This window comes from Gorilla gorilla, chromosome 1, assembly GCF_029281585.2.
Source record: "Gorilla gorilla gorilla isolate KB3781 chromosome 1, NHGRI_mGorGor1-v2.1_pri, whole genome shotgun sequence".
In the NCBI taxonomy this organism is placed as follows: domain Eukaryota; kingdom Metazoa; phylum Chordata; class Mammalia; order Primates; family Hominidae; genus Gorilla; species Gorilla gorilla.
This window is the reverse complement of record NC_073224.2, coordinates 129,101,409-129,162,356: the sequence shown is the minus strand read 5'-3', so window position 1 is coordinate 129,162,356 and position 60,948 is coordinate 129,101,409. Positions and strand designations below refer to the sequence as shown.

Genomic DNA, 60,948 nt, shown 5'->3' with positions numbered 1-60,948 from the left:
GCCATTGGTTTGAATTTCCTCCTGTAGCTTGGAGTAGTTTGATCGTCTGAAGCCTTCTTCTCTGAACTCGTCAAAGTCATTCTCCATCCAGCTTTGTTCCGTTGCTGGTGAGGAGCTGCGTTCCTTTGGAGGAGGAGTGGCACTCTGCTTTTTAGAGTTTCCAGTTTTTCAGCTCTGTTTTTTCCCTATCTTTGTGGTTTTATCTACTTTTGGTCTTTGATGATGGTGACGTACAGATGGGTTTTCGGTGTGGATGTCCTTTCTGTTTGTTAGTTTTCCTTCTAACAGACAGGACCCTCAGCTGCAGGTCTGTTGGAGTTTGCTAGAGGTCCACTCCAGACCCTTTTTGCCTGGGTGTCAGCAGCAGTGGCTGCAGAAGAGCGGTGGCTGTAGAACAGCGGATTTTGGACACCCGCAAATGCTGCTGCCTGATCGTTCCTCTGGAAGTTTTGTCTCAGAGGAGTACCCGGCCGTGTGAGGTGTCTGTCTGCCCCTACTGGGGGGTGCCTCCCAGTTAGGCTGCTCGGGGATCAGGGACCCACTTGAGGAGGCAGTCTGCCCATTCTCAGATCTCCAGCTGCGTGCTGGGAGAACCACTGCTCTCCTCAAAGCTGTCAGACAGGGACATTTAAGTCTGCAGAGGTTACTGCTGTCTTTTTGTTTGTCTGTGCCCTGCCCCCAGAGGTGGAGCCTACAGAGGCAGGCAGGCCTCCTTGAGCTGTGATGGACTCTACCCAGTTCGAGCTTCCCGCCTGCTTTGTTTACCTAATCAAGCCTGGGCAATGGCAGGCACCCCTCCCCCAGCCTGGCTGCCACCTTGCAGTTTGATCTCAGACTGCTGTGCTAGCAATCAGTGAGACTCTGTGGGCGTAGAACCCTCTGAGCCGTGTGTGGGATATAATCTCCTGGTGTGCCGTTTTTTAAGCCCGTTGGAAAAGTGCGGTATTAGGGTGGGAGTGACCCGATTTTCCAGGTGCCGTCTGTCACCCCTTTCTTTGACTAGGAAAGGGAACTCCCCGACCCCTTGTGCTTCCTGAGTGAGGCAGTGCCTCGCCCTGCTTTGGCTTGCGTACAGTGCGCTGCACCCACTGTCCTGCACCCACTGTCTGGCACTCCCTAGTGAGATGAACCTGGTACCTCAGATGGAAATGCAGAAATCACCCGTCTTCTGTGTCGCTCATGATGGGAGCTGTAGACCAGAGCTGTTCCTATTCGGCCATCTTGGCTCCTGTGTTATGCCCATTTTCTAGAAGAAGAAACAGGCCTGGAGCAGTTAGGGGAGTTGCTCCTCTAAGCTTGAGGTCCCACAGATGGTCTGGGATTCAAACCTAGATCTGTCTAATAACGCAGTTGGTGCTGGTTTTCCTGCACTTGGCCATCTGAACAGCCTCTTGCCACATGGCAGTCTTCTTGGGAAGTCTGGGGAACACCAGGTGAAAACACTTTTTTCGGATCCTGGACGGTTTCCCTGTTTCTAGGCTCCTTTAGCTCTGGGAGGCAACAGAGGGTGATGGGTTAATACCTCCTCCCCCATCCCAAGAAATTAACTTTTCTGGGTAACTTTTGCCCTTGACAAGTCACACCCAAAAAGGGTCTCACCTTTTCTCTCTTTCGTGAGGGAAAATTGTTGCTTTCCTATTCTGTTAACAGCTATGAGAGATGATTTTCTGAGGCCAGGAACTTAAGGGAATGACATAGGCTGTCTGAAAATAGGGCAGTCTGGGGCCCAGACAATGTTAGGGTCATGGACACATTCAGGTAAGAGAGATTTAAGGGAACATCTTAAGAACCCTCAAATCCATAAGTACATTGGGCCTTATCTGTTGACTAAATCAATAAAAGTATAGCTACTGGTATGTAGAGAGGGGACTCCATTGAGATTAAAGAAAGCTACTTTTACTAAAAAATGTAAGAAGCTATGGACAGTCTAAACTCTTTGCTTAACGCTTGAGAAAACAGGGACCCAAAGAGTGGAATGACTTGCTGGAGTTCACCCAGCCAACTGGTGCAACTGACCAAAGCCTACAGCTGTCGGTCCTGGTGCACTTTGCTACTGTGAAGTGGTGTGCCTGCAGCTGTGCTGGGTGCCTTGGAATGTACTGAGAGACATGTGTGTGCGAAAAAGATGGTGAGCATAGCTTTATTTTGGAGTTTGTTTAGAAAGAGAGTCAGGAGAGCTTGGACCTTAATTCTCAAATTCTGATTCCCAGCTCCAGGTTGCTGTGTGAATGTCCACTCACATTCAAACAATCTGGCTCAGTGATGGATATAGGCTTGCTGCTGTTTTCATGCCAAATGTCCCAGCCCTTCCTGCCTCCCTGCCTTTGGTCTCCCTCAGGCCCAGAAGAAGCTGCGACGGAGGCACATGACAAGCTTGAAGATGCTTTTATTGAGAAGGAGAGGGACTGAACAGATTCTTGACAAGCCTAGGCATAAATGCTCCAGGTTTGGGAAAGAGGTAAAATAAATAGGTGGTTACTGGGGAGGCTCCAACACAGCCAGAAGGGACACTGTTTGCTTCAGCCTCTGGGCCTGTCCATTGTTTTTGCTGTGTGAGCTGGGGTGTGGGGTTTGCTGCAAACTGGGATCCAGAAAAGGAATTCTCGGGGCTCTAATGGGTATCAGATCTGCTATCTTGCATCAGCGGGGCCTGGTTCTCGGAGGTGTCTAAGCTGGTGCCTAAGGGCTTATCTGAGGAAAGAAAAAGATTCAGATGAGGCTGATGGCAGGTGAGGGATCTGCAGAGCTTATGCCACCAATAAGCTTGGAGCCTCAAGGTAAGCCTGAATGCATGAAGCTAAGCCCCTGGGGGAATATCCTGTGCCCAGCACCCGCCACACTCAGTTCTGCCCCAGGGCTGGGCCTGCAGGCTTTTCCAACTGGCACTCTCTCACCCAGGAGCACCAGACACTCCCAGTGGTTGTCAGGACCCCAGGGTGTCCTCACCCCCAGCATCCTTCTGACAGCCTCCAGCCGGGACAGGATTCGTGGGGCCTCCTGTGGACATAGCATCTGTAGCTCCCCAGGTCTTATGCGAAGTAGCTGGCTCCCCGTCAGGGACCCAAGTGTCCTCACCGTGCTGTGAACAAAACAGCAAAAGCCATCCGTGATGGGCTGGAAGGACCTTGGGCCTGAGCATTTGGGTAGAGACAGGGCTCTTTGGGCTCGGAGGTTGGGGTTACAGAAAAATTCATGGAGTAGGCTATCTGAGATTGAAGGAGTAAAGTCAGCATTTGGCTTCAGCCAATTTCAGAACTTCCAGATTTGAAAGAAGTGCTCTGGGAGAGAATCTTCTGGCTGGGGAGGGGCGGCTAAGCTGGCAGCTGGCGTTCTTCCCGAGTCCACTCCCCTGATCCTTGCTGCCTTTGCCACAGCAGAGCTCCCCACTTAATCTCTAATCTAGGCTTGGACACTCCTCTGCTCTGTCCTCTAACTCAGCAGAGACGGTGCTGGATCGGGATCATGTACAATGTAGGCCAGGTTGTATGTTCTGGGTGTCTGGGTTTCCTTGGTTAGCCCTTTACAAAGTTTCTCCCTCCACATCCTGTAGGGCCAGGCACTCACGCAGTGGAGAAGTTCTCTGCCTGCAGCCAGTCTGTGACCTCTTCAGGCCTCGAGCTAAGTCGAAGCATTGAAACCTAGAATCAGGGGGAACCAGGGGTCAGAGTCCATCTCATCTCACAGCCAACCACAGCCCCTAACATCTGGGTCCCTTCTCCAGGTTCCCATCAAATCACTTCTCTTACTCTGTGGCTTTCTGGTCTGGCAGGGAGCTGGTCTTGTTCTCTGCTCTGGCCCCATGATAAAGTTGGCACACACTAAGCATGCAATAATACGGTCCAAATCAAACCAAGACTATCTCCTCTGCTTGCCACTGAATCCTCCCCATCCCTACCTCCAACTCAAGACTTAGGGCTCTGGATAGTCCAGGCTGGGTAGTACCCGAGAGGGTGACTGGCCCTGGGTCCCAGGGGTCCCTGGCTGTAGGGGCTCCAGGATGTTGCTTGGAATGTAGCCGCTCTGTCCCGCCTCATTCTTCACCAGCCACCACCGCTTGCTGTGGTCCAGAACCTGCCAAGAGTCACCACCTCAGTCCCCTGAGCCTCTGTCCAGCCAGCCTTCCCTCCCCACACAAGGCTTTCTCCCTCCGGCTCTTTCCTACCCTCCTTCTCCCTCTCTAGGCCACCCACCTTGGCAGCCCCATCCCTGGACCATCCACCCTTGGCTGCCTGTAGCTCCCACCAACCACCACCTCCTTTTCTAGACTGTGGCCCAAGCCTCACCTCCAGCTTCTCTCCCTGGACCACAGTCAGTTCCCGTGAGTTCCTAGCTTCAAACTCGTACAAGACTTGCATTTTCAGGGCTGGCTGGGCAGGTTTGGGGCTGGAGGGCCTGGAGTTGGGGTCCCCAGGCTGAGGGTCATGGTTGTGTGTCTTCTCCTGAGGAAAGTGTGAGGTGCTCCCTAACCTATGACTTCCCCCCCTAAGAAACAGAGTCAGGATGGCTGGAGAATGGGGCCTCAGAAATTGAGCCTATGTCCCAGCCCTGAGATTCCCCTCAGGTATCTCCGGCCTGCAGTCTGATGGTGACTTTTGGGTTTCTTTAGAGTTTGCTGGCAGGTCAGTGTTAGGTGGGGCTTTCTGCAGGCAGGAGGGGTCTGAAATGTCATTGATTTCTGAAGACATTTCCGGGAGTGGAATTTTCTACATCTGAGTTCTGCCCTAAGCACTTTATACTTGAGTATGGGAAATCAGAAGCATGTGTGGGTAGTATCATGAGAAGAAGCAATGGGAGCCTAGGAGGGTAGAACACTGTTTTTCACCCAAGGTAGGAGAGGGATGTCCTCGTACATGTTTGTCTGGCTAAACGAGATCCTCTGGGCTCTCTTAAGATGTAGAGAGCCAGAGATCCAAAGGAACAGCCCTGTCCCTCCCTCCCCAGGACCACGCAGTCCCTATTAAGCCCAGAGCATACCGAAGGGAAACAGGGTCCTGGTATCCTAAGGGTGCCTGTAAGGGACAGAACAGAGAGTGAGTAAGAGCAGGAGGCAGCCAGCATGGTGGGAGGGAGCTGGGGTATCCGACCACAGGCATAAGCAGCTCACACACAGCTGCCTCCTATCCCCTTTCCTGCCTCCCCCAGTTTACAGATACAGGCACCCACATGAACCCACCCACCCACTACTTGGAGATGGGGCCTCAGAAATTGAGCCTATGTCCCAGCCCTGAGAGTCCCCCAGAATATCTCCTGTTTGCAGTCTGGTGGTGACTTTTGGGTTTCCATGGAATTTGCTGGCTTGCCAGTGTTAAGTCACACTAGTTGTGTGACCATGGTTTGGATGGGGAGGGCAGAAACTAGCCAGGGACTAGGGCTGTGGGTAGGGCTCTGTGCCAAGCTCCCCTTACTTGGCTGGAGGGCTCTGGAAGTTGCCAGTCATCCGAGAATGTGGGTTGGTAGGGCAGGGGCTCATCGCCTGTCCAGTCGGCCCTGAAGAGAGAAACAAAGCTGAGTTCACATCCACTCTGTGAACTCTGATGCCAGGCTGTGGGATGCGGAGAGGGAGGGGACGACAGGGCCTAGCCTCAGGAATCTTTTGGCTAATAGGTGACATGGTCCATGTGCACAGATGAAAGGCCCCAGGACACCCACAAAGGAGCAAGCAGTTAAGCCTGGACACATCCCACGGTGCAGGTGTCTGGGGGTCAACCTCACCTCTGCCCATGAGGTAAAGATACACCACCTCTGTAAGAAGATGATGGACACTTCGTTGCCCTGATTGGGCGTTTGGATTAAAGTAGTAGAACTACAAGAGCTTTTGGGCTGGCCAACACCCCAGGGGTCTTGTGCAGTATTTTTCTAGGCTGTTTTTAGTTTCCCAGCAGCAGATCCTTTTCTTTCTAGCTAGATTGTCTGTGGATCTCCACCTGATGAAGTAGACAGCAGCTGAGTTGCTCCCGTTGACTGACTCTGGGATGGGCTGGTCCTTGCCTCTCAGCCTCCCCCTCGCCCATTGCACAGGGCCCAGGAGGACCATGCTGTTTGTGGCCTTCAGGCTTGCCCTGCTTGGAATATTTTCCACTTGTCTGCCCAGGGAATGCCCATTCATTTCCTTGAAGACGTTCCCCTCCTTGCTTCACTGGGGCAGAAGTAAATATTCTGCTGAACTTGGTACATCCCTGGGTATTGCTCTTCTCACACTGCATTGCTCATGATTCTTAGCTCTTTGTTTCTTACTATATATAGATTTCCTTGGGGGCTGTACCCCTAGTACAGTGGCTGATACATAGGAGGCAGCTATTAAGTGTTTATTCAATGGGAACAAAGGAATGATTCCCTCTTCTGAATCTTCTTAATTGTTTCCTTCTGTGCCTTAGAAACATGCTTGGGTCTTGACCCTAATACTACTCCATATAAGCTGTCATCCTATTACTTTCTTCTTACCAAATTTCTTGAGAATGTGCCTATATCCTCTGCCTATGTATTCTTGTCTCTGTTTCTTTCATTATTTCTGCAACCTGGTTTCTACCTCTGCCATTACTTTATTGAAGCTAGTCCATTTAAAATCCTGATTGCCAAATCCAATGGCCTTGTATGGTCTCTGTCCTTCTGGATGACCACAACATTTAGTGTTACTTATAGCTTTGGGTCAATTTGCCAAAAATCAAGTTATCTAAATATAATTTGCCTGAAATTCAGCTCTTTTGAGGGTTTTTACATTTCTTTAGGTATTCTATTTTCTATGTTTCTGTCTTTCATTTATTTCTGGTTATGTTAAGAAACTAAAAAAAATCTAGGGGCACAGCTGACAATATTACACTTAAAAGTATTTATCAATTGTACATCATTTTATGAATACTGAAGTTGTTTTGCATCTTTGTGGGTATTTAAAAAATAATATGTGCTAATCTGTTTTTCTAAGGACTCAAATTGTAGAAGTAAGGCTGGGTTTTGAAACACAAAATGGTGTATTCGACCTGGTTATTCAATGTTAAAGTGGCTGAATGAAAGAATTTGAGGCCCTCTTGTTTGAGTCTATTGTAGAACCTCTGTTTTCCTCTCCTGCTAGTGCTAGACAGATACCAGAGCTATTCCCACAGACAGTGGGAGCCCAGCACAGCCCTAGGAACTGTGAGACTGGCTTATTCAGGTACTCTTAGTCCCAGGGTTTTGGACAAGGGAACTCTGGTATGAGATGGGAGGTCCAGAACTGATAAGTAATTTCATTTTAGTGACTGCACAGACAGTGCATAAAAATAGATTGTTATGGGTGGAAACAACCCACCTGTCCACCAACAGATGAATAAATAAATAAAATGTGTCATACCCATAACAATGGGATATTATCCAGCTATAGAAAGGAAGGCAGTTCTGATAGATGAATGAATCGTGAAGACATTATTTTAAGTGAAACAAGCCACATACGACAGGACGAATATTGTATGATTTCACTTATATGAGGTTCCTAGAACAGGCAACATATTCTCATAGAGACAGAAAGTAGAATAGAGGTTTCCAAGGGTTGAGGAGTGGGTAATGGGGAATTATTGTTTAATGGGTACAGAATTTCTGTTTGGGATGATGAAAAAGTTCTTGAAATACTGTAGATAATGGTGTTGGTGGCACACATTGTTAATGAACGTATTGCCACTGAATTATACACTTAAAACGGTTAAAATGATAAAAATGGTTAATTTCATGCTATGTATATTATGCCATAATAAAAAATAGATAGTTTTGAACTACAATTCATGTCTTCAGACAAACTGGACACAAAATTTTGTAAATGGGGCTGAATTGAAAAGAACTGGTCATGGCGGGGTGCGGCAGCTCACGCCTGTAATCTCAGCACTTTGGGAAGCCAAGGTGGGCGGATCCCTTGAGCTCAGGAGTTCAAGACCAGCCTGAGCAACATGGTGAAACCCCATCTCTACAAAAAAAATACAAAAAATAGCCAGACATGGTGGTGGCACACAGGTGGCACACCTGTGGTCCCAGCTATTCGAGAAGGTGAGGTAGGAGGATCGCTGGAGCCAGGAGGTGGAGGCTGCAGTGAGGTGAGATCATCATGCCACTGCACTCCAGACTGAGTGACAGAGCGAGACCTTGTCTCAAACAAAACAAAAGTGGTTATTAGGCAAATAACTCCAAGAAAAGACTCATTTCCCTGTTGGCTTTTCTGCTTTTCTAAAGCCTTCTCTCTTGGTTTTCATCCCTCTGCTCTTCAGGTTCTCCTTAACTCTCTGGAATTATTCTCTGTCTTCGTAACCCTTTTTGCACTTGCCATGTAAAAGTTTGCCAAGGCCCTTGCCTCTTCTTTCATGGAAGAGAGCAAACTATGCTTGTCAAGGTACGTTCAGGGGCTCCCTCTGGAGTGCTCCCCAGTAGCTGTGCCTCTAGCCATCACATCTGGGCATCCCCTCTCAGCTGCCCGGCCACCAGGCCTCTGTGGAATGTTCCAAGGATGCCTCAGCTCAGCGTGCCCAAGCTGGTTCCTCCCACTCCTCTGGCTCTCATCCGTTTGGTTTTTTGTTTTGTTTTGTTTTTTGAGATGGAGTTTCGCTCCTGTTGCACACACTGGAGTGCAGTGGGGCGATCTCAGCTCACTACAACCTCCGCCTCCCAGGTTCAAGTGATTCTCCTGCCTCAGCCTCCCAAGTAGCTGGGTTTACAGGCATGCACCACTACACCCAGCTAATTTTGTATATTTAGAAGAGACAGGGTTTCACCATGTTGGCCAGGATGGTCTCGAACTCCTGACCTCAGGTGATCCGCCCACCTCGGCCTCCTGGAGTGCTGGGATTACAGGCATGAGCCACCGCACTGGCCCCCGTTAGGTTTTTTTGTCCAGCTGCCCATCTCACAGTTACCCCTGCAGGGAGTATCTCTGTCTCTCTTAACCCCAGGCTCATTGGTTGCCAAGTCTTACTGATATTACATTTGCAGCATCTCTTACGTCAGTAATTCTTAAATTTGGGGCTGGATTGAGACAAAGTTTTCACTTTGTCCTTGACAAAAATGAGAAAATATTTTAGTAGAAGGTTGCCATCTCCCTTTTCTTGGGAAAAACTGTTCTTTTTTCTGAGATAACATGTTTCAGTAGTGGGTGATGGCAAGTGTGCACTTTTCTTTTGTTAATAAACTGTTTGCACTTAGCCAAATAAAAAGTTGGGAACTCTCTGTAGAGTCCCCCGAGTAGCTCTGAAATATTTCTGGTTTGTGACAACATAGAGCCTGGCCACCTCTGATGTCCTGCCTGATGCCTCCATGCCCCTCACCCCCGATTCAGTTCAGGCTTTGTCTTCACTCACCGGCAAGTGGTCCAGGCTGGGCCCAACCCCATCCAAAGGTTACTCTCAGGTGGGCTTAGGCAGGACTGTAGCAGGTTGATAGCTTTAGGGGTGAGGAGGGGTGAGATCACTTGGGCTGCTAGGCCAGCCTCAGGGCACCTGGCCAGGATCTAGGGGAGAGATGGAAGGTGTCAGGAAGCCTAGGCTCCCACAGGGCCCAGTGAGGGTGGGAAAGGCCCAGAGTCCCTGGCTTCCCACTTTTGCAATGGTAGGATGTTACCTCCTGCAAGTGGCCCCATCTGCCTTGGGCCTGCTGCTCCTTCCTGTCTCCCTTGGAGCCTTGGTGTCGTTGGCTCTGACCCCAGCTCATCTGGTTCCACCCTGGCTCCTGCACCCCCGTCCCCCGCTCCCCCGTCCCCCTCCACCAGCTCCTTTCCTCTCTCTACTCCTTCTTGACTTCAGCCTGTCCCTCTTCACCACCCTGTCGTCCCTTGACTCACGAAGTTCAGGGACTTGAAGAGGATGTGCACGAGCTCAGGGGCACTTGTCTCCTTCAGCCAGGTGGCCAGCCTTCCCTGGGGACACAAGGCAATGCCTGTCACCACCCTTCACCCCACCCCATCTTCACCAGGGCACCATAATTGTTTTATGCCTTGGCTGGAAGGCTGGCACTTCCCAAAAGTCCCAAGAGGGGAGGGGAGGTTCTAGGGGGAGTAGATGAAGAAGAAAAAGGCTTGGGATTGTTGAGTCCAGACAGCAGAGGATTACTGGGGAGGAAGGGGAAGAGGAGAGGCCTGGTGAACTTGTGGGGAGCCACCTACCAGGAGGTTGAAGCTGTACTTGATCTTCTGGAAGCAGTCAATGTACTGTGCCTGGGTGAGACCTGGGAGAAGGGGCCAAGGTGGTGGGCCAGAGATCACCCTGAGACACCCCTACTCCTCTTCCCTGGCCCTCAGTACTCACCTCCCTGGTCCTTGTTTTTTTTCCCAAATTTCTTCTTCCTGCTGGTCTTTGCCTGGGCCTTCTCCAGCTTTCCCATGAACAGCTCAATGTCCCTTAGGACATGGTTCAACACTTCCTGGGCCCCAAACAACCCATGGCCTTGAACGGGCAGTTGGGCCCACCCTGGAACTCCCCACACTGCCCGCCACATGCCTCCCCACCACAAGCCCCAGCCTCAGGCCCAGCCTGGAGTATAAACAAGCCTCTCTGGCCTCCTGGCCCAGGCCCTGGCCATCCTGGGACCCTGGCCTCCTAGAAAAAGAGGGAGGGTTGGTGTCCTTCCTTTTTCCAGGCCCAGAAAGCCTCAGCAAGCTCAAGACCATCCGCAGTTACCTCGTCCCTCTCTGGGTCCTCGGGGGAAGAGGACCGCCTTGGAGGAGGCAGAGTAAAGGCACTTGGTTCTCGGGCACTGGTGTGGCGTGGCAGGGGCCTTGGGGATGGTGGGAGGCCTGAAATGTAAGGGGACCATGGACCTAGATCTTAGATCTTTGACTTTTCATCGAAACCCTCTCCTTCACCTGCCCCCATGCCCCAAACTTACTATGCTCTAGGGTCCTCTGGTGGGGCTGTTCTGGAGGGAGCCCCGGCTCCAGATAGCGTGCCTGCTCCATAGGGAGCAGCCTTTCCATAGGAGGCCCCCTCCATCTGTCCTGGCCTGGCTGAAGGCCTCCAAGTCGAGGTCTGCTGAGGACATGGTAGGGGCCACATCTTTGACAAGGTTCTTTGGAGACAGCCCCCCCCCCCAAGATTCTGCTCCAGGACCCAGGGGCACCACCACCTCTCTCCAGGAGTCCCACCCCCTGCTCCCTGGTCTCCTTCTGGACCCACCCCTGACTCCACCCTGCCTCATCTGCCTACCCTCTGGGCCCTCTTGGGTCCCATCTCAGTCTCTGAGGACAGTCTCTAGTGCCCTCTGGGCCCAGGCCCTTGCCTATGCCCACCTCTGTCCTGGCTCCTCCTCAGTCCAGGCCCAGGTTGGTTGGGCCACAACCTCCTGGGTGCCCCAAGATATGGGGTCAGGGTCTGGCCCCCAAGGCTGAGCTGGGAGGCCCCATAGGTGGGCTGGGCAGAGGCTGCCTACCTTTGCTCCAGCTCTTCCTCCAGAGCCTTCTGCAGGCTGGTCTTCAGTCGCTCTGCCTGGGAAGCAGCAGTCAGGCAGGCTAAGTGTGTGTGTGTGTGTGTGTGTGTGTGTGTGTGGTGGGGTGATGGTCGATGAACCCCACCCCTGACCAATCACCCCCGACCACTCACCCCCACTTCCTGGCACTGGAAGAGCAGAGTGCTAGTGCCTGGCAGGCCCGGCTCCTGTACGGTGATGGACAGGATGGAGTTGTAGGAACATGTGTTGAGTGCCACATTCATGGTCTGGATGCTGTCTAGGCGGTAAGAGTCCAGCTCCTCCTGGGCCAGGTGGAGAGGTCAACTGTGAGGCCACCAAGAGCTAGGTGTGGCTTCTGGGAGCTCCTGACCAGCTCATCCTAGCCCTTTGGTGGCCTAGGGCTGAGGTATCATCTACCTGACTCTTGTGCCTCTGTCCCCAGCCTCTGTCCCCTGTCTCTTCCTAGGCTTGGGTGTGTGTTGTATGTGGGGAGAGTGGCTGCCCTTTGGGGCATGGAGGGTGGAGTTCAAGAGCTAGTGCTTGCTTCCCCACAGCCCAGGCTGGCTATCACTGGGTTTGCTGGGAAGGCTGACCTTGGTCTCAATGTCCAGCAGCTGCAGCCAGCCGTCCCTGACCTGCAGGATCAAGTCTTGGCTCCACACCCGGCCCTGTGCATCCATCTCGAACAGCTTCTGCAAGGCATCCTCAGGCCCCTGGACTCTCTGACTCCCCTGCTTGCATGTCATCAAGTGCTGCAGGGAGAGGGAGAGTCCTAGGACTGGGAGAAAGCTCAGAGAGGGGGACCACAGGCGTGCTGGGTAGAGAAAAGCAGAAGAGGAAGAAGACGTGTCCTCGGCCCCCTTGAGGTAGGAGGTTCCAGGCTTCAGATAAAGCAACTTTCCAGGGCCAATGTGAGGGACGGTGTCGAAGCACTGGGGCCAGGGATAGGGCCTCCAAGTCTGAGTCTGAGGGGCTGCAGGAGGGGTTTGAGGACTCTGGAGGAAGGACAGGCATGGCCTTTACTAGTCCAGGCCAGGTGAGGCAGCTGGGTGGTGGAGGATGTGGGCTCCAGCCACCCAACAAATAACTCCTCTGGAGGTGATACAGGACCCTCAGATTCTGTCCCTGGCTTCCTTTGTTCCCTTTGGGAACTCAGTCCCAGCCCAGTCTTCCTCCTCACTCACCCAGCATTCCTGTCTCCTTCTCCCTGGTTCATGCCTGGAGATATCCATCGTGATCTCAGTCTCCGCTCAAGTCCTTGCCTACTGCTAGGCTGACCATTCAGGAGTTTTTTGCTGTTATCCACTCTCCTTTAGGAGCCCCCTCCCTTCTCCCAGCCAAACATTACCTTCACAAGGCCCCTTCCACCCAGGCTTCTTGTGGTAGGAAGATGCAGCCTGCCTCCTGCCCCTTGACCCCACCCCCCTGCCCAGGGCCCAGCTCTTCCCCCTGTGTTCGCACTGCCAGCATGTTCAGGGGACTCTGGCATCATGAGCAAACTCCATCCTCGTGAACATGTCTCCTCTTGCTCTGCCTGCTAGGCCTAAAAGAAGGCTTTTCCCAGCCTCCACGCTACAGAGAAGCTGAGTCCTCCTGGCCTCTCCTCGGCTGGCTGGGGGAGCCCTGCCTCTGCTGCCCTGTGGGACCTGCTGCCCTGTGGGACCTGCAGACCATCGCCCCAGCTCCCTCCCTGCTTGTTCTCCATTGGAGCCCTAACAAGTGGTGGCCAGGACAGGATGGCTTCTACCCCAGAGCTCCAGCCTGACCTTGTGCCTGCTCTCCCCACCACGCCCTTGTAGCCTGTGCTTTTCCTTCACCTTGGTGTCGACAGCCCTTCAGGCACCTAAATCTTGCAGTGCCTGCATCATCCTCCCTGGCAGAGCCAGAGACTCCATTCTAGCCTCGGAGCAGCCTCGGAGCTGCTCACAGTCACCCTGAAGGCTTGGGCCTGGGTGCCTCCCCTCTCCAACAGTGGCCCTCTCAATCCCCCACAGGGCCCAAAGATCCCACACACTCCTGCCTCCAGCCATGCAAGGTCTTGGGCAATGAAGCAGTGCCCTGGGGACTAGGGCAGCAGGGGGTTGGGAGACAGGGGAGGGTAGGTGGGTGGGTGGTTGCAGGTGCTTCTTATCCCATCCTGCTGCTACTTCTTCCTGTCTGGGGACAGGACACTCACCCGCTCAATCTCCAGCCAGGCCTGCTCTGTTCAATCCGACCACCCCTCCTCCTCCCTGACACTGAGCAGATGCTCTGGCAGGCTTGTTGGATCTGAGTCCATGCGACATGGTTGGGACAGGCTGTTGGCTTCTGGGGCAGGGACTTGTGTGAGGTGTCCATGTTCTGGCAGGGCGGTGGGCACATGGGAACACTTGGGTTTAGTTGGACACTGCCCGGGGCTGCAGAGGTACTCACCTCCACCCTGTGCTGCAGGAGGGTGGGCTCTGAGGTGAGGTTCTGGGAGTACTCCTTCCGGTGCACTACAGGGGCACAGAGCAAGGGGCGGGAGGTGGGCAGAAGAGCGAGGTGAGACTCAGGCAACTGCTGGGGGCAGTTGGTGTGAGGAAGGGGGAGTGGAGGATGGGACATTCTGGGGGCTCAGTGGGAGGGCACGGGAGAGGGGCCTGCCAGGAGCTTACAGTAAATGGCTCTGCTGCTGGGCCTTGACATGTTGACGCTGCTGAGGACGGCTCCCTAGAACCCAAAGTGAACCAGAGGCAGCCATCAGAGCTGGGGAAAGGTGTACCAGGCACAGCAGGGCAGGACAGTTGCTATTGCTCTGACTGGGGGCCTCTGTGACCAGACCCAAAGCCCCTGGCTCCAGGGGCCCTTTCCAGAGCCATCTGCAGCCAGCGTCCTCCACTGAGGAGCCCTCCATCTTGGCTGGGCCTGGAGGCCCCAGGCTGAGGGAAAGGAGGGTCAGGGAGGCCACAGCATGGCTGGGCCTCAGGGAAGGCTCCAGGCCTCTCATTGTTTGGCCAATAAAGCTCATGCCAAGGAGCCCAGGAAACCTGGATGGACAGGGACCTGCGTTCAGATCCTATCTTGGGCCTGGGTATGAAAGATGCTGGATGAGCAGAGGGTTCTGTAGCCGACCCCGCCAGAGGAGGCCCTCTTGTTCAACCCTGTTTCAGTTCTGCAAACTGAGAGGACGCTGATGCTGGCTCTTCAGCTGTAGATCCTCTGGGAAGACTGCATGCATGTGTTTGTGTACTTATGGTGGCACTGCAGGACTCGCCAGTGAGCTGACCTCCCCAAGTGTCTCCCTAGGCCTCCTGGCTCTTTGCTTTTTGTACTCTGTATCCTCTGCCCAGGTCCCCTCCTGACCCCAACCCTTTAAATTCTAGCTCAAAGATCACCCTCTTGGTGAAGCCCTCCTGGACCATCCAACCCCACCCTGCCCAGGGTACCCTCCTAATGCTGCACTGGACCTTGTACATTTCTCTCCAGCAACAATAGTCACAACAACCACCACAGTGCTGTGAGCCTGGTGCTGAGCCCCTTACCAACATCCTATAAGTTTCTCCTCACTGCCGTCCACTTGTACTTACTTGGCGCCATGTGCCTAGCACTGTTCTAACGGCGTTACCTTCAGTCACTCTAATCCTCAAAACAACCTCACAAGGCAGGTACTGGTATTGTCCCCATTTACCATATGAGGACTGTGAGGCTCAAAGACGGTAACAGGCCTGAGGTCACAAATGAATGTTTAATAGAGAGCAACCCAGATCTGTCCGATTGCAGGCTTCATGTTTTAATGGTTTATAAACATGCCTCTGCCGCTGGGCTGTGCGCAGTCACAGAGGGAGTCTAGAGAACATACATGTTGAAATGGAGTGGAATTAAATGTGGTGTGTGTGTGCCGGGTGGGGGTGGTGTTAGTCTGTGCGGGTCAAGGGTATGTGTTATCCGAATGAGGTTTGTGGGTATCCACATGTCTACATGGTACACCTCAGTTGTGCAGAAATACTGGACTACCCTGGGTAACATGTGAGAGAGCAACCCACACCCTTGTTTATTAGGACTGTTGTGAACATGACATAGGATCTGATAAGATGACTCAGTGTGGAAGGAAATAAACCGCCAGTGAACAATTAAGGGAATGTGGAAGGGACGGCTGGATCTCTGGTTTCCTTGTTTGGGAGGACCCCTTTTCTCTCCAGGGGTAAGGCGGGGCTAGAAGCCTGTTCCCCTTCCCCAGCCTTCCCCAACCCCCATTGTAACACTTCCTGCTTCTCCATGCTCTCCATGCGGAAGAGGAAGTGAAGTCTGCCCCTGGTCAGCTCCACTCCCCACTCCCTCAACACCAGGGTGGGCCCTGTAGGGCCCTCTAGGTAGGTAGGTCAAGGTGGGGAAACAGCTGCCGTCAAAGATTCCCTACCCCAGGAAGGGAAGACGGGGCTGGCTTGGCCTGCCTTGCCCCTTAGGGGTAGGGGAGCTGTGACAGCCCATTTTCCCCCTTTAAGCCCTAGATGTAGGGGTTTGGAGCAGGGAAGGCCATCACCTCACAGACCCTGGGGCGAGCATCCCAGAGGCCCTTCCGGAGCCTGGACCTCGCTCTGCTTTCCAGCCCACCAGCCAGCTGCTGAGTCCCAAGCCCCTCCTTGGGCTTGATCCCCTGGGCTGCAGCTGGGAACAGGCTGGAGACCTGGCCTGGGAAGCCACTGAGTTGCCCCCACCCGCCCTGAGATCCCATGTGACTGGGCTGGGCCCCGATCTTCCCTGGGGGCCAGACCCTTACCTGGGTGCCAGTGAAGGCCGGGTGCCTGGTCCCCCCAGGAGGCTGGTCTTGGAGCAGGTGGTCCGGTGCTGGTGGTGGAAGGATAGCGGCTTCTCTGCTAGTGGCCACAGGCAGAGCCTGCCTTTGATGAGGTTACAGAGGCAGCCACACCTGTGCTCTTTGGACTCTGGTGGGTGGGGAGGCTTCCTGGTCACTAACCGCTCAACATCAACCTGGACCTGCGGCAGTGTCTGTGCTGACAGGCGTCCCCAGCTTAGCTAGAGGCCCCTGCTTCCCTGTTTCCCCCACTGCTAGCCTTGGGGTGTGGCCCCCTCTTCCCTCTGCCTTTTAGGTGCCTACTCTGGGGAACAGGTCAGCATCAGGCACGGGGCTGGGACCAGAAGGAGAGAGCACACATGGCCCAGAGTCTGGGTTCTGTGGTGAGGGCACAGGTCGGCTGGAGGTGGACTCCAGGCTTGCGGGAAGCTGTGGGCTGGCGTGTGTGCCGTGCCTGTGCGTGGGTGGCACCCATAGGTGTGTGATCCTGTGTGCCTGGGTGGTGCCTGTGAGCAGGACATGGATCTTGTCACAGAAGATGGGGACTGAGGCCCCTGGGGCATTACATGGAGCGCTGAGATTCCCTCTGGCAGGACCCTCATTCTGTCCCTACTGTTGTCCCTTCCAGCAGGAGCCCCTTTACCGGCCCATTCTCGCTCTTCCACTCTCTTTCCTTCTGTACCCCATCTTGTGCCCAGACCCCTGGTGGACGCCTGGCCAGCTTCAGCAAAGATGGAAAACGGAGGCCTGCATCTATCTCTAGTCATAAACCTACCCACTTCCCGCACTCCATGGTATCGAAAAATCTTTCTTGGCACTCAGAGTGGGCCAGGCTCCCCTGCCCTCTGGGAACTCACAGTCTAACCAGCGAGGCCAGGTATAAACAGAAACCAGGGAGCAGGGCAGGAGGGGAGGCAGGGGCGGGGGAGTGCCAGTGAGCCTCGGACCCTCATGGGCAGAGTGCAGGGCCCCGGTGCTGGGCCCTGTGATGGAGTGTCCTGTGGAGTCTGAGGGCTGGAGCACTCCCATCTTTAGCTTCCCTGGAACTATCCCAGGATATCTCAGCCTTCTCTCCCATCACCACCCAACCAACGCTGTCCTGGATGGCCTGGAGTCCATGCGTTAGATCCTAGGGAGGTGCCTTCCCTGTCTGGGCTGTGTGTGTCCCTGGGAGAGTCCAGTGGACAGCCAGCTGCTGGGGCCCAGGGATCAGGTGCCTGTGAGGCCAGCACCCAGCCACAGCCCCATGGGAAGCAGTCCTGGGGTTCTGTTCCCTGGGTCTCCATCTTGTGGCCCTTCAGCTTCTTTTGGGATAGCACAGCCTGTCCCCTCATTGCCTCCCCCAACTCCATGAAGGCCACAGTCATATTTCACCCCAGCTCTGGCTTGGGGCTCAGGCAACACCTCATTTCTGCCCAGCTCAGGCCAGGCTCGTCCTTCCCATAGGACCCTCCCCAAGTCAGTGTGAGCACAGCAGGGACTCCTGGGGGGCTCTGGGGCAAGGTGGGCAGGGGCAGAGAAACAATGAGTGGCATTCGCAGCACCTTGCCCTCTGCAGCGCCCTTTAGGGGTGCCCCTGGAAGCAGTGTGGGTCTCCTCAGACATAAAGCCTTTGTGGCCTTGGTGGGTCTGGGGCTTGGGGCCAGGTACTGGGGACATCTGCTTCTGTGGAGCCCCCTGAGGGAAGAGGGACATCAGGAAAGAGGGAGAGGCCAAGCTTCCCATACCTGGGGACTTGGGGCCATAACTGAAGCTTCTGCACAAAGCTCCCAGTGCCACAGCAGCTCTTCTGCAAAGGAGTTCGGCTGAGGCACCAGGAGCTGGGACTTAGGTTGGAGGGGAAGGAAGCAGGACTCGAAGGGCATCTCCTTGAAATTGTGGGGTTAAAAGGCTGTGGGACCGCATTCGTTCATTCATTCCACAGCTTCCTGTAGAATTGAGGGCTTCCTGCCTGCTAGGCACTGTGAGAGGTGCTAGGATCCCTCTGGAGGGCTTACAGACACCTTGGAATTCAAGCTGAGTTCATTATTTCTCAGCAAACCATCTCCCCTCTCATGCTCCCATCTCAGGGAAGGCATCAGCTCCCAATCGTGTGTTCCAGCAGGGAGGGGAGTCCTCCCTGAGTCCTCCCTCAGTCCTCACACCCGATGGACTACCCTTCCTGCAGTCGCAGCTCTGTGGCAAGTCCTAAGTGTCCCCCTTCCTCTCCACCCCACTGCAACTGTCTTCCTCAGACCCCATCACACCTTCTGTCTTCGACCCTGCGGCCGTCTCCTCACCCATGCCCTCGCTTCACTCTTGTTCTCATTGATCCTTACTGGTTGCTGGTAGGGAAGCTTTCTTAACTGGAGATTTCATTGTCCACTCCTCTGCCTAAAACCCCTCAGTGACTTCCCGCTGCTCACAGGACAAAACCTAAACTCCTTCTCAGGGCAGTTGAAGTCCTTGATGAACTCAAGTCTCCTGCTTCTGAGTCTGGCCTTATCTTCCCCCCAACTCCCTGCCCCTTGTACTTTATACTCAGCTTGGGGCATGGCTTGTAATTCCTTGAAGAGTCACACCCTGGTACCAGGCTGGCTGCTGTTCTCTGTGTGGAATGCCCTGTGGAAACACTATGGCTTTGTGTCTCCAGTAACCCTCCTTCAGAAGCCTTTCCACTGCCCAGGGCTGGTGGGGCTCTGGCCCGTGGCTTCCAGACACCTTGTACATCTGTCCCTCTGTTACTGCATGTATCACATTGAGGGGGATACCCCCATGACTAGGGTCCCTGTGGGGAAAAGAAAGAGAGATCAGACTGTTACTGTGTCTATGCAGAAAAGGAAGACAAAAGAAACTCCATTTTGATCTGTACAAAGAAAAATTGTTCTGCTTTGAGTTGCTGTTAATCTGTAACTTTAGCCCCAACCCTGTGCTCACAGAAACATGTGCTATACTGAATCAAGGTTTAAGGGATCTAGGGCTGTGCAGGATGTGCCTTGTTAACAATATGTTCGCAGACAGTATGCTTGGTAAAAGTCATCGCCATTCTCCATTCTCTGTTAACCAGGGACACGATGCACTGTGGAAAGCCGCAGGGACCTCTGCCCAAGAAAGCCTGGGTATTGTCCAAGGTTTCCCCCCACTGAGACAGCCTGAGATATGGCCTCGTGGGAAGGGAAAGACCTGACCATCCCTCAGCCCGACACCCGTAAAGGGTCTGTGCTGAGGAGGATTAGTAAAAGAGGAAGGCCTCTTTGCAGTTGAGATGAGGAAGGCCTCTGTTTCCCGCATGTCCCTGGGAACAGAATGTCTCGGTGTAAAGCTGACTATTCGTTCTATTCTGAGATAGGAGAAAACTGCCCTGTGGCTGGAGGCGAGATATGCTGGCAGCAATACTGCTCTGTTACTCTTTGCTACGCTGAGATATTTGGGTAAAGAGAAACATAAATCTAGCCTACGTGCACATCTGGGCACAGTACCCTCCCTTGAACTTATTTATGAACAGATTCTTTTACTCACATGTTTTCCTGCTGACCTTCTCCCCATCATCTTCCTGTTCACCCTGTTCTCCTGCCGCACTCCCTTTGCCGAGATAATGAAAATAGTAATCAATACATACTGAGGAAACTCAGAGACCAGCACCGGTGCAGGTCTTCACATGCTGAGTGTGCTGGTCCCCTGGGCCCACTGTTCTTTCTCTATACTTTGTCTCTGTGTCTTCTTTTCTCAGTCTCTTATCCTACCTGACGAGAAATACCCACAGGTGTGGAGGGGCAGGCCCCCTTCAGGTCCCTGAGTACCCAGATTGTTTTCTGCCACTGTCTAGAGGAGAGAAGGGCTTGTACACAAAAGCACTGTAGTATGCAGGCATAAAGAACCTTACTCGGCTTGGGCGTGTCAGGGAGGACTTCTCAGACGAGGAAATGCAAGGGCTGGCCCTTCAAGGACACACAGGAGTTCAGCCAAGAGGTGAAGTGGGCAGGGAATTGCAGGCAGAGGGATTGCAGTCCTACTGGATGAAGCGGCCTGGGGAGAATATGGGTATGGCGTGAACTGTGTGTGTGCACGCGTGTGTGTGCATATGTGTATGTGGCGGGGAGGTGGTGGCAGATGACAGCATATGTGTGCCGTCATCACCTGGTGGTGAGTAGAGCCATTGAATGGTTTTGCATGGAGGTGCAACAAGAAGGCTACTGGGTCTTCTGTCTTCTGGAAGATGCTGCCGCTTGCTGGTTCTCAGCATATAAAGAGACCCAGGTGCACAGGCTTTAGGCTAAGGGGCCAAGGAGCCCCTCCCACCACCCTGGCTTGGGCCAAGAAGCAGGGTGGGTTCCTTGGAAGCTCCAGAGCAGGCCCTGGTCAGAGCTGGGAAACTCTGGAGGGCTCTGGGGAAAAGAGCTCTGTGTTCATGGATGACCATGCAGGAGGTAGGGCAAGGCCCTGGCATTCAGAGGTGAATGGGTGCCGCCTCACCTTTAGAACCAGACCCCAGAGCAGGGTCCAGCCAGCACCTCTTGATGGTGGACTGCGTGGATGAGGCGCAGCCTCAGTGTGAATCAGGGGCTGATTGACAACTCTTCTTCTCCCCAGGCCGCTTCATCCAGTAGGACTGCAATCCCTCTGCCTGCAATTCCCTGCCCACTTCACCCCTTGGCTGAACTCCTGTGTGTCCTTTAAGGGCCAGCCCTTGCATTCCCTGAGTCATGGTGGTCCTGTCCAGGGGCTGACACCTGGCCCTGGGGCTGCTGGGGAGTCACAGAGGCAGCCCCCATCCCTGCCCCTGCTTTCCCCAGCCCTGGCACAGGGGTAAGTGGCTTCTACGAGCCAGGTGGAAACATAAACAAGAGAGATGATGTCCCTCCCTTGGAACTAACCTGCCAAGGTAGAAGAAACAAATGTATCTGAAGATAATCAAGGTCCTGACAAGTGACAAGAGAGAAGTAGAGTGAAGTGGATGATGGCATGGGGGTGGGAGGGTGTTTGGAAGCATGACGTCAGAGAAGGCTTCTCTGAGGAGGGGAGCTTCAAGCTAAGCCAGGGATGGGAAGGAGCCTGGGAGAGGGGGCCAGCAATGTGAAGGGCTTGCAGCTGAGAAGGAACGAGCTGGCGGAGAGGTGACCGAGATGGGGTGGACAGGGGCCAGAGCACACAGGGCTCCGTAGACCATGGCCAGGAGCCTCGTTTTTATTCCAAGGGCAGTTGGAAGACACAGAGGGGTTTTAAATGGAGGAGTGGCATGATTGGATTTATGTTCTAGTCACAACTCTGGCTGGGGTGGGGAGAATGGGCTGTGGGGGGAGTGGGGGCGGACTCAGGGAGACCACAAGCAGCTGCTGCAGAGAGGGTGGTGAGGCCTGGACATGGCAGGGCAGTGAGGATGGAGACTTAGGCTGCAGGTGGAACGGATGGGACATGCTATGGATTAGAATGGGGGTTGAGAGGGGAAAGAGGACCTATTAGGACTCAGGTTTTTGGCTCGGACAACTGGGAGGGTTATGGTGACATCTGGTGAGATGGGGAAACCGAAGAGAAGAGGGATTGGGAGGCAGGGGAATATGAAGAGTTACTGTTCCATTCTGGATGGCCTCAGTTTGAGAGGTGTTTTGGGCCTCTGGGTGGAAGTAGCAGGAAGGCAGGGGCAGGTGTGAGTCAGAAGCTCAGCAGAGCAGGATGACCACATGCAGGCATTCAGAAGCATGTGGAGAAAGATGATTCAATGATGCGGGGAACGTTTGCAGTGTAGAAGATGGTAGATACTTGGCAGCTGTAAATACACGAATAACATTCAGAGACCTAAGACTCATGAGACCACATGGGGGAAAGTGTTTAGATAAAGAGAAGTGGGCTCACGACTCAACCCGGGCACTCCAACATTAAGAGATTGGGAAGGATGAGGGGAGACTAAGGGGCTGCCAGTGAGCAGCAAGGAGAGCTGGGAAAAGAGAGTGTTTCAGGAAGGAGGGGTGGACACCTGGGCCAGGGGCTGCTGGGAGGTGGAGGAAAGGCTACCATCTGTGTGTTTGCGGTGGGGGCTGGAGCCAGCTGGGGACGGCTGAAGAGTGTGAGGGTGAGGAGGTGGGCTGTGAGTGAGTCGCCGAGTGTAGACGGTGGGCATGGGAGGCTTTGCTGGGGATGGGATGGTGGGCCAGGGATGAGATACCAGAAACTTGTTCAGATGTGTTCAGGGTGGAAGACTTGGCATAATGGCTAGTGGGAACACACTACTGCAGAGACAGATGAGACAACAGAGATCCTGGGCGCATGACAGGAGGGCGGTTTCTGTGGGAGGGCAGGGGAGAAGGTGGGCTTGTCTCTGGAGCCTCTGGTCAGACCTGGGCTAGACTCTGCCATGCTGCCCACCCCTCCACCTGCCTGCCCTCCCCGATAAAGGCAGACAAAGGGCGAGTGCGTGATTTGAAGGCAGGTGGGTGATTTGTAGCCCCACAATTACAAGAGGCCCAGTGGCTTAAGTTTTCAGGAAAGAAGGCCAGGCCTGACGTGCTTCCAGAAGCTGCTCTGTCCGGGGATGGACTGGGGTTGGGATCTCAGACCCGCCCCCATTTTCCTAGCTCTCCTGGGTGCCTCCGTTTGTTTAAACCCCAAATCTGAAGCCAGTGCTCAGGGCTATGAATTCTCCTGCCTTTTCCTCATTGCCCTGGCAGCTGATGTCGGACCAGATGTTTCTCAGTTCCCGATTCTGGGCCTTGGTTCTGCACCTCCCCAGCCGTGGATCCCCTGGGTGACTCCTACACATGCCCCCTCCTTCTTTCCCTCTCTTCTGCATCCCATCTCATCCAGGTAGGCAGTCCCAGGAGCCTGGATTACCCTGGCCCCACTGCCCTGACAGCCCTGGAGGAAGGGACCTCAGGGACATCTGGAAAGCCCTTCCCCAGAGGCCAGCCTTGGACTGGGCTTAAGAACAGGCTTCTCAGGAGAGCTGGGCTGGAGAGGAGGAGAGGAATCCAGGGCCAGGCTGGGAGGTGGCTGCTGAGGAAAGAGCAGCCTCCGGGAAAGGCAAGCCCTCGGGGATCTCAGGGGAGGGGCTTGGTTGGGTCCAGCTCAGTCTATGTGGCAGGTGGGGAGAGACAGGGAGAGGCGGTCCCATCACCATGCAGGACCATGCCCTGGGCCCCCTTCCAGGAGCTGGCAGCACTGAGGCTTCTTCCTGGGCCGGGCCTGGCCAGCAGCCACGGGTATGGAGGGGAGAGGGCCTGACCAACGCTGCCCGCTCCCTCAGACACTTCTGCTCCTGCCCCCACTTTAAACCACTGCCCAAGACCAACACAGTGCGGCCATTCAGATCCATGTGGTGAAGGGATATTCAGTGATGTGGAAAAGCTCCCCATTAGCCTTAGATGAAAAAGACAAGTTACAAAATGTAGATCTTAGTTTTGTGAAACAAGCAAACACACAAACAAATAGGTAAATAGAAACCATATAACTTGAAACAGAAGAGTCTAAACGAAACCTGTAATCATAGACATCTAAATAGGAAACATTGCAATTATGTAAATACCCAAACATAGAAACGTTCATGATGTAGTATATGGTGAAAAAAGCTTCTTACAAGTTGGTAATATTCAATTTTGTTAAGAAAAGTTGCAATGAAAATCTAAACAAAAAATGTCTCGAAGAAGAGACACGAGAAGAAAGAATGTTAGTTATCTTTAGATGTGTGTCAGTGTTGGGATGAGGGGACTTCTTTGTGGTTTTACTTTCTTTGTGCTTTTCTATATGTTCCATCTCCTCCCCAAAGAACATGTTATGTTATTTTTGTAATCAGCGCATCTCCATTCCCATGTCACCCCACACAAAATAAATGGTAATTTTTAAAGTAAGAAAACAAGACAAAAATGTCCCAGAAAGGGACTCCTTCTGCAGTCCTGGGACTCTGTCCTGCTCCCGAGGGGTTGTCAAAGGGTAAGAACAGTGGCCCCGGGAGTGGGAAGGCCACTAGGAGGGCTCAGCTCCCCTCTGTCTGATGTGTGGCCCCTTTGTGGTCCCAGAGGCTCTAGGCTATGTCCCTGAGGAATTCCTAGGTCTCAGGCCAGAGCCAGGCCTCATCCCAGTTGGCATTGAGTGGTCCTAGCCTTCCTGAGCTTCGGGGAGGTGTGTGTCTGCGTGTGCGTGCGCGTGGGTGTGCGTGTGTGCGTTTATGTGTGTAGGTGTGTGCACAGACCCAGCATGGAGGAGTCTGGGAGCCCCTCCTTGGTTTCTTGGCACCACACCCCACACATATTCCCAGGTCAGCACAAAGCAAGACTTCCCCTCCAGGATTCAGCTGCCGAGGAACCCTGCTAGGGACCAGAAGCTCATCACCTCCCCAGCAATGCGGGCCATGGAGGGGGCTCTCCATCGCACAGAGGAAGTGGTTCAGCGTCAGGAACACTGGGTGTGAATCCTATCTCTGGCTCTTAGCCATGTGGCCTTGGAACCTGAGTTCTCTGAACTTCGAGTTCATCATTTGTCAAAAGGGATGATGATGACTGCATGGTTTACATAAGACAACTTGGTCACATGTCTGGAGCAGGGGAGGGGCTCCATAAACAGGCTCCTGAAAGTTGACCTCCCTGTAAAGACTTGTCTGCTGCTAGCCATCCCTGTGCCACCCAGAATAGATCTGATCCCTCTGAGGCACCTCTTCCCCAGGCAGGCTTTCCCCAGCTCTTCTGCCATCCTGGATAGCAGGCTGCCCAGGCTTGCTGCATCTTCATCTCTCTAGAGTAGTTTCTCAAATGCCTGGCTCCATGGGACTGCCTGGGAAGCCTGGTTAAGAATGCAAAGTTCTAGACTCCATCCATGGAGAGTCTGATTTAGGAGTTCCAGGAAGGAGCCCCAGAATCTAAATATTTATAATCTCCCAGTGGTTCTAATGGGAGCCCGTGCTCTACCCGCTTCCAGTTGGCAATGTCCTGTCTTAAGTGTCACCCAGAAGTGACCAGTGCCAGGCTGCCTCCCAACCAGCTTGAACCTGAGAAGTCATCCCTCCAGCTGCCCCTGCTCTCCCCACCCAGCCTCCTGGGTGCCCCGGGGGTATGCTGTGCCACAGCCAGGCAGTGCCACTCCAGAGACTCTTGCTCTACAGTGCTCTCCCTGAAAGTGGGCAGCAGCTGGAGCCAGGAGCCCTGGCCTCCCCAACTCTGCCCCTCAGTGGATTCTGTGCCAGGAATATTTGTCCATATAGACACCTATGCAGACAGACCAAAGGGCTCCCAGAAGTTGCTGGTGAGCTTGGCCTGTGGCTCTGCTGACCTTCCCATCAGGCTGAAGGGGTCCCGCCCTGCGAAGAACATAGGCCACCAAAGATCTTGCCCTGAGAGGCCTACCCAGAATTCCAGAACCGTCCCCAGTGGAAGTAGGCAGCTGTGGAACAGTGGGTAGGGGACCGCCCCTCCACCAGTGATCTGAGATCCAGAGGCCCTCAGAGAAAATGCTGGGACTCTCCAGCCCCAGGGCAGCTGGGAGACCATGGGGAGGACGGTGACCTCTGTGATTCAAGGCAGGCATCCACTGTGTCTGGCCCTTCAGTCCTCTCAGAATGTGGCCCTCTGGACTGGATGGGGCCAAGGGAGACCCACCATCCCTCAATTCCCGACTCCCTGAGGCCATCCCTCAGACAGGGTGCTCACAGCCAGCCAAGGCAGGCCCTGTCTCAACTGGCCAGTTCTGACCATTAGAACATTCTTCCTTAGGCCAAGCTCAGACCTGCATTCCTGGAGCATCCCTGCAATGTGCCCCTCTCTGACGGCAAGCCCTTCAGATATTTAGAGATGGTATCACGCCCTCCTGGAGCTGCCCAGAGACCATCAGAGCCAGAGTCCCTGGGTTCAGATTAAACTCTTGGAACCTCAGTTTCCTCATCTATGAAATGGAGACAACCATGGCCTCTATTTATGGGATGCATGCCCTGGCCAGGCATTGCATTAAGCATGCCACGTGCCTAGCACATAGACATTTATTAAGGCTTCCAGATCCTTGGCCAGAGGAGTGGCACTGGTTCCTGGCTGTCTGCAGAGAGGTGCTGGCTCCCTCTGCTGGAAATAGTGAGTCGCAGTCAGGACGGGAGAGGACAACGTAGAACTGCACTCTGGGTGGGAGGGACCTCAGCGATGACCTGGCCCAACATGGTGTTTTACAGATGAGGAAACTGAGGCCAAGGGTGGCCGCCTCACTGGATGACCTCTTTGAAGTTTGCCTGTGTGGGTCCCAGATTGGGGCACTCTCTCCTGCCCAACCATGCGCTGCAGAGAGGAGCTGGGCAGTTTGGTTCTAATGGGCTCCCTGACTTCTGAACCCCACTTTCCATTCCAGCCCACCTCATCCCTCTGGGACTACTGGGTGGAGTGTTGGGAAGGACACCGCCAGGATGCAGGCACAGGGCAGGGGCAGGGGCTCCAGCTGTGCACTTCCTTCCCCCAGCAAGCTGCAGTTCCAGGGAAGGTCCTGAGGGCAAGGCAGGAGGTCAGGAGGGCGGGGGGTCAGGAGGGCTGGGCTGTGGCATCCACCCACCCACACCATGCCTGGGAAGGACAGAGCCGACAGAGCTGGGGTCTCCCAGCCGGTGCCACTCGGGGAAGCAAAAGGGAGCTGCACAGACATCTAGGTCCAGGCTGCATTTGCTCATCCAGCTGGTAATATGACTGATGGGTAGAGAGGTCCAAAGGGACTTCCAGTGGGGACACTGGCAGACTTGGAAGATTCTGGAAACTTGTAGCTTCTCCGTGCTTGCTGCTCATGGTACTAGCTCTCTGCTAGGAGCTACATGATGTGCTTTATGGTTATTATTTTTCTTTTCTTTTTTGAGACGGCGTCTTGCTCTGTCACCCAGGCTGGAGTGCAGTGACGTGATCACGGCTCACTGCAGCCTCCAACTCCTGGGCTCAAGTGATCCTTCCACCTCAGCTTCCTGAGTAGTTAGGACTAGAAGGGTGTACCACCACACCCAGCTAATTTTAAACTTTTTTGTAGAGGCAGGATCTTGCTATGTTGCTTAGGCTAGTCTGGAACTCCTGGCCTCAAATGATCCTCCTGCCTTGGCCTCCCAAACTGCTGGCATGACAGGCATTAGTCACTGTTCCTGGCCTCTTTTCAATAATACTACAACGTAGGTATTATTAGGTCCATTTCATGAATGGGGAAACTGAGGCTTGGAGATGTAAAGAAATGGTCAGGCATCTAGAAGAGCTGGCATGAACCCATGTCCTCTGACGTGAATTCCTTTTCACTAACTGCATTGCCTCTCATCTGTTCTTGTCTCTGTACCCTCAGTGAATAGCCATGGAGCTCCTAAAAAGAATGGGACCTTTCACTTGACCTCCCTTCTCTCCCTTGCCTACTGCCCCTGAGCGAGTGCTTCAGCTACAGTCTGGGAGCCGAAGATGCCTGTGTTTGATGCCTCCAGCACCCTGTCTCTGCATCTCGAATCCAGCCACGTGACCATCTCTTGCCCACCTTTGGCCAATGTCCCTGAGACATTTCAAGTGCATCATGCTGCAGACTGGGGCTGCTGTCTCCACAATACCGTGCTTTCCCTGTGTCCCCATCTCAGTCTTTGGTCCCACTATCCACTTCCCACATGCAGCCACTGAGTCCTCTATTTTTCTTCCTTAAATCTCCAGAATCTGCTGACAGTTTTACTTCTCTGTTATTACTGCTTTAATTCAGACCCCACCCCCCACCCCACCACAGTCCTTTACCCCTTATTCCCCCACACCCTCCCGAGCCTTTCCCGCCATCTCCTTTCCAGGGGATACACCCTTCTGAGCTCTCTCCAGCTCTGCCCAACAGAGTTTTCTAAAATTCCGATCTGCACATGTCACTCCCTGGCTTATAAATCCTTCAGTTGCTCCCATGCTTTAAAAGAAAATCATACACCTTGACTTTGCACATGGCATTTGAGCTCTGCCTCTGCTGGTTACCAGGTCTCACCCTGCTGCTGCAAACCCAGACACAAAGACAACCCAAAGCTCCCTGAAGGCACCTGCAGCACTTTGCCTCTCCACACCTTGCTGCTGCGTCGGCCTCCCTGCTTTCTTTGCTTGGCCAGAGCCTCATCTTCCCTGCCATCTCACCTCAAACATCTCTGCCTCTAGAAGGCTCCCTGGACTCCCCTCACCCCTCAGCTGGTTTGGGGGTTGTGATCTGAGATAGCACACCTCTTCTTATATCTCTGTCCAAAACCTTAATGTAAGACATTGGTGAATACCCTAATTTTCTCTTCCACTAAGTGATGTTACTTTGAGCAGGTTTTATGTCGATTTTGTGGGATACCCACAGTCAGGCCAGTGCCTGGCACCTAATAGGTGATTGCTGAGTCAGTGAACAAGTAAACAAATGAATGAAGAAGGTAGAAAGGAAACAGAAGTTAGGAGGGCAGAAGTGGCTGGGAATGGAGACAGTGGCCTGGAAACCTCCTGGAGGAGGGGTCAGCATCCCTTGGTCACAAATTTCTCTCCTACCTGGCTGCACATTAGGGGGACTCTCCGCTCCTTCCTGCCTCTCCCTGGCAGACTAGTGACTCCTGGACACCAGTAGTGGGAAGGCAAGGGGCCTGGAGGCTGGTCAGAGACCCACACAGAGACCATCCTTCTCCCTTCCCAAGGGACGCTGCCAGCCTCTGCAAGAAGACTACCCAAAGGCTGGTGGATGGCATGGAAACATGAGTGCTGGAATGCGATCGCCTTTCCCGCCCAGCACTGATTGTGCACCAGCTGTGTTCTGGGGTCTGTACTGAAACTCTGAGCTTGTGCACATTCCAATGTGATGCCATCCTTTGGCTTAGTTTCAGATGAGACTAGGGTGGGCACAAGCCACAGGTGGCAAGATTGAGCTCTGGGCAATGAGTGCCAGGTGACAAAGGTGAGGATGCCGGGGCTGCACAGTCAGCAAGGAGGTGGACTGAGTCTTGAAGCAGAGTGGAAAGGCAAGGGCATTGCTGGCAAGAGGGATGGCCTTTGTAGAGGCTGGAGATCAGGACACACAGGGACAAAGAACAGCTGGTTTACCTGGGCCTGAGGCTTTGGGATGGAGTGGTAGGAAATAAATTTGGAAAGAGTCATTGGAACCAGGTCTTGGAGGAATTTGCTAGGCCAAAGAGTTTGAACTTGAACCAGAAAGATGAAATGTGAGGCTGGGGTGGATCCCATGGGGCCAGCCAGGTAGCCCCTGGCTGCTTCTTCCCTGCCTTTCCAGTTAAGGAGCCATTCCCCGCAATGGCCAGCAGGGGGCAGAACAAGCTCACGTTCCCTTAGCCCAGGCCTTCCCGTCAGGACTGTGTCCAGGGAGAGACCTGGGGTGGGTGTCCCTTGGAGAGTGGGTAGGAGCACCAGGCACAGAGGAAACAGGCCAGCTGTGCATAGATGGGGGACCCGGGGAGGCTGGCTAGTCTGTGGCCATTGAAGCTGCGTGGTCTGGTGACCTGACCTGGACACCCCTGGGGTGAGCATCCACCCTTCCTGGGCCTAGGCTCCCTGGCACTAGCACAGCTTTCCAACTGTGCCCCCTTGTCTTTGCTTTCCCCAGCTTCTCCTTCCCAGTAGAAGAACCCTCGTTCCCATGAGGTGTCTGAATTGGGCCTCCCGGCACCCCAGCTCCTTTAGAATCAAACCAAATCCAGGAATGTGGCTAAAGAGAGTCTCTTTCCTCTGCTCAGTCCCTTCCCTAGAGAGGATGAGGGAAGGTTGTCGGGCTGATGACAAGGTATGCATGTGGGTATTTGACTAGCATTATTCAGCAGCTTCTGTGCTAAGGACAGGGACACGAAGACAGAAGTGCATCAGGCCAAGGCACCATTACACTCAGGGTCCCCAGCCCGCAGAGTAAACAACTCCGTGACTCAGCTGGCAATGGCTGGAAGGTGCTATGAACACAGTGCCGTGGACGCCCCGAAGAGGAGGGAACACCCCTGCACAGTGAGGGCTGCAGAAGCTTTGACGAAGCTGCTACTGGATCTAGGCCTTGAAACATGGGTAGGATTTTACCAGATGGGGAAGAAGAAGAGGCATCTCCATTCAGGAACCAGCATGAGCAAAGGCACAGGAGTGGGGCTGTGTTTAGACAATATCGGTGAACAGATACATATACAGTTCTATATGCTTTTCCATGACCACTTGTTATATGACAAACATTGTGCTATGATATTTATATTATTTCCAATTTTCAAATCAACCCTTAAGGTGCTATGATCCCCTCTTTACAGATAAAACATCTGAGGGTCAGAGAAGTGGCATGAGAGCCCCGGTAAGGAGCATAGGAGCTGACATGCTAGTCCTGGTCCCTGTGACTCCACTCTGCCTCCGTAAGATGGAAGTTAAGGAGTGTGCATGGCAGGGGTGGATGGGAAGGGCTGATGGTGCCACAAAGACCAGCAAAGTCCTTCTCTCCCAGGGGACGCTACCCTTGGCCCCAGCATCTCTGGCCAAGCTGTAAGATCTTCTGGTCAGAAACCTTTTCTCAAACAGCTATTTGCCTTTTCACTTTTCCTTTTCCTTTTAGGAAGCAGTTCTTGTGCAAATTTCATTCTTGCGGGTCATAGATTTTGTCTGGGCCTGGGTCGCAGACAGAGAAGGAAATAGGGTGAAAGGAGGAGGGGCTGGGCCAGATCCCCAGGGGGCATCAACCTGCCCTTGCAAGCCTTGTGCTGGTATTTAAAGGTTGGCTTCTGGCCAGGTGCAATGGCTTACGCCTATAATCCCAGCATTTTGGGAGGCTGAGGCAGGAGGATTGTTTGAGGTCAAGAGTTTGAGACCAGCCTGGGCAACAAAGTGAGACCCTGTATCTACAAAAAGAAAAAAAATTAGCCGGACGTGGTGGCGCATGCTTGTAGTCCCAGCTACTCAGGAGGGTGAGGTGGGAGGATTGCTTGAGCCCAGGAGTTTGAGGCTGCAGTGAGCTGTGATCATGCCACTGCACTCCAGCCTGGGGGACAGCAAAAGTCCCTGTCTCTAAAACAAATACATAAATAAAAACAAAGTTTGGCTTCTTTTCCCAGTCTCCATTTGTCTCCTCTGTCTGGGTGGGATGGAGTAGCTGAGAGGGCAGACCTCCTGCCACGAACTTCCTCTTCCAGATGGAAGAGAGGCCTGCTCCTCCAGGGCTCCCCTCCTCTGAACCACCTCCCTTCCTGGTCTCAGTAAAGCCATTCCCACATCTTCCAGTGGTCCCTGCGTTAGTCTGTTCAGGCTGCTATAGCGAAATAGCATAGACTGGGGAGTATATAAACAACAGAAATTTGTTTCTCACAGTTCTGGAGGCTGGGAGGTCCAAAATGAAGATACCTGTAGATCTGGAGTCTGTTGGGGACTTACTGTCTAGTTCATAGAAGGCACCTTCTCACTGTGTCCTCACATGGTAGAAGGGCAACACAGCTCTCTGGCATCTCTTTTATAAGGGCACTAATCCATTTTATCAGAGCACTTACTCACCTCACAAAGGTCCCATCCCTAATACCATCGCCTTGGGGTTAAGGTTTTGGTTTGTTTTTTTTTTTTTTTTTTGAGACGGAGTCTTGCTGTGTCTCCCAGGCTGGAGTGCAGTGATGTGATCTCAGCTCACTGCAAGGTCCACCTCATGGGTTCCTGCCATTCTCCTGCCTCAGCCTCCCGAGTAGCTGGGACTACAGGTGCCCGCCACCATGCCCGGCTAATAGAGACGGGGTTTCACCGTGTTAGCCAGGATGGGGGGTTAAGATTTTAACATATGAATTTTGGGGAGACACAAACATTCAGACCATAGCCTTCTGCTCTGGCCCACCAAAATTTATGTCCTTCTCACATGAAAAGTATATTGATTTCATTTCAATAGTCCCAAATGTCTTACTTATTCTAGCATCAACTTTAAAGTTTAAATCCAAAGTCTCATGTAACTATCAATTAAAACAGATATAAGTGAGACTCAAGGTATGATTCATCCCGAGGCAAATTTCTCTCCAGCTATGAACCTGTGAAATCAAGCAAGTTATGTGCACTCAAAATACAATGGGGGAGACGGGTGGAGGATAGACATTCCCATTCCGAAAGGGAGCAATAGGAAGGAAAGAGGGGATACCAGGTCCCAACCAAATCCAAAACCCAACAGGGCAAACAGCATGAAATCTCAAGGCTGGAGAATACTCTCTGGCTGATGCTCTGCCCTCTGGACACTGGGGTGGGGGTTGGGCCCTCAGAGCTCCAGGTGGCCCTGCCCCCATAGCTTTGCTGGGCACTGCCTATGTTCCATCTCTCGCAGGTTGTAGTTGGGTGCCTGTGGCTCTCTCAGGCTGGAATTGCACACTGGTGGGTCTATGGTCTGGGATCTTGGTGTTGGCCCACCCCCATGGCTCTATTAGGTATTGCCCTGTTGGGGACTCTCTGTAGAGGTCCCATCCTTGCCATAACTCTCTGCCTGGTCACATAACTGAGGCTTCTAGTGGCTCCAATCTTCAGGATCTAGGTGAAGGTAGCCACGCCCCCACAGCTCATGCACATTGACAGGGATGGCACTTCATGGAGCTGCCAAGGTTTATCACCTGTGCCCTGCAGAGGGGTGGCCACTTTAGCTTGTGTTGTACCTGGGCCCACTAGAGCCATACGTGGGGTGGCCAACGAGTATTCTGCTAAAGTGCGGGGAGTGGAGCCTTGAAATCTTTCTGTCCCCCAAGCCCTTGCACTCTGGGCCTGTGGTGGGAGGGGCAATTCTGATAATCTCCAAAACATTTTTGGGGACAGCCTTCCATTGCCTTCATCAATAGCACCTGGCTTCCCTTGAGATGGTCTATCCATACCAATCCCTTTCTCAAATCACTGTGGGGCCACATTCTTGGTGTTTTCTATGAACACACTTTCACATTCTTTTCAATATGGGTAGGTTGAGAATTTTCCAAAATTTTAAATTCTGCTTCCCTTTTGATTAGCAATTCTATCTTCAGATCATCTCTCTCTTCTCAAATGTTACTATAAGCACTCAAGAGAAGCCAAGCTGCACCTTCAACACTGCTTAGAAATTTATTCATTCAAATATCCCATTGCATCACTTACAAATTCTACCTTCCACAAAACACCATGACACAAACTTAATGCAGCCAAGTTCTTTACTACTTTCTGATGAGGATTGTCTTTCCTCTAGTTTTCAATAAAACATTCCTCATTTCTGAGACCTTATCAGAATGGCTTTTACCATCCATATTTCTACCAATAGACTGTTCGTGACCACTTAGGTAACCCCTAAGAAGATTGAGGCTTTCTCTACAACTCTCCACACCAGAACTGCTCTTAAGAGTCCATTCATGGCAATGGTTAGGCTTTTTCTAGGATGCACTTCCAAACTCTTTCAGCCTCTACCCATTATCTAATTCCAAAGCCACTTCCACGTTTTAAGTATTTGTTACAGTAGCATCCCACTCCCGGTACTAATCTTCTGTTTTAGTCCATTCAGGATGCTATAACAAAATGCTATAGACTAGGTAGCTCATAAACCACAGAAATTTATTTCACAATCCTGGAGGCTAGGAAGTCCACAATTAAGGCACTGGCAGATTTGGTGTCTGGTGAGGGAATGCTTTCTCATTCATAGATGGTACCTTCTCAGTGTGTTCTCATATGGTCAAAGGGCAAGACAGCACTCTGAGGTCTCTTTTATATGGTCACTAATCACCTCACCAAGGCCCCACCACCTAATGCCATCATCTTGGGCACTGGGAATTTAACATATGGATTCTGGGGGTAGGAGGACACAAACGTTTACACCAAAGCTGACTCCTTCTCAGCAATCATCCAGTCCTTTTAAATTGGGACGCTAACCTTTTTCTTGACAGTAATCATTTAAAAAAATCAATTTAAAATAATAAAAATTATAGTAAATACCATAATAGCAGAGAAGGATATATAAAAATTAAAAATGTTCTACCCATCACCCTTTTCCTTTGCCTCATCTTATTCCCCAAGGAACCACTCTTAACAATTTCTTATTTATCCCTAAGATATTTCTATGTATATAGACAAGCACGTATAGCTACAAGTCACTATATGTGCTTTGTAAAAAATATATACAAATGGGATCATATCATAACAATAATGTAACCGTGTTATTTTGCAGCTTGCTTTTTTCACTTAATGTCAGATCTTGGACCTCTTTTTCATGTTGATATCTGTAGATCTACTCATTTTTTTTGTAGTGACTATAAAAAGTTCATTGTAAAGATGTGACTGACCAGTTCCTTTTTTAATGGAGATTTATGCTGCTTAGGTTTTGCTAAGGCAAACAGTTCTAAGATGAACAACTATGTTTGTAAATTAATTGCCAGCTGACTAATCATGTGTGTGTTTAAAATGTGAACATGTGTTCCCAGATTGCCTTTCGAAAACACTATAACAATTTATAGTCCCACTAACAGTGTATGAAAATGCCCATTTCCTTATATTTGCACCAACGCTGATACTATCAAACTTTTAAATCTTTGCTAATTTGACAGATGAAAAATGGTAAAAATTTAAAAATTTTGAAAATTTAAATGCCTTTAAAAGTAAGGCTGAGCATTTAAAAAAATATATCTTGGCTATTTAAACTTCTTTTTCTTTCTTTTTTGTGAATCCCATGTGTAGAGGGATTTTTTGAGACAGCTATTCTTTTTCTCATTGATTTGTAGAAGCTCTTTGTGTATTAAGGAAATGTGTCTAAAATTCATTTTCTTAGTTCTTTCACTACAAATTCTATGTTTTAAGAGGTTTTGTTAAATAGCAGTTGCCAAGTTATTAGTTCTTTTTCTGTTTTCTCCATCTGACCCATGTATACTTAACCTCAAATATTTATCTGTACAGATAGCCAATGTTTCTGCATTGAGTTGATGTAATTCCAGCCAAAAGCAAAGCACTGGAATTTTTGTTAATCCCAGAAATCTCACCATGGCTAAATGTAGAGTATCCATTGGTTTTCTGAAATATTTTAAGTGGTTCAAGGAACCCTGGAGGCCTGGGGCCCTGGATGGGAGCCACAGCCTCTGATTTAGCCCTTTAGCTAGCACTTCCTTGGGCCAGCCCAGCTCACTCAAGCCAGCAGTTTGGTCAGCACCTGTGTGCACCCCTCTGGCCAGCTGTGGATTCTTCTATTCTGGTGAACGGGCCGGGTGTTTGCATATTTTCCCCTTTGTTTATAGGCACTTATAGGTGTGAGTCCCTTTCCCCTTTAGCAGATGGTCCCTGAGGCAGGACTGAACCTGCCCTAGGCCAGCCCCAGTGGGACTTTACTGGGGGTTAAGGAGGAGATGGAGGAGTGAGGTGTGGGGCGGACAGAATGGGGCTCACCCTTAGAGCCTCCCAGCTGGCCCCCACCGCCGCTGCCCATCCTTCAGCCTCCCTACTTCCTTGAAGAAATGTTGCCAGACCCATGTCCTATTCCCTTAAGGGTAGGTGTGGGCCTCTGGGCAGGTTGGGAGGGGGTTTGCAGAGCCCCAGATTGGAGAGTGGAAGGCTGGACACCACTCTTCAAATATGGGCCTGTGTGTCCTAAGTAGGCGTTAGAGGCATAGATGGGTGGTGGGGAGGAGGTGTCCTGGGAAGGGGAGGTAGCTTTCAGGCTTCTGGACACTCACCCCCCAATCTAAAGGCAGCTTCACTTTGTTCGGGATTGTGTGTGGAGTAAGGGTGGTAGTGCTGAGCTTGCAGGCGTTGGGGTGGGAGAAGAAGACAGGCGGGAAACCTGCCCCTGATTCCTGACCTGTCTGAGCCTCTGCAGCTGACTTAGAGGCTTCCGGGTTTGTTTGTTGTTTTAACCCAGGGCTGACTTTTAAGAGACTGCCACATTCCTAAGGGATTGGCAAGTGAAGGTGATGAATGGGGTTGGCAGGAGGCAGAATCTGAGGAAGTCAACAAGAACTCCAAGTTGACGCCCGGGAGCCCAGGTTCCCAGTGCTGTGGCCAGGCGTCCTGTCGGAGGACTGGTACCCCCACTGACCCTGGTGGGTGGGGAAGGAGACCTTGGGCTCTGAAAAATCCCCTTTCTCTTCCCATGAATGTCCGCCAGCCTTCCTGGGCTGCTCTGTGGGCATTAGGGTTGGCCCTGTTCTTTGCCTCGGGTCACAGCTCTCCTGCCCCACTGGGGCGACCCAAGCCTGGGAGTGGGCACAGCAAGGGCAAGGGCTGAGGCTGGCAGACCTGGGTCTGTCCCCTGGAAATATGCCTCGGTGGCAAATGACTCCCCAGAGATGCCTGAGCTTTTTCTTTTCTTTCTTTCTTTTTTTCTTTGCTTTGTAATTAGTATATTAAGGAGACAATACATTTCAAGAATTACTTAAATTCCGATACCCAGATTTAAGCATGTGAACATATGATGAGACCTTTAAACATACAATTAAAGCTATTCATCAGAATTTGTTATACTACCAACATTACAGTTACTTTGGAGCGTAAGTCAAACGGTTTAAAGTAATCCTGTAACATACTTAAGGAACACCTTCCTATATTACGCGTGCAGATTCCTTCTCCATTTAAAGGTCTTTTCACTTTAATTTCTATGTTACTTTTTCTTTAAAGCAGGGCTGGTGAGATGACATAGACTGTACCTGCTCTGACTTCCATGAAACCTTATTTCATTGGCTCCATTTGCCCCGCCTGAGCCCAAATGGAGTTTCTGAGGAGGGAGAGAGAAAGAGCTGCTCATTCTTCCAAATGTTCTGCTTTGGTCTGCAGGAAAATTATCTCACTAAATATACAAATCTATCTTGACAATGCAATTGAATGGCCCCCCCATGTACAGTGCGAAGCAATAGGTGTATTACTCCCGTTTCCTCTATCCCAGGCCCCAGCAAAACCATCACAGCCAGACTGAGGGAACACCAGTCCTGACATTTGGGACATGGTAGTGAAGAATGTGGCTTCTGAGCCAAGCAGATGAAGGGCAGACTTGGCCACACACAGGAGCTGACTTCATGGACTGATTCCCCATCTGTAAGTGGGAACCACTCTGCTCAGGCTGCCATGGAGATGAAGTCCCAGCAGGTGCATGAGTGCTCCGCAGGGTGCTGCAGTCGGCAGCGGCTGAGTCCCTACGCTCTTACTCTCCTGGAGGCCCTTCTCTCGCCTCCTCTGGGAGCTAGGTCCTTCCAGCCAGCCCTGACCATCAGGCCCCTCTGGATATGACTTGGCTGACCTTTTTTCCCCTCCATAAAATACTTGGGTCTTGAAGTCCCTTTCAGCTCTGAAGTTTGATCACTGACTCAGGCCTGGGTTGTCCAACTTCATAATTTTGCAGGCTGGGTTCAGGGAGTAGGCTTGTGCCAAGAACTCAGGACACAGTTGTCTCAGTGGGAGAGGGGTCAGGAAAGGCTTGGAACATGGAAGAGGCATGGGCTTCCTGCTGGGAGTGAGCGAGAGGGAGGTGCTTGATGTTAGTTGACCTGGGGTGTGTGTGTGTGTGTGTGTGTGTGTGTATGAAGTGAGAAGTAGTCTCTCAAAATAATATTTGTCCCGTTTTCTCATTTTTCTAGAGCTGGCGGGATTGAAGCAGGGTTTGTCTTAGGACTGTCAGGAGCATGTGTGTGTGTGTGTGTGTGTGCTGAGGGTAGATGTGACAAAATGTAGCCCTTGAGAAGGCCATAAAACAAAGGCTTCTCAATTTCTCTGGGGTTATTTAGGGATATTTTATGCCTCTGCCATCCACAAAACCAAGGGCTTCTATTTAATTCATTCTTTCAAGGAATGTATTGAGCTGGGCCCAGGAGGCTGTACTCTACGTCCAGAGGCTGGCCCTATGCTGGGTACCAGAGATAAAGTAAGAATAAGATGTGATTCCATGCTCTCCTGAGCCCACGGCCCTGTGGCACAATGCAGAGTGTGGGGAGCCCCATGCCTGGGTGGCTGTGGGGTTGGGGGCTGTGGTGGCCCAGAGAGGAGCTGCAGGAGGCTCCACTGCCAAGGAGGACTTGAGCCTGCACCAAAGACCAGGTAGGCACCAGTGCAGTCCCCACAGTGGGGACAGGCACCACAAGCCATGGTGCTGCTAGTGCAAACACTCAGAGGCATGGAAGAACACAGGTGATTGGAGAACCACATGTAGCATGGGGTAGCCAGAACCTTGGGGACAAGGACAGTGGGGATAGATAAGAAGCTTATCCTGAGGCTCACGTCACCGAGGCCTTGGGGGCCTGACTGAGGAGTTTGGATTTTAGCCTGTGGGCAGGGGTCCTAAACTCAATTGTCTGCAGGGACCAGAGTGGGAGGAGAGGCATGAAGATGCCACTGCAGAAAGAGGTTGCCCTGGGGAAGGCAGGCCTTGTCCCCTCTGTTCAGTCATTGTCCCAGGTTGGGGGGCAGACCCAGAGTAATATATCATCTAACTAACTCTTACAGAGAAGCTGGCAATGTGGGTTTTTACACGGGCACATTTATTTTTAAATGTTAGCAATTAATTCAAGTTTAATATATAATGAAACAAAACACATGGCTCAGGCCCATCAGGGAAGGTCTGGGTTCCTGATTTGGCGCCCAGGCCCCTGTGTGTGAAAGGTCTGGGTTCCTGATTTGGCGCCCAGGCCCCTGTGTGTGGCCGCTGCCTATGACGGCGGGGGATATGCCCACAGCTTCCAAGTGGGAGTGGGTGGGTTAGAGTTTGCTTCCTGTGGTGGCGTTCTGAGGAAGCCTGTACAGACAGCTAGAGTGGACAGAGGTGGAGAGACCAGTACAGAAGTTATGGAAAAATCTCATTCTTCATTCATTCATTTAACAAATGTTTACTGAGCATGTGCTGTGTGCCAGGCACTGTGCTAAGCAGGTGCTATTAAGGGACATCCAACCTCTTTCCAACCCACAGGTCAAGGTCCGGGCTAATTCTGCCATGCCTTCCCAGGCCTCCTGTCCTTTCTTCCCAGGCTCTGAAGCTACACTTCTCGGTCCAAGGCCAAATCTGCTCTCTGCAGGGCCTCCTGAACTCCAACACAGCCTTTTTTCTGGGTTTTGCGCCCGCTCCAGTCATGCTCTGTCCTCTTCTTCTCTGGCGTTTATTGCTCCTCACAGCTCTGCCCTCTGCACACCCATCCTTCAGTGCCTGCGTGTGGCAGAAGAGATCTCCTCCCCCCAGCTCTCCTGCTGTTGACATCAGCAGGAAATTCACAGAGCTTTTACTCTGGATCCAAACAAACACTCCTGTGTTCGTGCATCTAGCAGAGAGCCCAACCTGGGTCTGGGCTGGCCTGGGAGCCCTGGGGGATACAAGGGTCCTTGTCCTCAAGGCACTCCCAGGTGGAGGGGAATAAGCCCTGTCTACCACCAAGAGCAAGACCACTCAATACCCAACGGATGGTCCCCATGAGCCAATGGCAGCCGTGGAAACATAGAGACCCAATTCTTAGTGCTGGGTGCTTAACTTTCATGGGCTTATGGGTGCTTCACCACCGCTCATTAAGGCCAGCTCTATTATGGTACTATTTCACATTTGAGGAGACTGAAGCTCAGAGAGTTGACTCAACTGTCTGAGATTGCTTAGCTGTCAGAGGGAGCACATTGGTTTGACCCTGGGGTGGTTGACTGCAAGCCCGCTTAGTGCATGGCCATTTCAGGAGTAGGATGTGAGAATTGGCAGGGATAGGGGGTGGTCGCTGGGGCCCATCCCCAGTGGGCATCTTCCTGGACTTTCTCCAGGATGGGGAGTGATTCCACACAGGCTGACATGGGGTGTGATGGGCCTGGCTGCTGGCATGCGGCTCCCCGGCAGCGCCCCCACCCTTTGCTGGCCTCTCACCCAGCCCCCTCTCTGGTCTCTGGTTCTGTGGCATGTGCCTCTCTTCTCCCAGTTTATCCCTCCTCCTCCTCCTCCTAGACAAAGGTAGCCTGATACTGTGAGTCAGGATGGATTGGGAACCAGGGTCATTAACTCACCTGGGCCTGTCAAATGGGCGTAAGCACTGACTATCCTGCAGGGATCTAGTGGAACTCAAACCATTGAAGATTACAGAAGGAAACTACTATAAATATTTAGAGGCATGAGTCATTCATTCATTCAGCAAGTATTTATTGAGCGCCTACTCTGTGGCAGGCCCTGCTCTGAATTTTAGGGATATTGTCCTGAGGAAGACAGCCTTAGCTCCTGCCCGCATGGGGCTTACAGTCTAGAGTGGGGTGGGGGGCAGACATTCAATAGCCATGCAGATGAACACATAGGTACAAAGCAAACTGTGTTCAACAAGACTGTCAACAGGGATGGAGCATGGGTCCACAGCCTTTCCTGAGTAAGTGGGATTTCAGCTGAAGGATGACAAGTTAGCCTGCACAGGGCAGGGCAGGGGCCCCCAGGGCGTGAGTGCAAAGCCCTCGAGTGGGGGACAAGCCAGAGGCTTGCAACAAGGCAGCATGAGCCGGGGCGGTGCGGGGGGAGGCTGGGGGCTGACTGGCCGGACTGGGCATGGCCTTGCAAAAGAGAGCTATTGAAGGATTTAGTTTAAGTGGCTTAACAAAAATAAACCTCTATCTCTTTGACCTGGGTCTCTAGAGCTTCTCCTGCCTCCTTTGCCCTCAGTGTCCATTCTGTGTGATGAGAAGTTGGGCTTGGGGGAGGTCTCAGCCCCCACCCCCTTCTCGGGCAGAAGGGCAGCTGATTGAAAGCAGATGTCTCGCCCTGGTGGGGCCCAGCCCGGCTCCCCAGTGCTGACCTCAGACCTGCACCGCTGGCATGTCCAGGCCGCAGACTCTCTGTCAGCAAAGCCGCATCCGTCCTGCAGAGAGACGGTCACTGTGGTTGCCCACACCCCCAACCCAGCAATTTCCCTACCACGGTGAGAAACCTCCCGTATTCTGGGGCTGGGGCCCAGCCTCCTCCTTCCAATTGCCTGGGGGAGGGAGAGACACCAATTAGGTTCTTGGAAACGAAGTAGGTTAGAAGAGGTATCTGTCACCCCTGCCCAGTTCCTCGGCACACCTGCACAAGAACAACGCCAAAGGAGGCCACCATTATCCTATTCAGCATGTCCTTGGCTCTGGGCTAAGTGCTTTATGTCTTCCCATTTAACCTTCACAAACAGCTCCATGAGGCCCAACTGTTAAGGCAGTGTGTGACTGAGGCTCAGAGAGGACACCTTGTCACACGGCTGGTAGGTGCAGAGCTGGGATCTGAGCCCAGGTCATCAGGTCTGAAGTCTGTGACCCCAGTGGTCCTCTGCAGGGGGCACTGGCTGTTGCTCCTGTGCCTCTCAGACACTCCATGTGCATGTTGCACCTGAGGAAGCCCAGGTCAGCTCCAGGCTGCTCGTGCCTCCAGGGACCTGCATCTTGGCATAGGGCACCAACATGGGCCCAGAGAGTGCTGGTGCGGCCTCTAGGTGGTGGCCTGGGCTCTGGACATTGTCAAGGGCAGTATGCTTGCTGTTGAATCAGTTTGGACCATGCCCAGGGGTCTCTTCGCAGAGGGAGTTACCATTTTAATTTTTGCCTTTGAACACCCCTGGGAACCACCCCCCATGCACCTGCCCTTTCGGGGCTGCTACGTCCATGAGGCCTCTGCTCCCCGGCCCCCACCATGCACCTGGAGGCATTCAGCAGGCTCCACAGGTTTCCCAGAGATGCCTCTGGTGTCCTGCAGCAACCCTAGCGGCTACTTCCCTCACTACCCCTTACTCTCAGGCCACCCTAGAACAGTACTCTCTTTCCTCTGCTCCTACAAGCCTGCTCCCAGCCCATCTGCAGACCTATCTGCCTCACCCCTGGCCATTTCCCTGGTCTACTTCCCCTTCTCTGCCCATCCCAGCATCTCTGCCTGATCCCACCCCCTCAGAGAGATCATTTTGCTCTCAGTCAGTCAGCAAGCATTTACTGAGCTGTAGAGACATCCTGGCTGAGAGCTCAGGCTCTGAAGCCTGACGCCTGGGGCTACAGAAATGAAACCCTCCCATCCCCTGCTCACTTCTGGTGCACCTGGAGCATAAAGAGAAAAGGCAAAGGCTCCACCGCTGGATGCTGGCTTCACTTTGGCTTCTCCCTGCTGCCTAGTTACTGAGAAGAAAAAAATACGGCAGAAAGCCCCATACAGACCATTTTTTCCCTCTGTTCTGTGCAAGAGTTACCTTGGTAGTCCTCAGGTGACTCAGCACTGGGGTTTACTATGGAGGGTGGGTCTGGGGGTGGCGGAGGGGAGCAGCTTTCTGGGGACTTTCAGACACAGGAGTAAGGAGGCCATTTGTGTTTTGGGGTCTGTAAAGAAGGAGCCCCAACCCCAGTGTGGATCCTGGGGAAGGAAAAGGGACTCAGACTCTGACCGCAAGGGGTGGACCTAGAAGCCCCAGCAAACTGTCAGCCATCCTCTGCCATCCTTGAAGTCAGCCCCCAGAAGATGCATGTGGCCTGTGTGGTGCTCTGGTTGGCACAGGACACTCAGCCTTCTGACCACGTGGGAGCAGTTATCAACAGGTGCCACCTCAGTGGGAACGGGTCAGCGTCCTGGTTCTCCTGGCCAAGGTGCAGAAGTTGGAGCCTCCACCTCCCCCTCCACTTTTTGAGTACATGAGACCTGGAGGTTCTTGGGCAATTTGAAAGGAGAGGAAGATTCCAGAGGAAGGTATGTTTTTCTTTCAAGTATAGTAAATTAGGTCTGGATGGTTTTAATTGAAATTATACAAATCGAAGAAATGCAATAGTATTTGCACCTCCAATATCTGCTATCACTCAGTGGTCACAAAAACATCAGTTCCTATTTATCAAAAGCTTATGGTATGCCAGGTCTCCCATTTACATTGTTTTATTTAATCTTCAGGACAAGGTAGGTACTTTCTGTCACCATTTTACAGATGAGAAAACTGAGGCTCTCTACAGAGAGGTTAACTAACTTTCCCAAAGTCACACAGCTAGCAAAGCTGTGGATTGGGCTTATAACCCACATGTCTTTCACTCCAAAGTCCTTCAACCACAAGTTCCACTCTATTGCTCTGTCTGGGGGTTCCCTGAATCTGTGGGGACCCCAGAAGATATGGACCTGCAGGGAGAAGCCATGGGATCTGGAGGCCCAAGGCCTAAGGAGACCATGGGGCCTCCTTCAGGTAACTGTCTTCAGCAGCAGCTGCATCCCATTACACTGTGGACAGCAGTCTTTAGAAAGCCACCTTCTCCTGGGCTGCAAAGGAACAGGGTGACCACAGCCTATGAACCCTTGGGGCCCCTTGAGTTCCCACTGCCTGCCCGGCAGGGTTTCACAAACACGTTGACGTTGACAGGGCAGCCTGTGTGGAGGGTGCAGGAAGCCCAGAGGCCTGTGGCTGCCAGCATTGCTCAGAGTTTCCACTGAGCTCTTCCTGCAGGGCCCTCCTCAGGGCTCTGCTAGCCAGCGCCCCCTGTCTTGAGGCCTTCGTGGACCCCAGCTGGCTCTGAGACAAGCTCAACTGACTCCAGGGCCTCTGAAGGGCTAGGAAGGCCCCATTTTCTGGGTGCCGAGCCTTGGGTTAGCTTCAGAGGCCCTGGTGATAGCCTCAGGATGTCTGAAGGTTTCTTAGGACCAACGCCACCAGGTGGGACAGAGGCAGTGCTACTTCCAGTCAGAAGATCCAAGTTCCACTCTCAGATCCAACACTCGCTGGTTCTGCACCCTCAGGCGGGTGTCTTTCCCTCACTGAATTCCCTTCCCTATCTACCTCACAGGGCTGTTTAAAACCCTTGGCAACAGGAAAACACTCGACCAGTATTGGTGGCCCTAGTAAGGCTGTGGGCTGACTGTGGGCCTGCCCCTAATTGGTCTTCCCACCTGGAAACTCAGCGAAGAGGCTGGACTTATGGGTTCCAGAAGAGGGGCAGGGCATTCCAGGAGGAGGGAGGGCTGAGCCCAGGCACAGAGTTCAGAACACACAGGAATGAATTGAGCTCTGTGCCAGAAACTGTTCTAAGCATTTGACACATAATAACTCATTTACCTCTCTCATCGTTCCCATGAGGTAGGCATTACTTCACCCCATTTTACAGATGAGGCAATGGAGGCACAGAGGGGTAAAGTAACTTGCTCAAGATCCCATCGCTAGAAGTGGGGAGCCAAGATTTGGACCTGCGCAGTCTGGGAGGAGACCACCAGTGGAGGCAGCGGTGGTGGGACTGGAAAGGTTGGGAGAAACGCCAGGGACTGGGCCGCATCTGCCCTGCTCACTGCTGCAAGGCCAGCGCCCAGAGCAGTGCTTAGCACGTAGTAGGTATTCTTAGCCTGTTCCTGATACATGAGCTCTGCAGGTGTGGCTACCTTGCTTGTCTGGGGACGCTGACATTTCACACAACACAGAGAGGTTGGGGTTGCTGCCTCTGCCTTTGGGCTGAGATTCAGCCCTTTTCAGTGGGGCTATTGGACCCCTACAGCAGGAGGGCCCCTTGTAGGAAGGCAGAAATTTAAAATCGTTCCTTAATCTCCCTTTGGCCCCCTCCTGTTAGGGCCAGCCTTGCCTCCTGTACCTCCCTGGGGAGTGTTTTTAGCTCCCAGAACTTGGGATCCAGGTGGGCTGGGGGGCTGGGGGAATGCAGACAAACTTGGAGAAGCATGTTCGCTGCCGGCAGAGGCTGCTGAGAGACCAGCCTGTTTGCATGGCTGGAGCGCTGGGGGCTGGTGAGAAAGGAAGCTTCCTACTCTGCAGCACTCAGACCCCACTAGGAATGTGGCTTGGGGCCAGGATCCCTCTGGGCAAGAAAGGATGACTCAGCAGAAACAGCATCCTGGCCCCACAGGACAACTGGAGCCGCTGCCCTGGGGGCTGGTGCCAAGTGGCAGAGCTGCTGAATTAATGACCCCTCCACCTCAGCTTCATCTCCACCCTCCCACACCTCATCCCCCACTCCCACTCTCCCAGGCCTCCTTTAGAAGCCGTTCTCTGGGCTGGGGTTTTAAGACTCTCAGAGTGGCAAGAACTGGCCCCCTCCAGAAACTTTCAGACGGAATTGGGAGGGGCCCTGAGGCTGGAATTGATAACTGGTGAGGGGAGGCAGCCAGCCTTTGAGGACCCCCAGGCCTGCCAAGGGAGTCCAGCATGGAGTGAGGGGTGCATGGGGCAGTGGCGGGAGCTGGCCTGGGTGGGGCCCTGGGGAATTCCAGCCCAGGAGAGCCAACTGGAAGCACGTGTGTTTAGATGGGCACGGAACCCATAAAGCTGCTTCTTCCAGCCCAGCTTCCCAAGGATTAAAGATCTCAGGAATCCTGGGAAATCTGTCTCCTTGTCACCAGAGGCCCCTCAGGACACAGGCTCCCGCCCCACTTGCACCTCAGGTCCTGAGCAGAAGTGGATGATGATGGTGGTGGTGAAAATGTGGATCTTGTGAGAGTTGGGCTGCAGCTGCTAGCGTTGTTTCCCACACATCCTGCTGACCGCTGTTACCTGTTTAATCCCAGGTGTTCCCCAGGGCAGCCTTATCAGGTGGATAGGTCCCAGTATTACCCTCATTTTCTGCAGAGGAAACTGCCTTGCAGGAAGGTAAGTAGCTTGTCCAAGTTCACTCTGGTTGTGGCAGAATACATTTCCAAGACTGGGATCTTAAATGCTCTGCTTGATCCTCCACCCCTTGGAGGAAGGAAAAAGGGTAGAGTTCCTGTGGCTCTGTCCCCTCCCCTGGGTGCCACGCAGTGACTGAGGGTCACCAGGGTCAGCCCATGGAAACGCTGACCCTTTCTAGGAGGCATTGCAACATCCAGCAGTTTCCTGCGCAACTATCATAGGGGGCTTGGGTCTGATGAGCAGTGAAGATCCTGAGATTTGGGGCTAGAAGACATGAGCCTGTCTCCTGACTTACTAGCTGTGTGACTTTGATGCTTAGCTTTGTCTCCCTGGACCTTGGTTCCCTCACCTATAAAATGGGAGAGAAGAACACAAAAATTTTCTCTCCATGACCTGCCCCAGGGAGATCAAATGTAGACCCTAAGTCCGCTGCAGCCAGGGGGCCTAAGCAGACAGAAAGCAGTGGTGGGTGGCGAGGGTTGAGAGGGGAGGAGATCAGGGACAGGGGGCAGGAAGGGAGTGTCGGCGGCTGGTATCACACTACTAGGCTCCCAGGTCTGGAGAGAGGCCAGCAGAGATCAGGATTTCCTTTCATAACAGATTATGGAACAGCTACTTTGCACTAATCCATCTGCCTGATAGAGATCATCTGGGGGTGACCCAGCAGCCTTTGGTGAAGACACAGAACAGAACGGCTGCATCTTCCCAGGAAAATCCCATGGGCAAAACGACTCTAGGTGCCAGATAACAGCCAGTTTTTTGCAAGTGCCGGTTTGCTGACTTCCTTCTGTCCTGCTCTAACCTGGCTTCTGTTAGTTGACTGGTTCCTGTTGCCTCAGCAACAAAGCAATAATGGAGGTGGGTGTGAATGGCTATGTTAAATCACTTAATTATTGCAAACAGGCACTCTGCCAAACGGGGGTGGTTACAGCTATGTTAGACTTAGTCACTGCCTGCAACTAAATGTAGCTGAGATGGTCGTAAATATGCACGAAATAATAGACCACCAACAAATACATCTTGGTTGACTAAAGAACCTTTGGAATTATGAAGACATTAGACTACATCCATTACAGTTGTATCGCTGAGTCCATTTGATTATATTCAAAACCTTTGCAAACCAGTAATCTACATAGGATGTGGATGGCGAGGCTACCTCAGTTACCCAATCCTCAACTCTATAAGGTTTTATCAATAACAGCAGGTCTGTTCCGTTTAGGCTGTTATTATGGCTCTCTCCTGGAACATCCTGTAGCGGTTGTTTTTTGGAAACATCATTTGGTTCATAATCTCTTAGCAACAGGACTTTGAGGGCTAACGGCCGACGTATAAGCCCAGCAAGATGATTGTGACTCGTGGGTAGGCAAACCCACAGCAGCCAAGTCCAAGCACTCTCTGATTATGGGTTTAATTGTTTTAGGTCATTGAACGTCATGGGCACCCACTGCGGGTCAAACTGGCTTTGTTATCTGCCAGTGAGCATTTGCCAAGGCAGCCACACACCCAGGGCCCGAGGAGAACTTCCAGAGTCACCGAGTGCCCCAGGCGTCCAGCTTGGTCTTTTGGCTGCAGACCCTGGAGTGCCTGATGGGGAAGAGGAAGAAAGGAAGGAGGATTTACCTCACTCTGTGTGTGCCTGGCACTTCACCTCATTGTATCCTCACAACCCCCTGTGCAGCAGTGTTAGGACTGTCTTGCCAGGCTGCAGATGAGGAGGCAGCCGCTCAGACCGGGGAGTCACTGGCTGCGCTCACAGGTGCTCACAGGCTGGCAGAGGCAGGATTCTGATCCAGGTCCTCCCGAGCTCACAGCCTCTGCTCTTTCTGCTCTTTCCATGCAAACACCCACGCCTATGGGGACAGCTGGGTCTTTCCTGGATGTTTGGTCTCCATAAGATTCTGTTCCAGAGTGGAGCATGTGAGGGTCATTGCCACAGACCCATTCAACATGTCAGAGGCCACGCAAACAGTGTATACATCTGGCGCCACTGAGCCCAGCACTCACAGGCAGCCTGGGGCCTGCCTGCCTGCTCTCAGAGTTTGCAATTCCCTTTTTATTTGAGTTCTCTCTGGTCCCTCCCAGAGATTGAGACTGTAGTTTGCCATCTGTATTTAGTAGGAATTAAAAGTTTTAAACATAGCTAACACTTTTTACTATGAGCTGAGCACATACACACCGCTATTTACTTCTTAAAACCTTGTAAAGATGTGATACTGTTGTCCCTGTTTACAGATCAGGAAATTGAGGGTCAGAGTGGTTGGATGATTTGCTCTAAGTCACAGAAAACAGGTTTATTTTTTATTTTTTATTTTTTTTTGAGAAGGAGTCTCACTCTGTCGCCCAGGTTAGAGTGCAGTGGCGCGATCTCGGCTCACTGCAAGCTCCGCCTCCCGGGTTCACGCCATTCTCCTGCCTCAGCCTCCCGAGTAGCTGGGACTACAAGCGCCCGCCACCACGCCCGGCTAATTTTTTTTTGGATTTTTAGTAGAGACAGGGTTTCACCTTGTTAGCCAGGATTGTCTCGATCTCCTGACCTCATGATCTGCCCACCTCGGCCTCCCAAAGTGCTGGGATTACAGGCATGAGCCACAGTGCCCGGCCTGGAAACAGGTTCTTATTGTGATACCCACAGCCCACCCTCTGCCCTGCCCTGCTGCTCCATTACTCCTGAGCGGAGGTGGACGCCCGGAGAAATATGCGGGTTTGTGCTTTGGGTCCCTGCACTCACAGGGGCCTCTTCCAAGGCCCTAGAAATCTATTCAGATGGTCACATATCTTTGTAAAATTTGCAAAGGTAAGATATTTTTATCTTCTTTTTATAAAGGAGCATCTCGCATCCCCTCATTGTATAAACCTCAGTTTCCACAGAACCTAGATCCAACCTGCTAGTGAGTATATACCTTGAACATTGTACCTAAGAATTTACTCTTCCTTCTAGCCACCACCACTTAATTTTTTCTCCTTGGCGCTTTTCATGAATACACTATATACTTTATGTATTAACCTTATTTATTGTAGTTTTTTTTTTTTGAGACGGCGTCTCGCACTGTTGCCTGGGTTGGAGTGCAGTGGCGCGATCTCGGCTCACTGCAACCTCTGCCTCCCAGGTTCTCATCCCTCAGCCTCCTGAGTAGCTGGGACTAAAAGCATGCACCACCGCGCCTGGCTAATTTTTATATTTTTAGTAGAGACAGGGTTTTGCCATGTTGGCCAGGCTGATCTTGAACTCCTGACCTCAAGTGATCCATCCACCTTGGCCTCCCAAAGTGCTGGGATTACAGGCATGAGCCACCTTGCCCAGCCAATCTTATTTATTGCAGATTGTAGGCTCTACTCAACAAGTTTTTTTAGGTGAATGAATGCAGCCATCATCCTTATACTTAAAAGAGTCCTGTATCATAGACAGAGCCATGATTATTTTCACATTCTAGACAAAGACGTGGAAGATGACATGCTCAAAGGCACCTACTAGCAAAGCTAATCCCTTTTCTATGTTCTGAGCTCCCTTTGAATTTGGCCACGTCTCGGTTTCCTCTGGCCATGACATCATAATTTACTCATAGACTAGACATCAGCTCACTAGTGTTTCATCCTTGACTCTTCTCTTAACAAGTTTCTCTTTCCCTCCAAATTTTATCAGCCACCTCCCAAATATCTCTTGAACTTTAGCACTTCTATCTCCATAGCCCCAACCCAGAGAAAGTGTCCGGTAGCCTCCTGACCCCAGCTTCTTCCCCTCACAGCCTCCCAAGGCTTATCTGATCGGACAATCTCCTGTTGGCATGGACCCATGGATCCTCATTTCTTGGAGACTGTATTTGAAGTCCTCAGCCCAGCCCACAAGGTCCACACTGAGTTTTGTTTTGTTTCAGTTTCTCAAATTCAGTATCTCCTTTCTGACTCAGAGCCTTTGTACATGCTGTGTTCCTTTCTGATGCCAGAACATTCTTGCCCTATCCTTTCCTCCGATCCTACTTAGTTTTTACTCACCCTTCTGGTCTCCAAGCTAGCATTACTTCCTCAGGGTTACCTTCCGTGTTCTCCCAGCTTGGGTCAGAGCCTCCGTGAATGATTTTTACAGCTCCTTATATATCTCTGCTTAGAACTGATTACAACTGTTATTAAACAACCTAACTGTTTGATCTGTTGTAGCAACCTCTCCCCTCCACCTTCGTCCTCAGCCAGGCATAAGCTCACAGAGGGCAGAGACTGCGTCTGCCTTGGTCCCTGCTATATCTTTGTTGTGTTTTTTTGGCCTAAGGAATAAAGATGTTTATATGTGCCGGGTGCAGTGGCTCACGCCTGTAATCCCAACTCTTTGGGAGGCCAAGGCAGGTGGATCACCTGATGTCAGGAGTTGGAGACCAGCCTGGCCAACATATTAAAATAGAAAAATTAGCCGGGTGTGGTGGCAGGAGCCTGTAATCCCAGCTACTTGGGAGGTTGAGACATGAGAATCACTTGAATCCAGGAGATGGAGGTTGCAGTGAGCTGGGATTATGCTACTGCACTCCAGCCTGGGTGACAGAGTGAGACTCTGTCTCAAAAAAAAAAGATGTTTATATGTAACCTTCCAAAGTGTTTCACATCAGCAAGCAGCAGCACTCCATGTGGTTATTTAGCAATGCAGGTCCTTCCATGCAGTGGCTTGTCATCCCTAGGACTTGAGGCTGGGTCAGTGCCACATCTGGGTTGAAGCCAGCAGGAAGGGGAATTGGTTTTCTGGGTCTTGGCTTCCTTCCGGTGGTCTATTATAGAAGAACAAACCACCCCAAATTTAGTGCTGTAAAACACCAACCATTTCATTATCTTCACAGATTCTGTGAGTCTGTGAGGAATTCTGGGGGAATTTGGACAGAACACAGAGAGGGTGGCTTGTCTCTGCCCTGCAATGTCTGGGCCTCAGCTGGGAAGACTCAAATGGTTGGGGGCTGAACCGTCTGGAGGCATTTTTGCTTACCTGGCACGTGGCTGGAAGACTGGGCTAGGCTGAGCCAGTACCAGAGCACCAACATGTGGCCTCTCCAACATGGTGGCCTCAAAGGAGTTGGGTTTCTTTTATAGTGGCTCAGGGCTCAAGAGTGTGTGTTCCCGGAGAACAAGGTGAAGCTACATAACCTTCTATATCCTAAGCCTCAGAAGTCACATTTCTTCCCATGGTACTCTTTGATAGAAGACTGCCCAGGTTCAAGTGGAAGTGTCGTAGACCCCCCACCTCTTGATGGGAAGAGAGTGGAAGAATTTGTGGCCATATTTATAAACCACTACAGCCCAGAGGGGCACATGCCAGTTTTACTCACATTCCGCCTGTGAGAGTGTAGTTATATGGTGTCATCTAAATGCAATAGGGCCGGAAAATGCTGTCCCTACTTAGACAGCTTCAACTGCATTATAAGGGAAGAAGAGGCTGGGCACAGTGACTCATGCCTGTAATCCCAGCACTTTGGGAGGCCGAAGTGGAAGAATTGTTTGAGACCAGGAGTTCAAGACCAGCCTGAGCAACATAGTGAGTCCCCATCTCTTCAAAAATTAGCCAGATGCATTGGTGCATTTGTGGCCCCAGCGACTCAGGGGGCTGAGGTGTAAGGATCACTTGAGCCCAGGTGGTTGAGATTGTAGTGAGCTGTAGTGCCACTGCACTCCAGCCTGGGCGACAGAGCAAGACCCTGCCTCAAAAAAAAAAAAAAAAAAAAAAAAGAAGAAGAAGAAGAAGAAAGGAGAATGGATTTTCATAGACTGTTAGCAATCTGCTACAGTCACTCCTCTGGCCACCAAACATCTATGTGTCTCATTCCCCACATATGCAATACACTTCTCCTAGGGGGAAAAAAACCCAAATCCCAGTGATGGGATCTGCTGCTGCCTATTTGTTGAACAACTAACTTACTGGATATTGCAGAGCAGCTGTGTCCAGCCCATCCATTATGAAAATGGGGTGGGCAGAGACAATGTTTTCTTTCTTTCTTTTCTTTTCTTTTTTTTTTTTTTTTTGAGATGGAGTCTTGCTTTGTCACCCAGGCCGGAGTGCAGTGGCACGATGTCGGCTCACTGCAACCTGTTCCTCCAGGGTTCAAGCAATTCTCCTGCCTCAGCCTCCCAAGTAGCTGGGATTACAGGCACCTGCCGTCACGCCTAGCTAATTTTTGTATTTTTAGTAGAGACGGGGTTTCACCACATTGACCAGGCTTGTCTTGAACTCCTAAACTCAAGTGATCCACCCACCTTGGCCTCTCAAAGTGCTGGGATTACAGACGTGAGCCACCACGCCCAGCCAATGTTCCATTTCTTAACCTTGAGCCTCGGGTGGGCTAGTTCTAAGTGGGGAGGCAAAATGAGGTAGCCTCTGGCCTGTTAAGAATGGAGAGAGATCTGCATTTCCCTTTGTCTTGGCACTTAATTCAATCATTTACAGAGTGGGAAACATGAATAAATGTTCATTGAAAAGAACATCTATCTCATGCTGCATCCCAAATTAATTCCAGATGGATCAAAGAGTTACATGTGAAAAATAAACACAGGAAAGGCTAGAGGAAAGGCATAGGAGCAGACAGTTCACAGAAGATAAAAAAAAAAAGGCCAGTGGTGTGAAAAGACATGTTCTTGAAGATGTGGGGAGGCAGGAACTCTCAGACATTGTCAGTAGGTATTTAAGTTGATCATTTTTAGATTTGGCAATAGCTTTTGAGGTGTCAAATGTTCCGTACCTTTTTATCCAGGAATTCCTCTTCTAGGTATTTATTCTACAGATACACAGTATTCCCACAAGTGAGCAGAAACTCTGTCAAAAATGTTCAGGCCGGGTGCGGTTGCTCACGCCTGTAATCTCAGAACTTTGGGAGGCTGAGGCGGGTGGATCACCTTAGGTCAGGAGTTCGAGACTAGCCTTGCCAACATGGTGAAATCCCATCTCTACTAAAAATACAAAAATTAGTTGGGTGTGGTGGCGCATGCCTGTAATCCCAGCTACTCAGGAGGCTGAGGCAGGAGAATTGCTTGAGCTCGGGAGGTGGAGGTTGCAGTGAGCCAAGATCACACCATTTCACTCCAGTCTGGGTGACAGAGCAAGCAAGACTCCATCTCAAAAAAAAAAAAAAAAAAAAAAAAAAAAGAATGTTCAGTGTACGCTTGTTTAAAATAGCAAAGTAACTGGAAACCACCTAAATCTCCATCCATGGAAACATTAAATCAAGTAGAATTCCATGCAGCTGTTCAAAAGAATAAGATAGATTCAGCAGCATTCACATGGAGAAATGTCCAAGGAGCACTGATAATAGGAAACAAAAGGCAAGCTGGAGAGCAGTATGGATAACATAATTCCATTTGTGTTAAGAAAGAAAACAAGTCGATATAATTCCTAAATATAAAACAACAATACCTGGAAAGATTTATAGGAAGCTTTGACAGTGGTTTCTTCAGAGGGAGTGAGTTTCATGCTGGGGGTAACAGGAGAATTTTATCTTTGTGCTTTATACCTTTCTTTACTGTGCAATGGGTTATTTTACAATGTACATGTAATCAGTTTTATAGAAGAATCAAATTTAGAATAGTAATTATCTCAAGGGAAGGAGAGAAGAGAATGGGACAGAGGTTATAGGGCCCTTTAACTGTATTTCCAATATTATGTTTCAAAAAGAAATTGAAATGGTGAAAATGGTCAATTTTATGTCAGCATATTTTACTACAATAAAAAAAAGAAGAAATTGAAGCAAATGTGGCAACATGTTAAGAATTGCTAAAGCTGGGCTGGTGCAGTGGCTCACACCTGTAGTCCCAACACCTTGGGAGGCCAAGGTGGGAGGATTGCTTGAGCTGGAGTTCCAGGCCAGCCTGGGCAACATGGTGAGACCTGCCTTTTCCAAAAAATGTAAAAATTAGCCAAGTGTGGTTTACTCAGGAGGCTGAGGTAGAGGGATTGCTTGAGCCCAGGAGTTTGAGGCTGCAGTGAGCTATGATTGTGCCACTGCACTCCAGCCTGGGCAACAGACAAAGACCCTGTCTCAAGAAAAAGAAAAAAAAAAAGAATTGGTAAAGCTGGTTGGTGGGTACAAAGATGTTCATTCTATAATTCCCTATGCTTTTCCAAATATTTGTTGCATTTCACAACTTAGAAAAAGAGTTTAAAAATTCATTCAACATAACAAGATAAAGTAAATTAAAAAGAAACCAGAAAAAAAATGAAGCAAAAGGAAAATAAGAGCAGTAAAACAAAAAACTTTATAACCCATACTAAATGCATTAGATAACCTTTTATTTATTTATTTATTTATTTATTTATTTACTTACTTATTTTAGTCTCATTCTGTCGCCCGGGCTGGAGTGCAGCGGTGCCTCCACCTCCCAGGTTCAAGCGATTCTCCTGCCTCAGCCTCCCAAGTAGCTGGGATTACAGGCATGTGCCACCACACCTGACTAATTTTTGTATTTTTAGTAGACATGGGGTTTCACCATGTTGACCAGGCTGGCCTCGAACTACTGAGCTCAAATTATCCGCCTAAGCTTCCCAAAGTGCTGGGATTACAGGTGTGAGCCACCATGCCAGGCCAAATAACTTTCTTACAAGCAGCTGGAGAAATTTAATCATTGTCTCGTAGGAGGTATAGGAACTTCATGTTTCTCATTTTAAGCTCTAGGAAGCACTTTAGTCCTGGAGCTTACAGTCAATCTGTAAGAAACAGACAGATTGTTACTTAGAAAAGCTCAATTTACCAATCCAGCATGGAGGCTGGATTTCAGTGCAAACCCGAGGGGGGTGAACAGCTCAGAGCCTGTTTCTCCGGGTGCAGATGAGAGCCACAGAGAGCTCTGGCAGCCCAGGGGAGAGGGGGGCTGGACAGATTTATTGCAGAGGGCTTCCCTGGACAGAGGATCGCAACAAGGAAAAGGACAAGGAGCTGACCACCAGGGAAGCAGGTGCTCCCCGTGGGCCTCTGACTGAGCCCTGATCCTGTATGCTTGGCCCTCCTTTCATAGCATGGGGCATTTTGGGTGAGTGAAGATGCCTCCCGATGGTTTGGCTCCCAAATATTTGAGTCTTCTCACACGCCGTGGTCTTCACCTCTCTGCCCCTTCCCCTGCCCTTGCCCTGGAGAGCTGGAAAAGCAGTAAATCAGTGGAAGGGGCTGCCCAACCCCAAGGCATTCACACCCTTCCCTGGCCCATTTCCCGGCACAGGTCACAGGCAGGGTCTTAATCTGCTGCACCTGCAGTTCTTTGATCCATTTTGGTTTCTTTTCTTTTGAAAAACGTTGACCGCAGTGCAATCTTGACTCTGTTGCTTTGAAAACCCTCTTCCTGTGAACTTGTGATGCCAGTGATAAAGAAAAGGGCAGAGGGTTGCGGGTCTTACCAGGGGCCTTTGTTATGGGCGCTGAAGGGGAATAAATATCACAGGTGGGCAGAAGGTGGGGCTGGGCCTGGAGAGGTTCCGAGGGCTTGGGTTGTTCCGGCCCTAGGCTGGGGACATCCAGGGCCAGGCGGCTACTTGCTAATAATCAGGCTTCCCAGCTGCCCTGGAGCCCAGTGGGGCCGTGAGCTTCCTCCCACCTAGATGCCACTGTCTAGGGTGCATAGGAGGATCCCCACACTGGGGGAAGTGAACTCAGCACTGCCCAGTTTCCTACCAGCTGGGCCCACGATTCTAGGCAGAGCTGGGCCTCCTGGTCTAGCTGCCTGCCCCTCTGCCACCCTGAGGGCCGACGCTGCGCTGCCTACAGGCCTGCTGCTGCTGCTCTCCAGCCTCCCACAGCTGCAGGATTGGGGTGTGAGTGAGTGTGTGGAGAAAGGGTTTCTGGGTTCCATTCCTGGCAAGGACTCTAAGACCTCCTGAGCCAACCTCTTGTCAGTGATTGTTCTGCTGCCCAGGGCTTCTGGGGCTGGTGACTGGCTTCTCAGTGGCCCCGATTTTGTGTTCTTGTTGCTGACTCTTGGAAACCAAATGCTGGCAACCAGCCTGTGCCTGCCAGACTCCAGGCTGGGACCCTTAGATACATGATTGCCTTTCAAATTTGGAACAAGCAAAACATAAGCATGCTCATCAACACTCTTGTACAGAGAAGGAAAATGAGTCAGGATTGGGTGCCTTTTTCCAGTCTGCCTGACAACTTTCTCCACCTTGCTCAGCCCCCAAGGACTGTGGGAACTACGTCTATGGGTGCCCTTACCCTCTGCCTTGGTCACTGGGGAGCGCCGATAGCTTATGGGAGGCAGAGAGGAGAGTGAGGTCAGGGCACTTAACCTCCTGCGGGGCAGACACAGCCTGGCTGCATCCCTCCATGAGGCCACAGCTGCTGCCAGGCAGCCCTATCTACTCAGCTCCAGAGCTCTGCAGGTCCGGTGACCTCCCCTGGGGTCATGAGGTCCAGCAGCAGGAAAGCCTGATGCTCTTGGTCCAGGTTCCTGCAATCCTTTTCCAAGACCTTTGACAATAGTCTCCTTATTGAATACTTCTCAAATCCCTCAGTTTGAGTATGTTGACGGCTTCCTCCTGGGACCCTGCATCATCCATACCATCCAGCCAGTTGATCAGCAAGGACTCCTGGGTCTGCCAAGTCACTACAGACTGCAGCTGGGCTATAGGAGGGGGTGCCCCTTTCTAATTCCTGCTCTTTTTTCTGGCTCTGCTCATACCCTCATCCATGTACCCCCTATTTCCCTGCTTTGCCTCCCACCCCAACCTACAGTGCTTCCCCTGCCAGATGTCTGGGGATGTTTAGAAGAGGAGAGTCACAGCCAAACAACTGCTTCTCCACCCCAGCCACCCTGATGCATCCGGGAAGTGGTGCTCATTGGGATCTGAGTTCTTAGGCATCATAGGGCAGTCATAGAGGCCCTGGGTCCTTGAGACAGGTGTCCTGGAAGCCAGTGCACGGAAGCAGGGTGATTTCACATTGCTGGAAGAGTCCCCTTCTCTGGGGACCCTTCACCAGTAAAACCCACCCACTCACCTACTCACTCACTTGCAATTCAGAGAGGCTGGCTCACCACCAGGCCCACCCCAAGGGATCTGTGTATCACTTCCTGTGGGAGGCTCTCCCTGGCACCTGGCGGAGGCTGGCTGCCCATCGCATGCTCCCAGCACATCCCGTCTCTCCTCTTGCTGTAACCCTTATCACACTGACATGGCTTGTCTGTTGTCCACGTCCACCACTGTACCCGCCACAACCTGGAATCCCTTGCACCTGGCACAGTGCTGGGCACACAGAGAGGGCTCAACAAATGTTTGTTAAATTAAAATGGAAAAAAAGGTATTTCAATCAATACTATGCAGGTTGCTCTTCCTGTATCTAGGTGGCCACTGAGAGAACAATGACCACCTCTGCAGCTGGGGTCCTAAAGAGAACACCAGCCTGCCGAGTCTGGAGACTGGGCTCTGTCCCTGCTGTGCTTCATGCTAAGTGTGTGCCTCTGGTCAAAGTCTCTGAGCTTTAGGTTTCTCATCTGTAAGATGGAGATAGTACTTACCTTAGTTTTCTATTGCTTCATAATAAATTATCACAAACTTACGGGCTTATAACAGCGCACATTTTTTAGGCTTAGCTGGGTCCTCTGCAGGGCCGCAGTGAAGGTGTCAGCCAGGGCTGGGTTCTTCATCTGGACGCTCAACTGGGGATGGATCCACTTCCAGGCTTACGAAGGTTGTTAGCAGAATTCATCTCCTTGTGGTTGTAGAACTAAAATCTTTGTGGTAACTGTTGGTCGGGGGCTGCTCTCAGGTCCTAGAGGCTGCCTGTAATTCCTTACCACAAAGCCTCTCTGTATGCCCCTTCAGATCATGGCACACACTTCTTCAAATTCAGCAAGGAAGAAAATGTCTAGCACCAGTCTGCTAGTAAGCCCGGGTCTTTTTTTTTTTTTTTTTTTTTCTTTTTTGAGACGGAGTTTTTCTCTTTGTTGCCCAGGCTGGAGTGCAGTGGCACGATCTCGGCTCACTGCAACCTCCGCCTCCCAGGTTCAAGTGATTCTCCTGTCTCAGCCTCCTGAGTAGCTGGGATTACAGGTACGCACCACCATGCCCAGCTAATTTTTGTATTTTTAGTAGAGATGGGGTTTCACCATGTTGGCCAGGCTGGTCTCGAACTCCTGACCTCAGGTTATCCGCCTGCCTTGGCCTCCCATAGTGCTGGGATTATAGGTGTGAGCCACCGTGCCTGGCCAAACCCCCGTCTTTTATGGAATGCTTCATGAATTTGCATGTCATCCTTGCGAGCCCACGTTTTTTATAATATAACATAATCATAGAAGTGACGTCCCATTCCCTTTGCCATATTTCCTTGTTTAGGAGCTACTTACAGGTCCTGCCCTATTTGAGGGCTGGGGGTCACAGAAAGGCATGGACATGGAGTCACTCTAGAGCTCTAGGAGCTAGAGTCTGAATCCTACAATGCTAATCTCTATCTCATAGATTTCTGGAGAGAATTAAGTGAAAGAATGCCTGGCACTTAGTAAGAACTCAGGAAATGTCACAGAAGGCAGCAGAAGCAGCTGTCTTTACTTTGGCCCACTTTGAAATGTTGGCTCACAGCTTGTCCTCAGTCTGCACCTGCCCTGTTGCTTCCACCACGCTGCTGCGGTCACTTTTATCACGTGGCTGGATCTTGAAGGCAGTTGAATTTGCCAAGTGGTATTAACTGGAATGATCAACAGGTGTTATTCTCATTTTAATTAAAAGTTCTTGGAAGATAAGAACCCATCTTACCAATGTTTTCAGCCTCTGGTGCTTAGCTTGTTGAGCTTAGGATGTTGGCTTTAGCTTGGCTGCTCTTTAAGTGTTGAGCCATTGCACCCCCTAGAATGATGTAACTGAGTTCAGAGCTACAGCCTCAGGGCACAAGTGATGGTTGGTGGGGAGAAGGGAGCAGGCATGGGTTGGATGGGCAAGTTAGGTGACAGCTGGGAGGAGCAGTAAGAGTCTTGGCAGGTTCCCGAGTCCACATCCTGCCAGGGGAAGCGCCTTGGCCCTGCCACCATGCCCACCCATCCTCCCAACTCCTGGCTGCTCCAGGCTTTCTTCCATTCTTTCTGTTCAGCTCCCCTCACACCCCTACCCCCAGAGCAGAGTGGAGTGCAGTGGCACGATCTTGGCTCACTGCAAGCTCCACCTCCCAGGTTCACACCATTCTCCTGCCTCAGCCTCCCGAGTAGCTGGGACTACGGGTGCCTGCCACCATGCCCCGCTAATTTTTTGTATTTTTAGTAGAGACGGGGTTTCACCATGTTAGCCAGGATGGTCTCGATCTCCTGACCTTGTGATCTGCCCCCCTCAGCCTCCCAAAGTGCTGGGATTACAGGCGTGAGCCACTGTGCCCAGCCGGGCCCTGTTCCTTCTAATGTGGGAATAGAAGCCTAATTCTTTCAGAGACATAGAGCTTCTGGGCCGGGGAGGGCCTCAGGCTTGGGGTCAACAAGTGTCTTTAGGATGCAGGTGAGTTGTGTCTATTGAGCACCTACTTGTGCCACTGGGCTCTGAACTTTACATACTTCATTTCCACCATTTTTCAGTCTTCAAGGTGGATAAACCAAAGCCCAGAGAGGGAAAGCGGTTTTCTCTGGTCACATAGCTGCTAGGCGGCAAAGTTAGGACCAGAGTTTCGGTGACCTGAGCCACTGATCCAGGATTCCCTCTCTGTGACACTCCCTCCTGCCCAAGTCTGTGGGCCCCCTGGTGTCGGTAGTGGAGCGTGCCTGCCTTGGCCCTAGCCCGGTTCTTCATATAGGCTGCTCTGACTCCCACCCACAGTGTCTTCCTTCCCGCCACCCTTCCTTCCAGAACTTGGCTCCAGCCTCTTACCAACTCAGTCCCACATCCCTCACCCCCAGCCTGGCCCAGAACCAGCTGGGGCAGATGGTCCAGACCCTGAGTGTATTCTTTCCCGGCAGGGACAGAAGCAGTTTGAGGCTTACACATCTGGGCAGCTGTTGCCCAACTTTGATCTGCAGGAAATAAGCCAGAGGGATCCTTCCTGTCACTTCTGGGCCGGACCCTGGCCCTGAGAGTTGGAGTCTCCTCAGAGAGGCAGAGGCCTTCCTCAGCCGTGGGATGGGGTGGTGGCAGCAAGAAGCTAGGGTACTGCGTGGGTGGGGTCACCTGGCCTGGGACTGGGGGCAGCCAGACTGGAAGTTCACCCTCTCTCCTCAGGTAGAAAAGTGGACAGAAGCCCAGAGGCAGTAGCCCAGGGCCAGGCCTGTAAGAGCCTGTAAACATCTGAAACTGTCAGTTTCTTCCAGGGATGTTTTTGTTATCACATCTGATTTCCCTCAAGGAGTCAGTGGTAAAGCCCTTACAAAGCATGTCTTCAGGGTTGGAAAAGAAGCAGAGCTGGGTTCCTGTGTTCCTTTTGCACCCAGATGAGGTTTGGGGAGGGTGGAAGCAGGTGGCCAGGGCTGGGAGATGCTGGCTGTGCTCCTGCAGGGTGGAAGGCAGCCTGGGTCTGGGTCAGGGTGGAGCTGAGACTTTGTTAGCCTGGGAGTCAGCTGTTGCGAGGGCTCAGACGGGCTGGCAATCCCCCGAAGCCCAGCCTGGCTTCCAAGAAAACACTCTAAACATGGTCAGTAACAGCGGGGAAGAGCACCCTGCAGCCTGGCGCCACCTCCTTTCATAAATGGGAGCAGGTCCGGGCTCCTCAGGGGCAGAACCTAGCAAAGGAGGATGCGCACAGTAGGCACGCACACACCTGTCACCCACCACGGGACACAGGTTGCAGACCCCTGACCTTCTTGGGCCTGTGCCTGTGCCAAGAAGATTGGGGGTCTGCAGCCTATGTTCTGTGGGGGATGACATGTGTGCGCATGGTCCTGAAGAATCATACACAGCCCCACCCAGCCACACACAGCCACCCACAGCCACATGCACCTGCAGGCATGCTTCATCACACTCAGCACCACACAACCACTAGAACACACATAACCACAGGTGATCATGCCTAACACACCATGACATACAATCACACAAAACCATAAGGCACCAGGTGCAATCACATTCAGTCCTCCATCTGCACTCAATCACAGCTGGACATTGTTACACACAGGGATTCTGAGTCACATGCAGTCACACACAGACTTGTACCACTCTACACAACCACAATCACATTCAACCACACCTATCGGCGCATAACACATATCACAGGCAATCACACACGACCAGTACAGTGGCAGGCAAGCATGGGCTGTCACAGGCCATGGATGGTGCTTTGACTCAGCAGGAGGTCAGGGCCTGGGGAGACCTTGTTCTCTGAATGGGGGTTGGTGAGGGCCTGGCTGTGACTAAGGGGCAGAGGCATCCATCAGCCATTAGACAGTCCACTTCGTGGTCACCCCTTCAGAGTGGTGGAAGTTATTCCCCCTGCCTCCCACCCAGCAGAGCATTCCTGGGTCCTGATGCAGTCTCCTCGGCCTCCTACCTCCCTCT

General features: G+C 51.8%; 1 protein-coding gene and 1 long non-coding RNA gene across 3 annotated transcripts; one reads left to right on the top strand and one right to left on the bottom strand.

The window, feature by feature from the left end:
- The first annotated feature begins 2,329 nt into the window (after nt 1-2,329).
- LOC129525234 (uncharacterized) lies at nt 2,330-28,172 on the top strand. Its single transcript, XR_008669384.2, has 3 exons — nt 2,330-2,458; nt 12,000-12,254; nt 27,410-28,172. It is a non-coding gene; the product is annotated as an uncharacterized lncRNA (long non-coding RNA).
- EPS8L3 (EPS8 signaling adaptor L3) lies at nt 2,368-16,228 on the bottom strand. 2 transcript variants are annotated; one of them, XM_055354314.2, is made up of 19 exons: nt 16,127-16,228; nt 14,025-14,079; nt 13,801-13,865; nt 11,982-12,140; nt 11,541-11,690; nt 11,371-11,426; nt 10,831-10,970; nt 10,623-10,738; nt 10,251-10,365; nt 10,109-10,170; nt 9,788-9,862; nt 9,309-9,457; nt 5,406-5,487; nt 4,975-5,009; nt 4,284-4,482; nt 3,943-4,071; nt 3,565-3,638; nt 2,947-3,079; nt 2,368-2,691 (listed from the first exon to the last, which is right to left on the bottom strand). In XM_055354314.2, the coding sequence occupies exons 2-19, from the start codon at nt 14,053-14,055 to the stop codon at nt 2,680-2,682; spliced, it is 1,782 nt and encodes a 593-aa protein (XP_055210289.2). In that variant the 5' UTR covers nt 14,056-14,079; nt 16,127-16,228; the 3' UTR covers nt 2,368-2,679. The 2 variants fall into 2 exon arrangements, with proteins under 2 accessions (XP_055210289.2, XP_063552273.1); XM_063696203.1 differs by having other exon boundaries at nt 4,284-4,392.
- Nucleotides 28,173-60,948: the final 32,776 nt, after the last annotated feature.

Coding starts and splice junctions, on each gene's coding strand:
- EPS8L3 (XM_055354314.2), bottom strand. CDS start 14,055: ATGTCAAGGCCCAGCAGCAGAGCCATTTACT. Junction 10,739..10,830: donor CCAGAGGACCCTAGAGCATA/GTAAGTTTGGGG, acceptor CTTACATTTCAG/GCCTCCCACCATCCCCAAGG. Junction 9,863..10,108: donor AGTACAGCTTCAACCTCCTG/GTAGGTGGCTCC, acceptor TTGTGTCCCCAG/GGAAGGCTGGCCACCTGGCT.